Source organism: Rhinoderma darwinii, chromosome 4, assembly GCF_050947455.1.
Source record: "Rhinoderma darwinii isolate aRhiDar2 chromosome 4, aRhiDar2.hap1, whole genome shotgun sequence".
Classification (NCBI taxonomy): Eukaryota; Metazoa; Chordata; class Amphibia; order Anura; family Rhinodermatidae; genus Rhinoderma; species Rhinoderma darwinii.
Genome location: NC_134690.1, coordinates 36,257,097 through 36,329,185, shown reverse-complemented (window position 1 = coordinate 36,329,185; position 72,089 = coordinate 36,257,097). Strand labels below are relative to the sequence as shown.

Genomic DNA, 72,089 nt, shown 5'->3' with positions numbered 1-72,089 from the left:
TGTATGAGGTACAACTAGAAGGAGATCGGGGTCAGAATAGAACCCTACACCGGAACCTGTTGCGACCCTGCACCTTTCCAATGTCAGACGTGATCTCATCGCCAGTACCAGAAGATCAGAGGGACTCATTACGGACTAATGCAGAGGGGAACTGGTGTCTGGTGATCACCTCAAACAACCCCAATTCATCTTGGGAACCGCTGCCAACAGAAGCATTGGAGTTGACCGGGTCCTTGGAGTCATCAACACCCAAAGAGAACTGCGGATTACGTTTTCCTCAGGGATGTAGCCGCAACAGACAACAAGCTTATTTGCAGGACTATGAGGTTTAAGTGCAGAGGGCTGCACTTCAGAACGAAGGGGGAAGTGTAAGGCTGGGTTCACACGAGCACATTAACGTCCGTAATGGACGGACATATTTCGGCCGGAAGTCCCGGACCGAACTCAGTGCAGGGAGCCGGGCTCCTAGCATCATAGTTATGTACGATGCTAGGAGTCCCTGCCTCTCTGCAGGACAACTGTCCCGTACTGTAATCATGTTTTCAGTACGGGACAGTAGTTCCACGGAGAGGCAGGGACTCCTAGCGTCGTACATAACTACGATGCTAGGAGCCCGGCTCCCTGCACTGAGTTCGGTCCGGGACTTCCGGCCGAAATACGTCCGTCCATTACGGACGTTAATGTGCTCGTGTGAACCCAGCCTAAGGGTGGTGAAGGGAGAAGCGAGTGGCTGTGGTGGAGATGGTTGAGAGAGAGGAAGCGAGGTCGGACAGTTGGCGGCAGAGTGGTGGGGACCAGCGAGATACAAGTGTGGAGAGACCAGAGGCAGCAACCAGCCACATATTGGAGCAGCGCCATACTCAGCAAGCTGGACCAGATGAGGAGACAGACCAGAGGGGTACAGGTACTGGATTCCTTCCCCCCCATTGGCACCTCCTGTCACCATAAGGACAGGGGATTGCAGATACCATGCTGTAGGCCTAAATTGCCCGTGCCTTCACCTATACACAGAAGACGGAGTAGATTCTGAGCTACGGTCTCCAACTTTCCAGCCTGCCCGTTAGTATTGCACATGCCAGTGTCCCTGCGCTTATCTATGAGGAAGTATGTTGTCTGAAGTTAGAAGTTTTCCAAAGATTGTTTTGGACTGTTAACTATATCAAGTGTATGGAGTTTGGAGCAGACAGTAAATAAGCAGAGTGACATAAGTCAGTATCGGACTAGCACCAGGACTTTGAACAACTCATATCTGTCACCTGTGGCTGTTCGGTTGTGTCCTAGGCGTGCTGCTTAGCTTGGCCGCCGACTGAGGGCGGAAGAGGGTTGCCATGAAAGGTTGCGGATAGCTCCGCAAGGACCCGTGACAGTGCCCGAAGGCCGGTCGAGCTACTGACCCCCACGATGCAACCCATGGCCGAGAGTGTAACTCTTACCTGAGGGTATGCTGACAATAGTCGATAGCTCCCAACGTGACTGTCAGAGGCATGCAGAAACCAAAGCTTGGTAATGTGGGGGTTAGGCGCGACATCTCTCAGGGGGATTCCAGCGGGCTCGACGTCCCCCAACCTTGGTGGTACTGTCTGCGCCGACCAGAATGAAAAGGACCTGTTCAATTGATTGCAGTAAATGGTTAAACCAGAAGCTGTGTCGTATCTGTTGTTCCACACCGAGAGTTAAGCCACCTACACACAATCTACAGGGGTTTGTGTGTGGCACAATCTACAGGGGTCTGTGTGGCACTATATACAAGGGAGGGGGGCTGTTAGGCACTATATACAAGGGAGGGTTCTATGTGGCACTATATACTAGGGAGGGGGGCTGTGTGGCACTATATACAAGGGAGGGGGGCTGTGTGACACTATATACAGGGGGAGCTGTATGGCGCTCTCTACAGGGGGGCTGTATGGCACTATTTACAAGGGGGAGGTTGGAGGCGCTATCTACAAGTGGGGTGTGACATTGTCTACAGAGGGGCCATATAGTACTGTCTACAGGGGGGCTGTATGGCACAATCTACAGGGGGGCTGTATGGCACAATCTACAGGGGGGCTGTATAGCACTGTCTACATGGGGCACTATGTATAAGGGGGCTGCCTATAAGGGGGGCTGTGACACCTAGGGGAGGGGGAGCCCTGTCAAAAGTTTGCTATGGGGCCCAGTCTTTCCTAGTTACGTCCCTGACACAAAGTTTTTGGCTCCGTTTTTTGAGCCAAAGCAAGAAGTGGATCCAAAAGGAAGGAAATGTGTAAAGAAAAGTCTGATGCATCTCCTTTCTTTTGTGTCCACTTCCGTGTTCGGTTCAAAACTCTGAGTCAAAAACTGCCACAAAACCTGCATCAAAACTGTGTATGACCCTGGCCTGATACGTGGTAAAACACACACGGTTTTACCTGGTGGCTTTTATTTGTGCGGCACACTACTGATGAAAGTCAACACATTAGAATACACCTTAAATGTTGCACTCGCTTCCGGAGTAAATTGAGAAATATTTTTGGCATGGACTTCAACCACTGGTGAGGTCCAGGCATCATCATGTTCTGGCTAGTGAGGACCTAGAAGAAAAAAGTTGAGAAGCCCTGCCCTAGAACTTATACAAACTGGGATTTCTAGAAGGTTATACCACCCTACGTGTCCAATACATAAATGCAAAAAAGCATTTACAAACCCCTTTAATCCCCATACAAACCCCTTTAATCTGGCCAGAGGCGTAGCTAGGGGTTTAGCACGGGGGTGGGGGGGCAAAACAGATCTGAGTGCGCCCCCCCAATGCATGTAACACGCAGGATCGAGCTGTTACCATCACTTCTAAGGCTTCGTTCACATCTGCGTCGGGGTTCCGATCATGGGTTCCATCAGACATTTCCATCAGGGGTACCCATGAACGGAAACTGAACGGAAGCGAGATGGTAGCCACAGCTTTCCGTTTTCATTACCATTGATTTCAATGGTAACTCTTCAGTTGCTAATGGTTTCCGTTTGTCTCCTACGGAAGCGTTACCATTGAAATCAATAGTAATGGAAACGGAAAGCTATGGTTTCGTTCAGCGTCTGTGTGTGTGTGTGTGTGTGTGTGTGTGTGTGTGTGTGTGTGTGTGTGTGTGTGTGTGTGTGTGTGTGTGTGTGTGTGTGTGTGTGTGTATCAGTGTGTTTGGTGCAAATTTCTAATTCGATTTTGCTAAAAATTATTTTTACTTTTGTAAAAAAATAAATAGTGTACATAGACTTCAATCCTTTCTCTGACATCTGACAGCGGAGTTTGAATTATAAAGAGTTGCAGACCTCTCTGTATATACCAACCATCATCCCTGTTACTGTATATACCAGCCATTATCCCTGTATATAACCACCATCATCCCTGTATATGCCCCTATCATCCCTATATATACCAACCATTATCCCTGTATATACCAACCATCATCCCTGTTAATGTATATACCAGCCATCATCCCTGTATATAACCCCTCCATCATCCCTATATACAGGGATGATGGTTGGTATATACAGGGATGATGGAGATTATATATAGGGATAATGGAGGTTATATACAGGGATGATCGCTGGTATACACAGGGATGGTGGAGGTTATATACAGGGATGATGGTTGGTATATACAGGGATGATTAATGGAGGTTATATACAGGGATGATGGCTGGTATATACAGGAATGATGGGGGTTATACACAGGGATGATGGAGGTTATATACAGGGATGATGGGGGTTATATACAGGAATAATGGCTGGTATATACAGGGATGATGGGGTTATATACGGGGATGATGCCTGGTCCAGCCATCATCACTATATAACTCCCATCATCCTTGTATATAACCCCAATCATCCCTGTATATAACCCCCATCATCTCTGTATATACCAGCCTGGCTGGTATATACAGTGATGATGGGGGTTATATACAGGAATGATAGTTGTTATACACAGGGATGATAGGGGTAATATACAGGGATGATGGGTAGTCCCATGATCGCTATATATACCACCTATTATCCCTGTGTAACCCTAACTAAATAACTGTATCGATCAGGGAGGGGTGCTTACTCACCCTCTCCTCACGCAGGCTTCTTCTGCTCCTAACGGGCAGAGTCAGACGTGTGCCCTAGCAGACGTGCCTAGCATGCGGCACGTCTGCTAATACTGTAGCGTGAAGAGAGAGAGAGAGCAAAAAACACACGGCGCCACCTTGTGCAGGTCAATATGTTAGGTGGGTGAAGCAAGGGGGCAATTACCATGCTCACCTAGGTAGGATGTTTAAAGCGTAAGGGTAGATCCACATATGCTGCTGCCAGATCCGGATCGGTTCCCAGAAGGGACCGCTTGATTAACGGAGAAAGGAGGAGAAAAAAATGGATCGTCTGGAGGCGCTGCTGCGTGGCGAAATTTGTAGAAATGACGGTAAAGTCCAGATATAATAAAATAGTTTATTTCAATATGTGGCTACGCGTTTCAACGCTGAACGAGCGTCTTCCTCAGGCCTTGTACACATTGTGCTTCTGACACTTTATATAACATAGTGAGTTCAAATTAAAAGGAGTGAAAAACCGCCAAATCTGCCGAGGTCAGAGTGTGACCGTGACGTCACACCCGTTTTTTTCAACAAAAGGGCAGTTAAAACAGAAATGAACCATTATAAAAATAAATACTTTCTTTTGTTTACAAAACATAGACACTTGATGATAGGGATACAGTGGGATAGTGCCTGAATTGTATAAATTACAGAAATAACCTAAAAGTAGTGGTCTTTAAAAGCCGGGAGTGTGTTCTCATCTGCAATGCATTAAAACAGGTGTATTAAAACCAGTAAAACAAGCTCTGAATTGACAATTTTATATTTTTATATAAAAGATTAGTTAAACTCTCAATATTGTTGATAAGTTTAGCGTGAAGTAACTTTGTAATGAAAGTAGTTGTGTTGCTAGGTTACACTGAGAACGCTGAGACGCGTCTCCGTGGCCGGGACAACCAAGGAAAGTCAAGACATAATTTAATTTGGACAAAAAGTTTGAGTCAGAGACCGTCTCAATGTGATGCTTGGTTGAGCCGGTATCACATCCTTCAGATAGGGGTCATTTATTATAATATGTTTGTGCAGGATGACCCTGACTGCTTTGTTCCCTTGATTGAAAGTAGTGATAAAATTCGTATTGTATTTATTGGATTCTAATTTTTTATGTGTTGGATTTATACAGAAGTTTTGGGACAACTCTGAGGCTTTACGACGTGCACTTTTGATGAGGTTCAAAGGGAAATTCTTCTCCTTGAACCTTTAAGAATTTAAGAATTTCCCTTTGAACCTCATCAAAGGTGCACGTCGTAAAGCCTCAGAAACCGAAAATGCCGCAAACAAACTTTTTGGTGTCTATGTTGTAACAGCATCACTCACAAGAAATATACATACACATCCACCGTCACAAAATAATTATTTACTATTAAGTCATTCCTCAATTGCAGTAGTTCCTACGTAATTTACCTAATGGAATGTACCTGCCATTTACAATATATAGGGAGAACCACACAATGTCTGCCATCCAGATTGAACAAACATCGATTTAATGTGAACACGGGCTTTCTAAAACACAGCGTGTCCCGTCATTTCTCCCAGGTACACAATTGCCAGTTCAACCAAATCAACATTACACCAATTGAGGACATCCATCTAGATGTCCCCAATAGGTTCAACAAACTCAAACAGAGGGAAAATTATTGGATATTCAGACTACAAACACTACACCCAGGGGGTCTTAATGACATCTCTGAGTCCACATTAGATTAATATATCTTAATTTCAGGCAACGTGATCAACAAAAGCCATTGCTAACATGTTCATAACAGTGAAATTAAAATAAAACGAAAATAAGAATATAATTATCCCTAATGGGTACTCCTTCTGGCATACCTACTATCTTATATCAATATCGATGTAAACCATTTGATGTGATAACTAAAAAGTTTGTCACTATGCCATTACCATTCATTATCTTATATATGCCAAATAAATACACATAGAAGTATTCTTACTTCTTCATCAACTTACCTATGTTCCGTTTGGCCCATCATGTCTTGTTCCCCCTGATGTCTTGACTTTCCTTGGTTGTCCCGGCCACGGAGACGCGTCTCAGCGTTCTCAGTGTAACCTAGCAACACAACTACTTTCATTACAAAGTTACTTCACGCTAAACTTATCAACAATATTGAAAGTTTCACTAATCATTTATATAAAAATATAAAATTGTCAATTCAGAGCTTGTTTTACTGGTTTTAATACACCTGCTTTAATGCATTGCAGATGAGAACACACTCCCGGCTTTTAACCCCTTAACGACCACCCACCGTCTTTTGGCGTCGCTGTAGTAGAGGGGGTTTAACGGCACCCTGGTGACATCTGCACTAAAAACCGGCTGTAAGTAACAGGTCCGGTTCTTAGTGCAGCCATCAGGACCTGCCGATTTCGTCGTAACAGCACGTGACCGCTGTGACAGCCAATCACAGCGGTCACATGCTGTTACTGCGTACAGAGCCGCCGGGAGTGTCTAAATGACAGCTCCTGCTCTAAGAACGAGCTGTTGCTAGCAGCTCTGTTCTTAGAGCAGTGATCAGGAGCCAATAGTATTGGTTCCTGATCTTTTGTGATCACTATGAGATCCAATCATAGTGATCACTACTGTAAAATAAAAGTAAAAACATGTATCTGTTTCTCCTCACTGTTCTAGCTGTGGAGAGAAACAGATACAAGTGTGTCAGTGTCCCCACACAAAATCACTTGTCCCTTAAACAGTTTATTAAAAAAAAACAATTTTTTTCAGTATTTTATAGTATAAAGTATATACATATATATATAAATATAAATATATTTACTGTATATACTAAGAATCGTACTATAAACTACTTTCTTTTTAGGGTACGCTGTTAGACGGCGTGTACGCTGTTATGCCTCATGCACACGACCGTAGCCGTGTGCACGGCCGTGATTTTCGGGTCGGCCGGCTGCGGACTGTCAGCCGCAGGCTGCCCGCAAATCGCGGGACATGCACATGGCCGCCACCATTGTTTTCAATGAGCCCGGACCGCAGAACAGGGTCGTAATAAGACATGCCCGTTCTTTCTGCGGTCCGGGCTCCCGGGCCGTGCAAGGACCGCAAAAACTACGGTTGTGTGCATGGCCCCATAGAAAAGAATGGGGCCGCAATTCTCCCGTGGACTTTCGGTGGAATTGCAGCTGCAAAAACACGTTCGTGTGCATGGGGCCTTAGACGGCATAGGGTGCTGTTCTGGGCTTGGGTTTACGGTTTGTGTTAGGCATAGGGTTTAGGTTTAGGTTTGAAAAAAAAAAAAATTTTTAAAAAACAATAAAAAAAAAAAAAGTTTCATTCTTTTAGTGTTCTTAGTTGATTAGGCTTCATGCACACGACCGTGCTCGTAATTACGACTCGTAATTACGAGCACGGCCGGGCACGGCCGGCAGCGGGCAGCCGGCCGCTTTTGCGAGCCGTGCTGTCATTATAAAGTATAGCAGCACGGCCCGTAAAATAGAAAAATAGAACATGTTCTATTTTTTTAACGGCACGGGCACCTTCCTGTGAGAAAACGGGAAGGTACCCGTGGGTAATAGAAGTCTATGAACCCGTTATTGCGGTTATAACGGGTGTTTTTACGGTCGTGTGCATGAGGCCTTAGTTGATAAAAAAAAAAATTGAAACCGCTAGTTCCATTTATTATTTGCGGTTTAGACTGTATTATCATTATGGCTGCCAGAAGATACAGCGTTGAGGAAGCCTATCAGATGCTATGCTCAGATACGGATTCTGCATCTGAAGTTGAGCTTTTAGGGTATGTGCACACGTAGTGACCAAAAACGTCTGAAAATACGGAGCTGTTTTCAAGGGAAAACAGACCCTGATTTTCAGACGTTTTTTGAGCAACTCACGGTTTTCGCTGCGTTTTCGCTGCGTTTTTTACGTCCGTTTTTGGAGCTGTTTTCATTGGAGTCTATGAGAAAACGGCTCCAAAAACGTCCAAAGAAGTGTCCTGCATATAATGTATATAAGTGTCCTGCACTTCTTTTGCCGAGGCTGTATTTTTACGCGTCGTCGTTTGACAGCTGTCAAACGACGACGCGTAAATGACAGGTTGTCTGCACAGTACGTCGGCAAACCCATTCAAATGAATGGGCAGATGTTTGCCGACGTATTGTAGCCCTATTTTCAGACGTAAGACGAGGCATAATACGCCTCGTTTACGTCTGAAAATAGGTCGTGTGAACCCAGCCTTACTTGAAAGCGACAGCGAAAGTTTAGCTTCAAGGGATTCTATGGATATGAGACCCAGCACCAGTGATATGGGAGACGGCGCAGTTGCCACTACGTCCGTTCAAAGTGCAGCCCCTGAAATTGCACAACCCCACCAAACCGATTTAGTGTGGGAACCCACGAGTCTATTTTCTCCCACCATAAATGACTTTATTGCTACTCCTGGCATAAGTCCCAATGTCAGTAATTTTTCACCACTAAATTATTTTAATATTTTTATTACGGACCAAGTTTTGGAAAATTTTGTGCAGGAAACAAATTTGTATGCCAGGCAGTACATTGCCAATAAGCCTTCGTCACCTAATGCCAGGTTGTGGAATCCCACAAATTTCAAAGGGCGTCTCTCATTCCGTCAATTCATACCCTCAAAAAGTGCAAAATACGGGGTAAAGATCTACAAGTTATGTGAAAGCACTACTGGCTACACATGTGCATTTAAGATCTACGAGGGTAAAGACAGTGAATTTAATCCACCAGGGTGCCCTCCAAATATTGGTACCACTGGTAAGATTGTGTGGGATTTAATTGCCCCTTTCCTACACAAGGGGTATCATGTATACACGGACAGTTTTTATACCAGTGTGCCATTGTTTAGCGCCCTTCATTGTGCCAACACCGGAGCCTGTGGCACAATACGCAGGAATCGCAAAGGTTTCCCACGTCAACTTGTGGATAAAAAACTACGAAAGGGGGAGTCATGCACTTTTCAAATTGAGAAGATGCTGGCTTTAAAATTTCGTGACCGCAAGGACGTCTACATGATCAGCACTGTCCATTCAAGTGCAACAGCAACTATTAGAGAACGTGGGGCCTCTGCAGATAGACAAAAGCCTGTGTGTGTCATCGGCTATAACAAATTCAGGTTGCGATGCAGAACGCATTTGTCCTGTACAAAAAATCAGCGGGCAGGGCGACATTCTTTGAATTTCAGGAGAAAGTGATTGAAGATCTCCTATTTCAATCTGCAGACCAGAGAGTAGTCCATGAGTCAGAGGATGTACACCGACTTGTTGAAAAACATTTTTTACACCCCATCCCTTCAACATCTAACCAAAAATACCCCAAAAACGGTGTCGGGTCTGCAGCAAACGTGGACAGCGAAGTGAGTCACGATATTATTGTTCCGCTTGTCCTTCCAACCCTGGTCTATGCATAAGTCCCTGTTTTGTCCTTATTTTTGGTGGACCTCTTACACCCGACAAAACTTCTAGAAATAGCGACATTAATTTGGGGAGTAGTGGTCCTTTACTGTATCTATACATATGGTGTGGGACACTGCCCCTTTATATATTCTACAGGCGATTGGTTGTTTTGTGCACATGGCGGTTCCTACCTTGCCGGGCAGGGGCTTGTTATGGTGTACCGCGTCACTTGGCACATTCGTCCCTTATATAGGGATTGAAGGAGCTAAAGAGACGTTGTATGACCAGTCACTTTGAATAATAAAGTCATTACAGCCCTACAAATTTTCTTTCATCCTGTGAACATGCTCTAGTTTTCCACATAGCTGGATACATTCTTCCTCCTTTTTTTGGATATATTGCCTTTTTCCGCCAACAGTTTAATTCATTTTCCCACTCTAACTTACTATATATCAGAGCGGGTTGATATGCATAATGTCTATGGACTGACATGATTTCAGGACAGCTGCTTTCTTAGCACGACATAGTCATAGGGTGTAGAAACTGTTAGGGACATCTATTTCTCAATCTAGAAAAGTAGAATCCTCCCATTTTCAAAGCAAAATGTCTGTCCTGAAAGCCTCCGGGTGCTCCCTTCCTTTTGGGTCCTGCCGTGTGTCCAGGAAACACATTAGGGCCACAATGGGGATATTTTTGAACACAGGAGAAACAGGGTGATACATTTTCTGGTTCATTTCCTTATTCTCATGTCCTCTGTACAAGAAATCTGACCTTAAAATGACACATTTGTGAAAAAAAGTTAAATAAAATTTGCTTTCCACCTGCTTTGCATTACTTCCTGCGAAAACTGTGGGGTCAAAATACTTAGTACACACCTAGATGGATACCTTAAGGGGTCTAGTTTTCAAAATGGGGTCATTTATGGGGAGTTTCTATCTTTTTGGCAGCTCAGTGCCTCTATAAATGTGTATTGGGACCTAAAACATTTTCAAGCAAAACGTGTGTCCTGAAAGCCTCCGGGTGCTCCCTCCCTTTCGGGCCCTGCCGTGTGTCCAGGCAACGCATTAGGGTCACAATGGGGGCATTTTTGAAAACAGGAGAAACAGGGTGATAGATTTTGGGGTGTGTTTCTTCATTCTCATGGTTGCTTTACAAAGAAATCGGTCTTCAAAGTGATACTTTTATATAAAAAGTGTTTTGTTTTTTTTATTTCACCTGCTATGCATTAAATTTAGCAAAAAAACTGTGGGGTCAAAATACTCACTACAACCCTAGATAAATACCTTAAGGGGTCTAGTTTTCTAAATGGGTTCGTTTATGGGGAGTTTCTTTCGTTCTGGTAGTTCAAAACCTCTCCAAATGCACAGTGGGGCCTAAAACATTTTCAAGCAAAATATGAGACCTGAATGCCTCCGGGTGCCCCCTTCCTTTCAGTCCCTGCTGTGTGTCCAGGCAACGCATTAGGGCCACAATGGGGGCATTTTTGAAAACAGGAGAAACAGGGTGATAGATTTTGGGGTGTGTTTCTTCATTCTCATGGTCGCTTTACAAAGAAATCGGTCTTCAAAGTGATACTTTTATGAAAAAAGTGAAATTATATTTTTTTACGCCTGCTTTGCATGAATTCTTACAAAAAAACTGTGGGGTCAAAATACTTACAACACCCCTTATTAAATACCTTAAGGGGTGTAGTTTTCCAAATGGGGTCACTAGTGGGGGTTTCCACCATTCTGACACCTATGAGCCTATGAAAACCTGGCTTGGTGCAAGAAAACAAAATGTACTTCAAAATGTATAAAATTATTACCAAACATGTAAGTCTTCTAAATTGCTAAAAAAAAAAATTTTTTTTTTCAAAAGTGCTGCCAAAATAGAGTAAAGCGATGGAAATATATATTTAATAAAAAAAATTGTACAGTATGTATGTACATATGTGACATATTGCAGTTAAAAATAGGGAAAAATGATAATTTTTACAGTATTTCTTACATTTTTCTATTTTTTAATTAAGTTCCGCAAATCGTATCAGTCTACTTTTACCACTAAAATAAAGTACAACATGTGACGAAAAAACAATGTCAGAATTACTTGTATATTCAAAACTTTCGCAGAGTTATTCTCTGATAAAGTCAGACATACCAGATTTAACAAATCTGGCTTGGTCATTAAGGTCTTTTCAGGCCCGGTCATTAAGGGGTTAAAGACCACTACTTTTAGGTTATTTCTGTAATTTATACAATTCAGGCACTATCCCACTGTATCCCAATCATCAAGTGTCTATGTTTTGTAAACAAAAGAAAGTATTAATTTTTATAATGGTTAATTTCTGTTTTAACTGCCCTTTTGTTGAAAAAACCGGGTGTGACATCACGGTCGCACTCTGACCTCGGCAGATTTGGCGGTTTTTCACTCCTGTTAATTTGAACTCACTATGTTATATAAAGTGTCAGAAGCACAATGTGTACAAGGCCTGAGGAAGACGCTCGTTCAGCGTTGAAACGCGTAGCCACATATTGAAATAAACGATTTTATTATATCTGGACTTTACCGTCATTTCTACAAATTTTGCCACGCAGCAGCGCCTCCAGACGATCCATTTTTTTCCCCTCCTTTCTCCGTTAATACTGTAGCGTGGCCTTGCCGGTCATGGTGCCCCCACCGCTAGCTACGCCACTGAATCTGGCTAAAGGTGAGGACAGGACAAGGCAAAGTCCAGATCTCAACCTTATTGGTCTTAAGAAAGCTTTGCATAAACTAAGGGTCCTTTTACATGGCCCGACGTAGGCCATGTAAACGAGCACCGATGAACGAGACAGCTCCTTGATTGGCGCTCGTTTGCTCCTTTCACAAGGAGATATGTATGGGGACGAATGCTTGTTACACAGGGCAAAGATCGGGAACCAGCGTTCTATGACCGCTCTTTTTCCCGATAATTGGCCAGTGTAAAAGGGCCTGAATACCCTCAAACAGCAATGAACTGAAGCAATGTTGTAAAGTAGAGTGGGAAAAAAATCTCTTAAATGGTTGAACTTGATGGACATGTGTCTTTTTTCAGCCGTACATACTATGTAACTATGTAACTATGTAACTATGTGCGAGACTAAAAAATGTATACAGAAGACATTTCCTTCAAGTTATTGTTACTAAAAGTGGTTCTACACGTTACTGAATTATAGGGTTTGGAAAAAATAACGACATTGTATATGTGTGTATGTGTATGTGTGCAGGCGCACAGGATGTGTTTCTTTCTTGCACTAGAAATATGCCCTGCAGGTCACATTACACCTGTAGGTGGAGAAGGTCAGAAGCCGTTAGAATCGTTACAGTAGCCCTTCAAATATAATTGTTCTTTGTGTGTCATTGATACAAAACAATTTAACATCCCATTCACAGCAAGATCTCAAACTATCCCCAGGACAAACATGAACACAACTGACCAGTACTTGTCACCTCTTCCACCACCCAAAACGGTAATTTGACAAAAATAATGAGACCATTTACTGTACTGTTACTTTCTTCATGAAACCGGCTATTCACTATAATCTTCAATTCCGTTTTACTCTAAAGTCTTGTTTACTCAAAGATCTTCACAATAATCACATAGCACTAAACACAAAGCAAAATAAACCTGAATTTTCGGCTGTAACTATTCTGTCAGACCTCCTTAATATCCCTAATGCATTGACCATGATAAACAGTAGCCTGCAGGTGACACATACTGCTCCCCACTAAAGGGTCCTAAGATTAAGACTAGGGTTACAGGTAGACATGTGGGACCAAAATTCAACGTATGTAGTGAGTAAAACAACAGTAACAAAACTTAAAGGGGTTATGTGGGGACCAAAAATTATTAGCAGTGTACTCTCTGCAGTATGTGAGTACACTCACTAATATACATCATGGTCCCCCTTTACGCTGATTCTGAGATTTACATATATTTTTAAAGTGCTGCCTGGGGACCGGAAGCTTAGTTGCACAATCTTCTTTGATGACAATACGAATTTGTCATGTGACCGGCCCCGCTGTACTCCATGTAATCGATGTACTACTGCTACTGCTTATACATAGGCAAATCTCCTATGTGTCCTGCGTCCTGACAACATAATCACCTCTTCTCGTTTCTGCTGTCCTCTTATCTACCAGATGCCACTGCACCAGATGACATTCAGATGAAATTCAGATAAATTTTATCCGAACCCGCCAATGTCTGCAGGATTGGCTGACTATCCAATGTGTATAGGGGTCTCCAATATCTGCCGTCGTGGAAAGAAGTATTGGGCATGTTGGATTTCAACATGTCCAGTTTTTTGCTCCCGTGGGAAATAAGCCACTGCAAGAGAGATTTTGGTAGTGGATTATTCCCCTCTATCCATTGAAGAGTCTTATTTGATGACGATAGGACTCTTCGGCTCGCTGTACTCTATGTACTTGATGTACTACTGCTACTGCTTATACATAGAGTACAGTGGGGCCGGTCACATGACAAAGATGACATTCAGATGACATTCAGATGAATTTTATCTGAACCCGCCAAAGTCTGCAGATTTGGCTGACTACCCGATGTGTATGGGGGTCTCCAACATCTGCTGTCGTGGAACAAAGGATTGGGCATGATGGAGATCAACATGTCCAATTTTTTGTTCCAGTGGGAAATAAGCCGCTGCAAGAGGGATTTTGGCAGCGGATTATTCCCCTCTCACCATTGAAGATAGGGAAAGCCAAGCTGAACAAGCAAGCTTATGGTTGAGTCGGGAAACCAGTGATTTAAAGTATGTATGCCCAACTTTACGGTTTCAGTGACTAATACTGCTCTACTATGAGAATTACAGCAATCACAAAATGACTTGCTTCTGAAACACAAGAACTAAAAACGATAAAGAAAAACGTTAAAAAAACACACAAAACAAAGTGGGCAAAACTCCATATATTGTAGTATCAAAGCCAGGTCCAAAATAAGACACGTGACCAGAGACCAGCACTAATGTAAGACATAGATAAACACTAGTCCAACCCAGCAAGAAAATCAATTATGGTAAAGAATACAATGCAACAAATGCTACATAAATATACATATATAAAGTGCCATGTGCAATATACAATACCAACTGTGGCTACTTATGATCTCAAGATGGGAAAGCCTGGACAAGGTAAACCAGCTGAATGGGCACTAAGTGTAAAGCTGGCCTCAATCCCTTCCCCACGCGTATAGCCGGAGGGACCCGGCTTCCTCAGGGGTCAGTTAAAAACAGTGGCTGAATCAAGAATTTTTATATAGATAGCTGCGTGTGTAGTCAATATATACGCTGCAATAATTGATAGCTATGTACCATTATGGCGCCATGGGTAAGTCAACATGTGTCCCAAGTACCAGCGTCTGCAGTCCTATATTGCGTCTGTCTATGCACACGTGTGCCACAAGTGCATCGGCATCCACTGATTGGGTCTAGAATAGATGCGACCAGTGGATTGCTCATGCGGGGCTGGACATGTGTTATATCTAAATTCCTGGACTCCCGTGATCTGCATTAAAATCGAGCTTGAGGAACGCTATTGAGCCAAAACATTACGCGACCGGATTCAAGATTTTGCATCAAGGCGTCAGTAATGTCTATTACTTTGTTGGTGGATATATCTGTTTTTTGTCTAAAAAATATATGTACGTATACTTTGGAGACAAGATGTTTCAAACTAATTAAGGAAATGTTGGGTATATTTCCATGTATTTTTTTTGTGTTCAAGAAGGCAACCATTATACTATCATACATAATTGCTGTTTTATTGTCACTTTGCCTTCCAAAAATTTGAATAAAAAGTGATTAAAAATTTGCATGTATCGAAAAACTATATCAATAAAAACAATAGCTCGTCTCGCAAAAAACAAGCACTCATACAGATCCCTCGACGAAAAAATTAGAAAGTTAGGTTTCTCCAAACATGGTGACAGAAAAAACACATAATTTTTAAAAAAAGTAATTTTATTGTGCAAAAAGTTATAAAAAAGCGCTATGAATTTGGTATCGCCGGAATCATACTCACCCGCAGAATAAAGTTAACATGTCATTTATAACGCACGGTGAATGCTGCATAAAAGGAAACCTAGAAAACGATGACAGAATTGCTGTTTCTTGGTCTCCTTGCCTCCCAAATAATAGGACAAAATGTGATCAAAAAGTCGCATGTACCCCAAAATGGTAATAATAAAAACTACAGCTCATCCTACAAAAAAACAGCCCTCATACCATTACGTCTATATAAAAAAAAAAATGTTATGGCTCCAATAAGTCAGGAAAGAAGAAATATGCAGGTGTGCAGGCCCGGGGGGAACATTTCTTCTGTTTCAAGAGGCGATTATTAAGACCCTAATATTATGGAACCAGGAAAGGGAGGGCCCAAACATATCTGCTTGAAGCGAGGGTGCCTGTATTATACCAGGACAACACTTTCCCAGCAAAATTCCCCAAACTGCAAATGTGCGGAGTGTAAACCAGGACATTTATCAGTGCGACACCGGCCTGTGCAGAATGGATTGTTCCACAGCGTAACACACATCTATGGATTATTTTATTGTTTTTTTTACCCCATTATTCTACCACCTGACTATGCCCCTGATGTACTCTGCCCAGCTTACATGTACCCCCCACATTATAAACTGAAATGTCAGTCAAACTCCAAATAAAACTACTACCAAGCAAAATCCACGCTCCAAAAGCAAAATGGTGCTCCCTCTATTCTGAGCCCTACAGTGTGCCCAAACAGCAGTTTACATCCACATATATGGCACCATCAAATCCGGAGAACCGTTTTAAAAATTTTTGTAGTGAGTCTCTCCAGTGGCACAACAAGTTTGCCACTGAAATATCACATCTGGGGAAAAATTGCAATTTTTACTTTGCACCATCCTCAGGGCAATAATTTATGGAAAAGACCTGTGGGGTGAAAATGCTCACTACACCCCTTAATAAATGCTTTTAGGGGTGTAGTTTCCAAAATTGAGTCACTTTTCAGGGGTTTATTTTCTTATTTCACATCAGTCCTGCAGATGTGAACCAATACTTTGTAAATCGCCAAATTAGGCCTCAATTTCGCATGGTACTCTTTCACTCCTGAACCCTGTTGATCGTCCAGGTAAAAGATTAGAGGCAGATGTAGGGTGTTTCTAAAACCAGGAAACTCGGCATATTAATTAGAGAGCTGCGTTTTCATGGTGACACATGCTGGACACAACATATTGGACACTGAAATGGCAAATCCATGGTAAAATTGCCATTTTCACTCTGCAACATCGAGTGCACACTAATTTCTGGAAAACACCTGTGGGGTTAGCATGCTCAGTCCACTACCAGGTAAATACCTTGAGGGGTGTAGTTTCCAAAATGAGGTAACTATTGGGGGGTTTCCACTGTTTTGGTCCCACAGGGGCTTTGCAAATGCGACACAGCACCCAAAAACGATTCTAGCAAATGGTGCTCCTTCCCTTCTGAGCCCTGCCGTGTGCTGAAACCGCAGTTTATGACCAAATATAGGGTATTTACGAATTCTGGAGAAGTTTCTTTACAAATGTCGGGGTTGTTTTTCTCCTTTATTTGTGTAGAAAATAAAACATTTTGAGCTAAAGCTACATCTTATTGATAAAAAATTCATTTTTATTTTCACTGCCCAATTCTAATAAAATCTATGAAACACCTGTGGGGCCAAAATGCTCACTACACCCCTAGATGAATTCCTCAAGGGGTGTAGTTTCCCAAGTGGAGTCACTTTTGGGGAGTTTCCACTGTACTGGTATCTTATGGGCTTTGCAAAAGCGACATGGTACCGAGAAACCAATCCTGCACTCCTATCTTTCTGAGCCCTGCGATGTGCCCAAACAGCAATTTATTACCAAATATGGGGTATTTCCATACTCTGGAGAAGTTGCTTTACAAATGTTGGAGGGCTTTTTCTCCTTTATTCCTTATGGAAATATTTTTTTATAGCTACTGTACAACAACATCTTATTGGAAAAAAATAAAACTTTTCATTTTCACGTCCAAATTCTAATAAAATCTATGAAACACCTGTGTGGTCAAAATGCTCACTACACCCCTAGATGAATTCCTTGTGGCATCTAGTTGCCAAAATAGGGTATTTTTGGGGGTGTTTCCTTTGTTTTGGCTCCACAAGACCCATTCTAACCTGACATAGTGCCTAAAATTTAATCCAAGGATATATTCACACGCTTACAAAAAAACGTCTCAAAATACAGAGCTGTTTTCAAGGGAAAAAGCAGTATTTTTAGCACCTCGCGTTTTTTGCTGCATTTTTTAGGCCGTTTTTGGAGCTTTTTGTCTATAGAGTCAATGACCGTTTCCCATTGAAATCAATGGGCAGATGTTTGAAGGCATTCTTCTTCCGATTTCCCAGCCATTTTTCGGGATGTTTACGGCCCAAAAAAATGGTTAAATGGTTAAAATAGCCCGTTTGAACATACCCCAATAAAAAGAATGCCCCAAAATCCACTAGGTACTCCTTTGCTTCTAAGGCCTGTGTTTCGGTCCATTAGGACACTAGGACATGTGAGTTATTTATAAAAACTGCAGAATCTGGACAATTAATATTAATTCGTGTTTCTCTGATAAAACCTTCTGTGTTACAGAAAAAATTGATTAAAATGGAATTTCTGCAAATAAATGAAATTTGTAAATTTGACCTCCACTTTGCTTTAATTCGTAAAAAGTCTAAAGGGTTAAGAAACTTTCTAAATGCTGTTTTGAATAATTTGAGGGGAGCAGTTTTAAAATGGGGTGATTTATGGGGGCTTTCTAATATATAGTCCCCTCAAAGCCACTTCAGAACTGAACTAGTCCCTAGAAAAATAGGCTTTTGACATTTTCTAAAAAATGTGGGAAATTTCTGTTAAACTTATAAGCCTTGTAACGTCCTAGGAAAATAAAAGGATGTTAAAAAAACGATGCAAACATAAAGTAGATGTATTAAAAATGTTAAGTAGTAACTATTATGTGTGGTATTACTGCATGTCTTACAAGCAGATACATTGAAATTTCGAAAAGTGCTAATATTTGCAAATTTTCTCTTAATATTGGTGTTTTTCCACAAGTTCCAAAGTTATTACCACATAAAGTGAAACATGTCAGATTTGAAAAATGAGGCTCTGTCAGGAAGGTCAAAAGTGGCTGCAGCGGGAAGGGGTTAATAATAAATTTTGTGTTACATCTCACAAAACAGAAAATTTTTCAATTGTAATTTTTTTTAAAAACGTTCCCATGTGCAGATATTTTTGTTACATACATGGTTTGGTGCCCCCTGGTGTTCTTTTGATTTCTTCTCTCCACCTAATGTGTGGACTCAGTAGCACTGCCTGGATCTTCTTGTACACAGGTCACGGATTAATTCCTGCAGGCCAGTTCATTAGAATCGGCGTGCTGGATTTATTTTTATGGCAAGATTGGAGCAAAATTTTTTGGTTAAGAATTAATTTAATCCTAACAAGATATCTGTGAATATACGGTACCAATTATCCGGATAATGATATTATTCTTCATTGTGTGTATGTAAATCCAGCCTATATGTGGGTGGACCCTATCACATTACAATCCTTCCTTGGGGTGGGGGGGGGTCACTCCCTCTTTATGATCACATGCCCGTGTGATGATTGGCTGTTTCATCCCCAATTTTGGGTTTAAATAGAGTCTATGATGCACATGTACTAGCAGAAGAGAGAAACTTGACACACAAGATAATGGCGCTTAGTATCATGTTGCTGTGGTTAGTTGGCTGTTTACTCATTCAGGCGACACCAATAAAGGTAAGTAAGGATGCTTCAGTCTCTGAACTGTAACTGTATCCCATGCTTCTCTTACAAGGAGAGGTAGATAGTCCTGTATTTAGTACTTTTCTCATTCTCCCAATATAAACATGTCTCTATTTTCTCATAGAAAACAAAAGATGCTGGAAAAAGTAAGTTAAGATTTTTCTATCTATCTATCTAACCTTATTTCCATTTTTCTTCTCCCAATTAACTCTGCTAATTTTCCTTCTTTCCCTCATGCTTTTTGTTATGGTTTTCACGGTCAATAAAACAGTTACTAGTAATTCAGTTCACCTATCCAATTGCCACTTTAAAGTTGCTCCATCCTCACTTGTACTAACTCTGCCAATACAAATGTATAAAAATGACAAAAATCTTAAGCTTTCTCTGCTTCTTCCTGACTCTAAAAACACATAGAAGAGTACTCACTGTATTATCAAATGGAAAACATACTTTATTTTGTCAGTATTCAACATGTTCAATAGAGGCTAGTCTGCTTTTGGGACAGATTTTTTTGTTTCTACAGATGGTTATTATGTATCACGAAAATTGTTGCCTATGTGAATTATAATGATCTTGCATGGTAAATGTTATCCGTACAGTGAGAGAACAATTGCATCTTGAGTATTGTTTTTGCTGAAATTGTGAGGCTAGGATGGGAAATATCATTATTGTGCTGGTGGTTCTTATTTCTAATCCAACATTGATGCCCCTATTTGCATTGTTCAAATTATGTTCTTGCAGAGGCGTTACTTGAATCTCCTGAAATTTAAGTAAACAAAATTCTCCCCAAAAATCATCATAAGTGAACTCTAGTGAACGCAGTGTTTTGCTAAGGGTAAAAATGTTCTAACATTTGTGCTGCTACTTTGGTATTACATTTTAATTTCTTTTTTTTTTTTTAGCAATTGCCCCTTATCCTTACGCTGACAGCAGAGCAATGTTTGAAATAATTAAGGAAGCAAACAAAGGTGAGATGTGTGTAATATTTGCTAATGAAATTACTGCATTGTATTGATAAACAAAACTTTTTGGGGCAATTTTTGGGTGTTTTTTCATCATTGTGAAAATCTGTCAATATAGACCTAACTATTTGTCCTTTCTCATCGCAGACATCGCTGTCTTCCTTGTGGGTGGTGACATTAACGTTAAACACTCACGTAGTGCCAAAGTATGTCCTGGGTGCCAATGGAAAAAATCAGCAAATGGAATGGTAATAGTTCCGTTTGTCGTGTCCCCTGATTATTGTAAGTTATCCCTATTATAGATCTGACCTGAGATACTTGTGTCTAGAGATGAAGTTTGTCAATATTTTAAACCTAAAAACATAACTCTGTTCTTCTGTTTCCAGCTAGTTTCGAAATATCAATGTTCGATACGCTCATGAAGGAATTTGAGATTATGACCTGTGTACAGTTTGTCAATAGAAGCAATGAACACGACTATATCAGTATAGAGACTGGAGGAGGGTATGGAAATCTATCATTTAAGCTTAACTATAACAGTGTCCACAAAAATGAATCCATGAAGAATGAAAATCAGAGGGGTTGTCTCATCACAAACAACCTCTTTAATATTATAGCCATGAGTCCAGCTACCGAGGCACCCAACAGCGCTCTTGGCTTTTTTTGTAACTCCCAGTGTGCAGCCAACTCTCCATTCACTTCTATGGGGAGTGTGGTCGTCCTGAACTGGGGTCATGGATTCACAGATCTCTCGATGGGTGAGGGCCCCAGGGTTGGGACCCTTACCTCTCAAGTATTTATGATGGGAATACCCCTTAAATTATAGTATAAGTACTCTATTAGTTTTGCAAATGTATAAAAAATTTAGATTTTCCATTCTTCACTATTTTCAAGCTTTTTGCAGTCAGTAAATAGCAAAATTCTTCTTTCTCGCAGCTGGGAATTTGCTACAGTGGTATGTAATCTAAGCTATCCTCTGTAAGCCTAACAGTCAAGGCTACCTACACTGATACATTGGAGCGAGCTAGACCAGAGAGTATTGTCTACACTGGATATAAGTGTAGTAAACTCCCAGTGTGAGAAGGTTCTGGTCTTTACAGGTTTTTAACCTCTAAATGTATGTTTTCATTCACTGACAGCAAAATAAGGGCTTGGAAATGGTGAGGAAATAAAATGCCATGTATGTTCAAAAAAATGGAAGAACTTTTTATTGTAAATTAATTTTATGGGAATATACTTTGATAGCCTATCCTTAATATAGGCAACCATTGTGTGATCAGTGGGGATTTGACCCAGGGACCCCCCCACCCCCACTGATCATGTGCATGGATGTGCTGCTGTGCCTGTAGAGATGCAGCATCTTCTTCTGCTGATTATTGGGGTTTCCGGGGTATGGACCTCCACTCATCACACATTGATATCCTGACCTAAGGATAGGCTATCAACGTACATTTCCAGAAGTCTCTTTAAGCTTTATGTACAAAAAAAACAGAAACCCCCTTTAATGTGTTTACTGTTCATGTACTAATATGGTACTTGATGCTGTTATGTTTTTCAGGTGTTGGTCGTATGTTGGGAAGGTTGAAGGTAGACAGATATTGAGCCTTGATATGCCTTCCTGTATAAAATACACTCTGGTACCACATGAATTCATGCACAATGTTGACTTGAAGGATCACGAGACTGATATCTCATTATTTTTTCTTAAATAGGGGATTACAGCAATTTTATCTTGGATGGAGGAGATACTTTTCAGCTACCATATGGCTACAACTCAATCTTGCAATTTAACTCGTAAGTATATGAAAAAGTTGAAAGTACACGTACATTACTGTAGAGTACCCCATTTTGGATGTATCATGTAAGCTATATTCACACAAAATAACAAGATTATCATGATCTGTTAACCCCTTCGCACTTTGCCACTTTTGACCTTCCTGACAGAGCGTCATTTTTCAAATCTGTCATGTTTCACTTTATGTGGTAATAACTGCGGAATGCTTTTACCTATCCAAGCAATTCTGAGATTGTTTTCTTGTGACACATTGGACTTTACATCAATGGAAAAATTTGCTCTTGAAATAGGCCGTGAAAATTAAAATCAAAATTTTTTCAAAGAAAATATAGGTTTAGCTAATTTTTTATCATTTCCACAAGGACTAAATGAGAAAAAGCACTGCAACATTTGTAAAGCAATTTGTCCTGAGTAAAACAATACCCCACATGTGGTCATAAATGGCTGTTTGGACACACGGCAGGACTTAGAAGGGAAAGAGCGCCATTTGGCTCTTGGAGCTCAAATTTAGCAGGAATTTTTTTGGGAGGCCAAGTCGCATTTGCACAGCCCCTGAGGGGACAAAACAGTGAAAACCCCCCACAAGTGACCCCATTTTGGAAACTACGCCCCTTAAGGAAATTATCTAGGGGTATAGTGAGCATTTTTAACCAACAGGTTTTTTGGCGAAATTATTGGAAGTAGGCCATGAAAATTTAAATGTTTTTTCAAAGAAAATGTAGGTTTAGCTATTTTTTTCTCATTTTCACAAGGATTAAAGGAGAAAAAGCACTGCAACATATGTAAAGCAATTTCTCCTGAGTAAAACACTACCCCACATGTGGTCATAAACCACACAGCACGGCTTAGAACGGAAGGAGCGCCATTTGACTTTTGGAGCTCAAATTTAGCAGGAATGGTTTGCGGAGGCCATGTTGCATTTGCAAAGCCCCTGAGGGACCAAAACCATGTTGCAAAGCCCCTGAGGGACCAAAATCATGAAAATGCCCAAAAAGTTACTCCATTTAGGAAACTACACCCCTTGAGGATTCATCTAGGGGTGTAGTGAGCATTTGACCCCATAGTTGTTTCATAGGTTTTATTAGAATTTGGACGTGAAAAAGAAAAGTTTTATTTTTTCCAATAAGATGTTGTCGTACTGTAGCTATAAAAAAATTATTTCCATAAGGAATAAAGGAGAAAAATCCCTCCAACATTTGTAAAGCAACTTCTCCAGAGTACGGGCAGTGAAAATAAAAAAAAAATCCTTTTTCTTCAATAAGATGTAGCTTTAGCTCAAAATGTTTCATTTTCTCCACAAATAAAGGAACAAAAGAACCCCAACATTTGTAAATCAACTTCTCCCTCGTACGGCAATACAACATTTGTGGTCATAAACTGCTGTTTGGACACACGACAGGGATCAGAAGGGAAGGAGCGCCATTTGGCTTTTGGAGTGCAGATTTTGCTGGATCGGTTTATGGTCGCTATGTCACATTTGCAAAGCCCCTGTGGGAACAAAGCAGTGGAAACACCCCAGAATTGACCCCATTTTGGAAACTACACCCTCAAGGTATTCATCTAGGGGTGTACTGAGCATGTTAACCAGGCAGGTGTTTTGCAGAAATTAGTGTGCACTCGATGTTGCAGAGTGAAAATGGGATTTTTTGCATAGATGTACCAATATGTGTTGCCCAGTTTGTGCCACCATAACAAGACAGCTCCCTAATTATTATGCTGTGTTTCCCGGTTTTAGAACCACCCTACATGGGGCAATAATCTTTTGCATGGATATTCGACCAGGCTCAGGAGTGAAAGAGTACCATGCGAAGTTGAGGCCTCGTTTGGCGACATACACAGTATTGGTTCACAATTGCAGAGGCTCTTATGTGAAATAATAAAAGAAACCCCTGAGAAGTGACCCCATTTTGGAAACTAAACCCTTCAAGGCATTTATTAAGGGGTGCAGTGAGCATTTTCACCCTAGAGGTCTTTTCCATAAATGATTGTGATGTGGATGGTGCAAAGTAAAAATTTAAATTTTTCCCTAGATATGCCATTTCAGTGGCAAATATGCCATGCATAACTTGTGCCACTGGAGACACACACCCCAAAAATTGTTAAAAGTGTGCTCCCGGGTATGGTGATGCCATATATGTGGAAGTAAACAGGTGTTTGGGCACACTGTAGGATTCAGAAGAGAGGGAGCGCCATTTTTTGCTTTTGGAGCGTTGATTTTGATTTGTAGTAGTTTTGTTTGGAGTTTTACTGGTATTTTAGTTTATAATGTGGGGGCATATGTAAGCTGGGCAGAGTACATCAGGGGCATAGTCAGGTGGTATAATAATGTTTTAAAAAACAAAATAATCCATAAATATTTGTTACGCTGTGAAGCAATCCTCTCTGCACAGGCCGGTGTCGCGCTGATAAATGTCCTTTCTTATCCTCTTTTCGTCCACACTCCGCACCTTTACAGTTTGGGGAATTTTGGTGGGAACTGTCGTCCTGCTATAATACGGGCACCCTCGCTTCCAGCAGATATGTTTGGGCCCTCCCCTTCCTGGTTCCCTAATTTTGGGGCCTTGATAAATTGCCTTTTGAAAGAGAAGAAACGTTCCCCTCGGGCCGGCACAACTGCATATTTTGCTTTCCTGACATATTAGAGCCTTAACAAATTATTTTTTTCATAGACGTAGTGATATTAGGGCTGTTTTTTTTTCAGGACGAGCTGTAATTATTATTGGTACCATTTTGGGGTACATGCAACTTTTTATCCTATTTTTTGGGAGGCAAGGTGACCAAAAAACAGCAATTCTGGCATTTTTCTTTTTTTTATACAACGTTCACCACGTGTCATAAATTACATGTTAACTTAATCTGCGGGTCAGTACGATTACGGCGATATCAAATTTATAGCAATTTTTAAGTTTTATAACTTTTTGCACAATAAAATTACTTTTGTAAAAATAAGGTATTTTTTCTGTCGCCATGTTCTGAGAACAATAACTTTTACATTTTTTAGTCGACGGAGCTGTATGAGGGCTTGTTTTTTTTTGCAGGACAAGCTGTAGCTAGTATTCGTACTATTTTTGGATACATGCGACTTTTTGATCCCTTTTTATTCCAATTTTTGTAAGGCAAAGTGACCAAAAAACCGAAATTCTGGCATTGTTTTTTAAGGTTTTTTTACGCCATTCACCGCGTAGAATGAATAACATAATATTTTTATAGTTCAGGACATTATGGACGCGGCAATACCAAATATGTATGGTTTGTTTATTTTTTTCAATAATAAAGGACTTGATAAGAGAAAAAGGGCGATAGTGTTTTGTTTTATTTTATCACTTGAAACTTTTATTTTATTTTTAACAACTTTTATTTTTACACTTTTTTAAACTTTTCTTTAGTCCAACTATGGGACTTGAAGGTCCAACTGTCAGATTATTTTTCTAATACATTGCACTATCTACGTAGTGCAATGTATTAGATCTGTCAGTCATTCACTAACAACAAGCCGATTAGGCTTCGCCCCCGGGCAGGGCCTAATTGGCTTCCATAATGGCAAAGCAGGATGCCATTGTTAGGCCTCCTATTGCCATAGTTGCAGTCGGCAGTCCTGCGATTGCAGTGCAGAGCTGCCGATCTGCTGCCAACCACTAAGATGCAGCGATCGCTTTCGATACCGGGAGGCCAGTGTTAGGCCTCCGGTTGTCTTTGCAGACACCGGCATCCCGGCAATTTCATTGCTGGGGTGCAGATGAGCTGCAAACACCTTGAATTCAGCGATCGCTTTTGACTGCTGCATTTAAGGGGTTAATAGCGGGGATCGGAGCAAACTTCGGACCTCACCATTTCCCCAGGGTGTCAGCTATAACATGCAGCCGACACCCAGGTATGGGGGCACCAACTCAGCTTCTGGGCCGGTGTTCACCATTTGTCGTATGGATACGGCAAAAGGCGGGAAGCAGTAGCTTTCCATGAAGTATCTATACAACAAATGTCGAGAAGGGATTAAGGTAACTAACCAGGAACATAAGAATCCGATCCATTTTTTAATTTTTTTTTTTTACAAAATGATCAGTTGTGATCAGCGAGAGAACCCAGAAGCAAGTGTTCAGTTCCCCTGCAGCGCCACCACAGAGGAAATTAAGCATTACGCAGTGTCCCTTTAAATCGATAGGCTATCTGTGTAATGCATGATCATGCTGGGTGCTCCAGAGCAAGAGATGCTTTTTGTAACCACGTTTTGTAAGGCACTAGAAGGGGAACTCCCCCCACTCCATCATTGTACATGAAAAAATGAAAACCCATGAAGTCTAATCTAATTTTAAATATAACCTACATGCGCTTCTTTAGGCATATGATTAACAATAGGCACCTCCCATAGGAATTACTACAGCACAGGAAAGCCATCAATGGACGTTAAATCTGACCCTACCATAACTCTTGGACAGTATGTAGGACTGGATGATTCGGATGTGAAGAAGGTCAACGCGCTCTATAATTGCAGTAAGTACTTATATTTCACCCTGATGTTATAATAGTGATGACGATACGACTCTGCATCATGTGACCGGCCCTGCTGTACTCTACGTACTCACTGTACTACTTGTACATAGAGTACAACGGGGAAGGTCATATAATGAAGAGTCGTATCATCATCAAAAAAGACTGTGCACCTAGACTTCCGGTCCGCCGGCAGCGGTATAAAAATCTATGAAAATCTCAGAATGAGCACGACGGGGGACCGGAATGTATATTAGCGAGTATACCTACATATTGAAATGAGTACACTGTAAATAATTTTTGGTCCACACATAACCCCTTTAACCTCTTAAGGACAAGGACAATTTTGGCCTTGAGGAAAGAACAATTTTTTTTATATTTCCCTCTTTGCATCCCGACGCACATAACTTTTTTTATTTTTTTACGACGTAGTTGTATGAGACTTTGTCTGTTGCGGGACGAGTTGTACTTTATGTAGGTACCATTTTTTGGTACAAATATATTATCGTTTAATTTATATACATTTTCATTTAGGTGAAAATGCTGAAAAAAAGCAGTTCCGCTGCAGTTTTATTATTTTATTTTTTTTACACCCAACACCGATCATCATAAATAATGTTATACATTTGTTGTACAGGTTGTTATGGTCGTGGCAATACCAAATATGTCTATATTATTTCATGTTTTGGGACTTACTGTATATTTCAAAAAGTTTATTTATTCTAAAAAATTTGCATTTCTGTGTATTTTTTTGACAATTTTTCTTTATTTAACATTATTTAACCCGGGGCAAAGATTCAGATTGGCGCCCCCCCCCCCAATTTATTTCCCGACATCTCCTTCCCCCTCGCCATGTTTTCTTTCTTTACCAATCAATGAGGTGTAATTTTTTTTTCACAATTTTTTTAATGTAACTCTAGTATAAAAGCATTTCTACATTTTACAAGCGATGTAGTTCTATAATGTAATTAACATAAAAATAAATGAAAATAAAATAAATTAAAGAGGCCACACACAGCCCCCTGTAGATAGCGCCACACAGCCCCCTGTAGATAGTGCCACACACAGCCCGCTGCCCCTTTGTAAATAGCGCCACACTCCCCCCCTTGTAAATAGTGCCACATTCCCTCCTTTTAAATAGCGCCACACTCCCTCCTTGTAAATAGCGCCACACTCCCCCCCCCTTGTACTTAGCGCCACACTGGAACAGACCGGTCAGCGGTAGCCTACCGCTACCACTCTCCGCTCTGCCTGGTGTGACTTACCGGAGAAGCCGACGAGGTCATTCGGTGCAGGCAGCGGCGGAGTTCCTTCTGACTAGGGTTGGTGACAGCCAGGGCCGACCTTAGCTTGGATGGCGCCCTGTGCGGGACTCTCTATTGCCGCCCCCTACACAAACCAAAAATTAACCACATATATGGACACGCTGGAACATATATACTGTACATACATAAAGACAGATATTTAGACATACAGGCAAATATACATACACACATCTGGAACATACACATACACATACAGGTAAATATATAGACGTACAGACACATATACGCACACACACCGGCAGATAAATACACAGACCGGAACATATACAAATACATAAAAGGCACAAATATACAAGCACAAAGACACATTCACAAACAGACCCATATATACCCACACAGGCACACATGTACACAACACAGATAATGTAGTAGATGTTACCTGCTGTCCTATGTAACAACACAGATAACACACAGTGATAACTCTCTGAGTACAGATAATGTAGCAGATGTTACCTGCAGTCCTATGTAACACCACAGATAACACAGTGATAACTCTGAGTACAGATAATGTAGTAGATGTAAGAGACAAACACATGCAGAGACACAGACAGACAGAGACACACACACACACACACACACACACACACACTGTAACATATACACATACAAACACAGAGACACACACAATGTATTCACACTACACAGACATATACACACAGACACTCACCATGTCTCCTTGCTGACAGGTCAGGACGGGCTGTGGGCGGAGCTTCCTCTCTGCTTCGGCGTGTGTGTAGAGCACAGAGGCAGATGCTGGAAGGCTGCAGCACGGGAGTGGACCTGTGCCCTGACCTGAGTCTCATCTGACCTCATGTCACTGATGTGAGGTCAGGTGACAAGTCAGGTGACTGGACTGGTCCACTCCCTGGCCGTCACAGACCCGAGTCAGAACGCCGTAATTTCCTGGCTCTTCCTAAAGCTGCTGCAGGTGTCCGACATACGGGGCGCCTGTCAGCAGCGATCAGCTGCTCTTCGGTGCCCCCCCTTTCCCTACCACCGGGTTGCGCCCAGGGCACATGCCCCGCCTGCCCCCCCCTAGCTACGCCCCTGATCTCAGTATGCCCCAACAACAGACAATATGGTCAGACAGCCCTGGGGTCCCTCAATGGATCCTAGGCTGTCTGGCCATACAAGTTTTGGGCTTAGATCGAGTCACAGGGATTTTCTGTGATGCGATCAAAGGGCAGTCCACCCTCCTCTTATTTACTTTGAATGCTGCAATCAGCTTTGATTGTGCAAGGAGTTAACCTCTTCTCTCCGCCGTTGGAGTGGGTCTGCGGCTGTCTATTATAGCCGTTGCCCCGCTCTTGATCACTCACGGACATGACTGTAACACAGGACGAGAATGCTCGTCCTACTGCGCAAAGTACCCGCCGCTCAGGACGAGTATTCTCATCCTGAGTCGGCATGTAGTTAATCTCTATATGTTATGTCTATGGCTGGGCTAGATCAAGGTGTGTGGAGGTCCCTGAGTAATATGGGTCCCTAGCAGGGACGTAACTAGGAAACACTGGGCCCTATAGCAAACTCTTAAATGGGGCCCCCTCAGGTGCCACACACAGCCCCCCTTATAGATAGTGCCACCCATAGATTGTGCCATACAGCCCCCCTGTAGACAGTGCTATACAGCCCCGCCTGTAAACAGTCACATCCCACTTGTAGATAGCGCCCCCTACCACCTCCCTTGTAGATAGTGCCATACAGCCCTTTGTGGATATCGGCATGAAACCCCCCTGTATATAACGCCATACAGTTCTCCCTGTATATAGTGCCACACAGCTCCCCTCCCATGTATGTATTGCCACACAGCCCCCCTTAGTAGATAGCGCCACACAGTTACCCCTTAGTAGATAGTGCCACACACAGAACCCTGTAGATTGTGCCACACACAGCCCCCTGTAGATAGAGCCACAGCCCTCTTTCTTGTAAATAGTGCCATACAGCCCCCCTAGTAGATAGTGCCACAAAGCCCCCCTTAGTAGTGCCACACAGTCCCTTGTATATAGCACCACACAGCTCCCCCATGTGTATAGTGCCACAAAGCTCCCCCTTGTGTATAGTGCCACACAGCCCCCCTTGTATATAGTGCCACACAGCCCCCGAAATAGTACAAGGCAATGGCACATCCGAGAAAGTTGTATCAGCCAGGGGGAATGTCAATCAAACATGGAAAGGTGAGTTTGGAGGCAGGACTATGTGACTCTTCAGGATAGCGGCACCACCCCATGACCCTTTAATGAGTAATTAGCATATGGTGTGCGCCGTCTAAAAGTGGATTTTATAGATTTTTGCTGCGTCTGAAAAAACAGCATACATTCGGAAATATTGTCAGGTCATGTATTACCGCATGGTGGCGGTTCAAGGGGTTAAAACTACCAGACAGGTTTCCATTAAATATACAACAAATAAAAAACAATTGTATGTGCCCTGCAATTTTGTTATTATAAATATATCCTATATAATTAGAGCACCAGAACCAAGCTCAGTACATAAATACAGCACTAGAACCAAGCTCATACATATATACGGCACGAGAACCAAGCTCATACCTATATACGGCACTCGAGCCAAGCTCATACCTATATACGGCACAAGAGCCAAGCTCATACATATATACAGCACCAGAACCAACCTCAGTACTTAAATACATAACTAGAACCAAGCTCTGACATATATACAGCAACAGAATAAACATCAGTACATACATACAGCACTAGAACCAAGCTCAGTACACATATACAATAACAGAACCAAAGTCAGTACATATATACAATACCAGAACAAAGCTCAGTACATATATACAGCACCAGAACCAAGCTCAGTACATAAATACAGCACCAGAATCAAGCTCAATACATAAATACAGCACCAGAACAAAGCTCATACATATATACAGCAACAGAACAAAGCTCAATACATAAATACAGCCCCAGAACCAAGCTCAATACATAAATACAGCACTAGAACCAAGCTCATACATATATACAGCACGAGAGCCAAACTCATACATATATACAGCACCAGGACAAAGCTCAGTACTTAACCCCTTAAGGACGCAGCCTAGTTTGGGCCTTAAGGCTCAGAGCCCATTTTTCAAATCTGACATATTTCACTTTATGTGGTAATAACGTCGGAATGCTTAAACCTATGCAAGCGATTCCGAGATTGTTTTCTCGTGACACATTGGGCTTCATGTTCGTGGTAAAATTTGGTCGATATATTCAGTCTTTATTTGAGAAAAATTGCAAAATTTAGAGAAAATTTAGAAAAAATAGCATTTTTCAGAATTTAAATGCATCTGCTTGAAAAACAGACGGTTATACCACCCAAAATAGTTACTAGTTCACATTTCCCATATGTCTACTTTAGATTAGCATCGTTTTTAGAACATTATTTTATTTTTCTTGGACGTTACAAGGCTTAGAACATAAACAGCAATTTCTCATATTTTTAAGAAAATTTCAAAAGCCTTTTTTTTAAGGTACCTGTTCAGTTCTGAAGTGGCTTTGAGGGGCCTATGTATTAGAAACCCCCATAAAGCACCCCATTTTAAAAACTAGACCCCTCAAAGTATTCAAAACAGCATTTAGAAAGTTTTTTAACCCTTCAGGCATTTCACAGGAATTAAAGCAAAGTGGAGGTGAAATTTGCAAATTTCGTTTTTATTTCTGAATTTCAATTTTATTCTATTTTTTTTCTGTAACAAAGAAGGTTTTACCAGAGAAACACAACTAAATATGTATTGTCCAGATTCTTCAGTTTTTAGAAATGTCCCACATGTGGCTCTAGTGCGCTCGTGGAATAAAACACAAGCCCCAGAAGCAAAGAAGCACCTAGTGCATTTTGGTCGTGCTTTTTTATTAGCATATATTTTAGGCAGCATGCCAGGTTTGGAGAGGTGTTGAGGTGCCAAAACAGTAGGAATCCCCCAAAACTGACCCCATTTTGGAAACTGCACCCCTCAAGGAATTAATTTATGGTTATTGTTACCATTTTGACCCCGTAGTTTTTTCACAGCGCGTATTTGAATTGGGCTGTGAAATTAAAAGAATGACAATTTTTCCAATAAGATGTCATTTTTGATCAGAATTTCTTATTTTCACAGGGAACAAAATGCCCCATTTTGTTGCCCAATTTGTCCTGAGTGCGGCAATACCCCATTTGTGGTGATAAACTGCCGTTTGGGCCCATGGGAGGGCTCAGAAGGAAAGGAGCGCTATGTGTTTGTTGGAGTCCAGATTTTGCTGTATTGGTTTTCGGGTGCCATGTCGCATTTGCAGAGCCTCAGAGGTATCAAAGCAATGGAAACCCACCAAAAGTGACCCCATTTTGGAAACAAAACCCCTCAAGGAATTTATTTATGGGTGTTGTGACCATTTAGACCCCACAGTTTTTTCACAGAACTTATTTGAATTGGGCTGTGAATTTAAAAAGAAAAACTTTTTTCCAATAAGATGTAGTTTTGGCTCAAAATGTCTTATTTTCACAATGATTAAAATACCCCATTTTGTTGCCAAATTTGTCCTGAGTGCGGCAATACCCTATTTGTGGCCATAAACTGCCGTTTGGGCCCATGGGAGGTATTAGAAGGAAAGGAGCGCTATGTGTTCTTTGGAGCAGAGATTTTGCTGGATTGGTTTTCGGGTGCCATGTCGCATTTGCAGAGCCCCAAAGGTATCAAAGCAATGGAAACCCACCAGAAGTGACCCCATTTTGGAAACTACACCCCTCAAGGAATTCATTTATGGGTGTTGTGACCATTTAGACTCCACAGTTTTTTCACAGAATTTATTTGAATTGGGCTGTGAATTCAAAAAAATGAAATTTTTTCCAATAAGAGGTAGTTTTGGCTCAAAATTTTTTATTTTCACAAGGAATAAAATACCCCAATTTGTTGCCCAATTTGTCCTGAGTGCGGCAATACCCCATTTGTGGTGATAAACTGCCGTTTGGGCCCATGGGAGGCCTCAGAAGGAAAGGAGCGCTATGTGTTCTTTGGAGCCCAGATTTTGCTGGATTGGTTTTCGGGTGCCATGTCGCATTTGCAGAGCCCCAAAGGTATCAAAGCAATGGAAACCCACCAGAAGTCACCCCATTTTGGAAACTACACCCCTCAAAGAATTTATTTATGGGTGTTGTGACCATTTAGACCCCACAGTTTTTTCACAGAATTTATTTGAATTGGGCTGTGAATTAAAAAAAAATTTATTTTTTCCAATAAGAGGTAGTTTTGGCTCAAAATTTCTTATTTTCACAAGGAATAAAATACCGCATTTTGTTGCCCAATTTGTCCTGAGTGCGGCAATACCCTATTTGTGGTGATAAACTGCCGTTTGGGCCCATGGGAGGGCTCAGAAGGAAAGGACCACCATGTGGCCTACTGGGAATTTTCTGGTGCTAAGTCGTGTGTGCAGAAGCCCCTGAGGTATCAGTACAGTTGAAACCCCCGAGAAGTGACCCCGTTTTAAAAACGACACCCCTTAAGGAATTCATCTAGAGGTGTAGTGAGCATTTTGACCCCACAGGTATTGTGTAAAAGATAATGCGCAGCAGATGGTGCAGAGTGAGATTTGCAATTTTCTATATATATGCCATGTCAGTGTCCGATATATTGTGCCCAGCATGTGCCACCGGAGACCTACACCCCATAAACTGTAATGTTGGCTCTCCCGGGTACGGCAATACCCTACATGTGGCTGTTATCAGCTGCCTGGGCACACAGCAGGGCTCAGAGGGGAAAGATGAGGAGGGGTAAGCTGTGCGAAGTGGATCAGAGCGAGTAAAACTCGGGTAAATTAAAAATAAAGGGATGGATGATAAATTTGAAAACACTCTTTCATACAGAGCTCTGGTTTTTCGGGACACGCGTCACATTGATATATTGTGTCCTTCCTTATCCCCCTCTTATAGCAGACTCTGCACCTCTTTTGACTTTTTCCCTTCTTGCCAGTTTGGGGAACTTCTCCTAAAAAGTGTTGCCCTGGTACGATGCCTGTGGCCCCGCTTCCAGAAGTACTGTAAGGCTTCAGGACTTGATCTGACAAGTCCACCCCTCCCATGTACCTATTGTAGTCCAGGATGCAGTCTAGTTTGGGGGTCCCTGTACTGGTACCTCGTACAGGTACATGGGTACTGGTGTGGCATCTCCCTGGTCTTGTACTTGACACACAATATGTTGCTGCTAGATTGTGCCCTGCTCTCACCCCTTCTGAGTGTTTGCCCAAGCATAGTCGTAGGGAGGCCTCTCAGGTTTCTTCTAGCAGTGCCGCATGCCGCAGGACTTCTGGAAGCGAGGCAGTTGAAGAGTGGGACGCTGGTATAAAAATTATCCAGGTAGAGGTGGTAACCCTGGTCCAGCAGTGGGTGCACCAAATCCCACACAATTTTTGTATTAACTCCCAGTAAGGGGGGGCATTCTGGGGGCTGAGAACTGGTGTCCTTCCCTTCATATATCCTAAATTTGTAGGTATACCCTGATGCACTCTCGCAGCTTATACATCTTCACGCCATACCTTGCCCTCTTACCCGGCAGGTACTCGCGGAATTGAAGCCTCCCTTTCAAATGTACCAGGGATTCATCTATAGAAATACACTTCTCGGGGGTGAATGCTGGGAAAACCGGGCACTGAAACGGTCTAATAGGGGTCTCCGTTTATACAAACGGTCAAAACTGGGGTCATCTCGGGGTGGGCACGGCTCATTATCAGTATAATGTAAGAAGCGAAGTATTGCCTCATTTTTATTTTATTTTTTAGTTTCCAGCTCAGTTCTGAAGTTGCTTTGAGGGGCCCATATATTAGACACCCTTATCAAACACCCCATTTCAGAAACTAGACCCCTCAAAGTATTCACAACAGCATTTAAAAAGTTTATTAACCCTTTAGGCGTTTCACAGGAATTTAGAGCAAAGTAGAGGTGACATTTAATTAATTTAATTTAATTTATTAGGCACCATGTCCGGTTTGAAGAGGTCTTGTGGTGCTAAAACAGTGGAAACCCCCCAAAAGTGACCCCTTTTTGGAAACTAGACCCCTTGAGGAATCCATTGTAGTTTTCTTGGGGTGCATGCGGCTTTTTGATCAGTTTTTATTCTATTTTTAGGTGGCGTGGTGACTAAAAAAACAGCAATTTTACTATTGTTTTTTATTCAATTTTTTTTACAGCGTTCACCGTGCGCTATAAATGACATATTCACTTTATTCTGCGGGGCGATACGATTACGGCGATACCAGATGTTTATAGTTTTTTTTTATGTCTTATGGCGTTTGCACAATAAAATACATTTTGTAAAATATAATTTATTTTTTGTGTTACCTTATTCTAAGAGCCATAACTGTTTTATTTTTCCATCAATAAAGCCGTGCGAGGACTTATTTTTTGCGTAACGAACTGTAGTTTCGATCAGTACAATTTTTAGGTACATGCGACTTTTTGATCTCTTTTTATTCCATTTTTTGGGAGGTGAAGTGACCAAACAATTGTGATTGTGGTACGGTTTATTATTATTTTCTCTTACGGCGTTCACCGCACGGGATAAATAACGACATCGTTTTGTAGTTCAGGACGTTACGGACGCGGCGATACCAATTATGTATAGTTTATTTGTTTATTTATATATTTTTATTAATAATAAAGAACTGATAAGGGAAAAAGGGGGACTTTTACTTTTATTACTTTTAAATCTTTTATTTTCTTATTTTTACGCAACTTTTTTTTACTTTTTTACACTTTTTTTACTTTGTCCCACTAGGGGACATGAGAGCAGGAGGCTCTGATCGCTATTCTAATACACTGCACTACATGCGTAGTGCAGTGTATTAGAGCTGTCAGCTGTTCGCTGACAGCAAGCATAGTGGGTCCTGATTTTGTCGGGACCCACTAGGCTTCCGTCGATGGCGTAGCCAGAGTCCATTGTTAGGATTCTGGTTGCCATAGTAGCCATCACGGCCCGCTATCGTGTAGCAGGCCGGCGATGGCAGCTTAACCCCTAAGAAGCCGCGATCGCTATTGAACGCGGCTTCTAAGGGGTTAATCGGCGGGGACCACCGAGATCGGTCCCTGCACACTAAGCTGTGATAGCCTGCTGTCGGAAACAGCAGGTATCACAGCTCAGACACGCGCCGGGGAAAGATGGCGCCGTGTTTACTCAGGTCAGTAATAGTACTGACCTGAGCGCGAACGTTCTACTTAGCAGGACGTACTATTACTGACCTGAGCGCGAAGGGGTTAAATACAGCATCAGAACCAAGATCAGTACATATATACAGCACCAGAGCAAAGCTCAGTACATATATATAGCCCCAGAACCAAGCTCAGTACATATATACAGCACCAGAACAAATACAGCTATATTTAGTGCAACCCCTGCCGTATAGGTTTGTATGGCGTAAAACTGCAGCTCCCAGCATGGCCCAAACAATGGTAAGGATATGCTGGGAGATGTTGTTTAAAAAAAAAAAATCAAACCACCCATCATCTCGCTGCAGATCATACAATGACTACAGTGCTGATTAGAGGCAGAATAAACATTTTTATTAAGTGACTCACCGGTGCCGTCTCAGATTCTAGTTCTTTTTCTCTTTTCTTCTCCCACCAATCCAGACCTCTATGATGGATTTCTCCCGGCCACAACCCATTTCTGCAGTTTTCAGCTCAGAAGTCTTCAGCTTCTCACTTTCAAAACATTTCTGCACCTATAAACGAAGATAAATTCTCAACACCTCTAAATATAAAAGTGCCATACACTGCACCTCTAACTATAAGAGCGCCATACACTGTGTCCCTGATTATTATAGTATCATACACTGTGTACCACATACACATCATGCCCCCTGTAGTTAGTGCCCCCATAGCCCCCCTGTAGATAGTAACTCCCATAGAGCCTCTGTAGATAGTGCCCTACATAAAAGCCCCTGTAGATAGTGCCCCACATACAGCCCTCTGTATATAGTGCCCAAATATGGACTCTAGAGATGCAATGCAATAGTGCTAACCACTGAGCCAACCTGCTGACCTATATATAGATAGTGCCACACAGCTAACCCACCCCTGTATATAGTGTCCCACATATAGCCCACTCCTATAGATAGTGCCCTACAAATAGCTCCCACGATAGTTCTCCACATATAGCGCACCGCTGTATAGTGTCCCACATATAGCCCACCCCTTTAGATAGTGCCCTACATATAACTCCCCCATATATAGTGATCCACATCCCCACACATAGACCCCCCCTGTAGATAGAGCCCCACTGTAGATAATGCTACTCAGTTTTAGTAGAAAAAAAAAATGTTACATACTCACATGATCCCGTTCCGTCCGGTGGCAATGCAGATCTGCTATCTTCTGAGCTGGTCTGCTGGAGCTGAACGACGCAGGCGGCACTTCGTTGAAAGGCGCTGATTGAAAGGGCAGAATGACTTGCCCCGTCAATCAGTGCCCTTCAACCACGGAAGCGGCGTGATTACGTCATTGAAAGGCGCTGATTGGCGGGGAAAGTCATTAGACGCAGGTACAATTATCGCTATAGACGCAGGTACAATTACTGCAAAAGGGGGTGGCTGTCGCTAGCACCGGGGCCCCCTCCGGTGCTAGCGGCACCACCGGGCATGAGAGGTCCCGTGCCGCCCAGACCATAAATGTTAGAGGCTCGGCGGCGCGGGCCCTGCAGTAGCGTCGCTACCGCCGTAGCAGCCATAACGGTTGCTAGCGGCGCCACCGGGCATATGGGGAGGGGGCGTGTTGGCGGGCAGCACAGGCCCCCTCATGCCAAGGGCCCCGTAGAAGCCACTATGGCTGCTACAGCGGTAGTTACACCACTGGTTCCTGGGCTATCCTTTTTATTTGCGGAAGGAATGAATACTATCTTAGAAAAAAATAAAAAGCTACAGTACAGATGAAAAATGAAAATAATATAGCTACACTATATTTAAAGATTACAAATGGTATCACAATCTATCACAACAACCATGCAGCATTAAAATAATACCACCATAAAGTGCTCGGACAATGGCATAACAATGCCCAAACAACAGCATTATATTGTGCCAAAATAATATTGCCATATAATGCCCAAATAATACCTCTATATACGACCTATATAATAAATATCACCGAACCTGCTGATTTGGGCAGTCTGGTGACTTTCAGAAGATAAGTGCTGCCAGAGAGTTCTGCTATTGGCCAATATCTTCCTCCCTATTGAAATAGATATGCACACTTGTTTGATCTGAGCATGCATGCTTATGGGGAAACGGAAGAAATAGATATATCACCTGAACGCGTGTTGTGCCGACTATCTTGTGTGTATAGTTATGGTATCAGAGACTTGTAGCACCCTGCTATGATTTGTCATGGGGAGAGTGGTGAAGGCCCCTGGATGGTGAAGGGCATTTGCCCATTTTGCCTCCCCTATAATCCAGCTGTGGTTTGAGGGTATGTATGTGTTTTAACGTCCTTCTGTTTTCCGTGTCCTTTTCTTTGCTGGGTCTTCAGGATTCTCATGGCTTCTGTGATTGCATCCACCCATCCATTTGTTGTCCTCTTCTTTTCCCTGCTTTTCTTCTGGGCATAATTATGTTTTCCAATGAATTGTTAGTTTTCATATTTTTTATGCATTTATGCTGCAAGTTTAAGTATGATTTCATGGCAAATTTTGTATTTTTTTTAAGATGTGTGTTCAAGAAAGTTTGTGAAATTATCAGGAACTTTCATCTATAGCTCAACTCTATCAAGCCAAGGAGGACCCAGCTGCTTTTATCTTATACAATCTGTCTACAAGGTACATATTAAATATCAAACAAACATCTGTTGTATTAAATACTTTTCCTGAACAAAAGCTTATTGGCTTTGAGCTTACACTGTTACTTCCTTCTCTTCCATCCCAGGTTTCCCTGCAGCTCAATGACATCAATATCTTATCATCTCCTGACTGTGATGATGCCTACATTAAAGTCTATGATGGAGTCAGTAAATCATCGCGTCTTCTGCTGGACAAGACATGTGGAAGCAACGTAGTTCCACCTCTAATTTCATCCGGATTTTACATGCTGATAGAGATTGTGAACAACCAGCCATCAGTTGAGAGCACATTTAGTGCTTCCTATCAATCAGGTAAGTGTCCTCCACTTTTCAAATCCACCTAAACAAAAACATGCTGGAAAAATAACTACCAAGGTAGGAGGCATGGGAGCTGCTATGTGGCCCAGCAGCTAAGGGGTCCATACAGGGGCTTAGATATAGGGGATGCAGTGGTAGCAGTTGCACCCGGGCCCTGGAGACTGAGGAGGCCCAAAATCCCCTCAGCCACATAAGAGGACACCAGTATTATAAATTATATATGGTAGGTGGGGGAGCTGTGAAAGATTTTGTATTGGGGCCCAGGAGTTTCAAGTTACGCCTCTAGGTCCACCTCCACTTATTGGTGAGGTGCAGTAAGTGATCGCTGTGGAAGAGTAGGGGCAGTGCCGGCTCAAGGTTTATGTGGGCCCTTGGGTGACAGACTTAGTATGTCCTTTTGTGGGGGAACTCATGGTGGCAGTAAAATGTCAAACGTCACTTTGTGCCCCCATATAGACGTTAGGCCCTGTTTATGCCCCAATATAGAAGTTAGGCCCCCCGTTTGTACCCCCATAAATTTAGCGCACTCTGTAGATACTGCCACACAGCCCCCCTATCAGGTAGTGCCACACAGCCCCCTCTCCCTGGTAGTGCCACACAGCCCCCCTCCCTGGTAGTGTCACACAGCCCCCTCCCTGGTAGTGTCAATCAGCCCCCTCAGGTAGTGCCAATCAGCCCCCCTCCCAGGTAGTGCCACACAGCCCCCCTCCCAGGTAGTGTCACACAGTCCCCTCCTCCGAGGCAGTGCCACACAGCCCCCCTTCCTGGTAGTGCCACACAGCCCCCCTCCCAGGTAGTGCCACACAGCCCCCTCTCCCAGGTAGGGACACACTGTCCCCCACCCTGGTAGTGCTGCACAGCTCCCCTTCCTGATAGTGCCACACAGCCACCCTCCCTGGTAGTGCCACACAGTCCCCCTCCCTGTAGGTAGCGCCTTTGAGGTTCCCTGTAGGAGTGCAATACCCAGCCAGAGAATTGCCGACCCTTTGACTGGGGATTCCTCTCCAGGAGAAGCCCCTGATGTCACTGTCCATATATAGACAGTGTTGTCAGGGGCAACCCCAGAGCTATAGTCCCGGGCAGAGCGCTACTAGTACTCTGCCTGGGAACCATGCTCTGCTCTTGACATCACTGTCCATATATGGATAGTGATGTCCGGAACAGAGCTTAAGTCCTGGGCAGAGCGCTAATAAAGGCTCTGCTCCGGTACTCCAGCTCTGGGGAAGCCCCTGATATCACTGTACATATACGGATACTGATGTCAGGGGCAACCCCAGAGCCAAAGATACCGGGAAAAGCGATACTAGCACTCTGCCTGGGACACTGCTTTGCTCCTGACAACACTGTCCATACATGGACAGTGATGTCAGGAGCTTTCCAGAGACAGAGTCCCGCAGCAGAGCTGCTAGCACTCTGCCTGGGACTCCTTCTCTCCTCCTGAGATCACTGTCCATATATGTACAGTGATGCCATGACGACGGGGCCCCACAAGGGTAGTGGGCCCTGCAACTTGCCCGGGTTTGCCAGGTGCTGACGCCGGCCATGAGTACAGGGAACGGCAGTGGAAAATTAAATGCAGAACATTCATCCACCAAAGAAAGGACGAGAAACACCGGAGACCACTGAGGACTTCATGTCGTGAACTCACTTCCTGCTGAAAGTAGTCATGGTAGAGTGGGACCCCATTTAAAGTTTTGATATGAAACCCCATAACTCTGTTTTACACCCCTACTTGTTCTTCTGGGTTATTATAGACAAGAAAAAGTGACTACTATGACTTTTTTTAAACTTACACACTAAAAAGTTATGATTTAAACAAACCGAGAATGAACACTAAGTCAAATTCTTTTCACATAGTGAAATACGGAGAGACCTTCGTGGCGCAAACCGGGATTGTGAAATCTCCAGGATTTCCTAATATATATCCAACCCATCTGGACGTTGTATATAGCATCATAGCCCCTGAAGGATATACGGTAAAAAGTTACATCTCAAAGGCTGATAATCTCTCATGATTTTCATTAGGTTTGAAGTGTGACTGGACATTTACATCACATTCCAAAAAGTACAATCCCACATTTCTGATTGACTCAAGATATTTGTTGTTATCGATGCAGTCTGTTTATCATAATATTAGATATGAAAATAATGTCAATGTTGATTTTACGCAACAAAAATCATTGTTTAAAGCATTGCTTCTCAAACTGTAAGTTGGGCCTATACCCAGTTGGACACAACCGAGTGCCACTCGGACCATATTTCATGGCATCCGAGTGGCACCCGATAATTTTCACTAACCTATTCACTTAGTGGGTGAATTGGGTACGTGAACACGGACCCGACGTTCCGATCCATGGAAAGAGAGAACATGTCCTATCTTTCCACGGACGGGACTCGGGCGGCACGACGGTCTTTTGCAAGGGCCCTAACTGGTGAGGTGCCATACAGTTCCTTACAGGGCACTGCATGCCTGCCGAACACCCCAGATTCCACAGGACAGGAGGGAACTTCTACATTTCTTCTTGTGGCAAGAAAAGGCCGGAGGCGACTGGATACAGTGACTGATAATGGGCACTGTGGCTTACATGTGGCCGCTGTGTGGCCTTTTATCCAGCACACTTTCCACACGACATCCATATGCCCATATTTTGGTAAGGATGTCGACCACTAGTGACGCCCACTTTTTGAGAAGCAGTGGTGGCTTAGTCAAAATATTAAATTGACAATCTGTACTGTATTGTAATTCCACCAATCCCAGACTCACGCATACATCCTTTACATGTTTGTTTTTTTTACAGGTGGTTCTAAACTTCCTATTTTTTTGGATTCAAAATTCACCAAAATGCATCCCAGAGTATTTGATAATTAGAGATGGTCCGTTAACCACATCCCCAATCCTGGGCACATATTGTGGACGTCTTGACAACATACAGGTGGCGTCTACTGGCAATGTAGTACTTCTACAGTTCCACAGTGGGAATCTTATTGAATATAATGGGTTTTATGCAAAGTATAAGTTTGGTAAGTGAGATCAGATATTTGTTGAACCACGTTGAGCAGTTTTCAAATTATTTTACCAGCCACTGTCATATTTAGGTCCTTACTGACCACACAAGTATAGCTGTATGGGTATTGTCCTATCCTTGTACACAAAGGTTGAGGCCATAAAATGTCAATGACGTAAATGGGTTGCCTAATAAAGACAAGTCCTGGTCATATACCCTATTTTTTGTGTCACCATATTCTGAGAGCCGTAACGTTTTTTATTTTTCTGTCAAAAAAGCTGTGGGAGGTCTTGTTTTTTGCAAGATGGGATGTAGTTTTTATTGGTACTATTTTGGGGTACATGCGACTTTTTGATCACTTTTTATTCTATATTTTGAGAGGGGTGGTGACCAAAACATACTGATTCTAACATTGTTTTTCATTTATTTTTTTCGGTGTTCATTGTGCGAGAAAAATAACATTATAGTTTGGGTCGTTACGAACGCGGTGATACCAAATATGTGTACTGTGTTTTAACGGTTTCATTATTTTCCTATAATAAAAGACTTATTATAGGAAAAAAAATTTATTTTTTTTACACTTTTGTAAAACATTTTTATTAACTTTTTTTTTACTTTTTACACTTTCTTTTTTGACCTGCAGCTCTGATCGCTGCTAGAATACATTACACTATGTAGGTAGTGTAATGTATTCCAACTGTCAGTGTGACGTCACAGTCTCTCGGACAGTAAGTCTACGAGGACCAGCCAGTGGTTCCCGATGCACATTGTCATAGACACTGTCACCGACAGTGTGCATCGGGAACGACACAGTGACCTCCTGTCACTCTGATTGGTCCTGATAGGCTTCCGTACATGGCAGACACAGAGGCCATTGTTTGGCTTCCGGTCGCCATGCTAGCCATCGGCAAACCTCGCGATTTCATTGTGAGGTCTGCCAATGTGCTAGAAACCCCTAAAATGCGGCGATTGCAATAGATCGCCGCATTTAAGGGGTTAATTGCCGAAATCAGCGGAAATGAACCGCTGATCGGCAACAGTAGAGTGTCAGCTGTCGGGGACAATTGGCCTCCCAGTTCCCGATGCACTTGTCAGAACTCAGGAGCGGGGCAGTGGCTGTATCAGACAGCTGCAGCCCCGCTCTCATACATTCATGTGTTACAATACTGAGCTGTGCGGCCGCACAGCTTAGTATCGAAATACATGAAATAACGGTAGCGAACCGTTTTGGGGTCCACGGTATCGAAACAGTATCGAAGTTTCGATACATCATGCATCCCTATCCAGGACATGTATACTCTTTGTGTATATAGCTCTAAGGCCACTTTCACACCCAGTATTTTGCATTATAAGCCAAAATCAGGAGTTGGTCCAAAACACAGAAGACGTGCAAATATTTCCATTATACTTTTGCTATTCATGTTCCGCTTCTGGGTTTGGCTTATAAATAGTAATGCAAAATACTGACCAAAATCATGCAGTGTGAAAGTGACCTGTCAATCAATCTGCTGAACTCATTCCCTTTATTTCTAGAAAATAATATCAACAGTTTCAGAAACATCAGATTAAACAGTGAGTATATAAGACCCTCCACGGACAGGGATATTCTCTAGTCCAGGACATGTATTCTGTATGTGGTATCAATCTGTTTAACTCATTCCTTCCCTTTTTCCAAGACATTAACATCAAACATTTTCATTAGATAACATCAAAACATCATTAGTGAGTATACGAGACCCTCCCCAGACAGGGGCATCCTCCAGTCCAGGACATGTATTCTGTCTTGTATTATGTATATAGCTATGTCAATGAATCTGTTTAACTCATTCCTTCCCTTTTTTTCTAGACATTATCATCATCAATTTTCATCAGACATTCGCAGCATAACATCAGGACATCATAACATCATTAGTGAGTATACGAGACCCACCCCAGACAGGGGCATCCTCAGGTCCAGGACATGTATTTGTATGTATTTTACATGTCTTTGCTATATATTTATCTATAAGTACCGTAAATCAATCTGTTTAAAGCGGTTGTCTGGGCATGGGGCGGTTTTCCATACTGATGACCCATCCACAGGATAGATCATCAGTATATGATCGGTGGAGACCCGACACCCGGACCCCGCACCAATCAGCTGTTCCGTCTGCCTCTGGGCACCAGATTTTATGCAGTAAATGGTGTCGGAAGCAGAATGCTCCGGTCACAGTATAGCGGCCGTGCTGCAGTACTGCAACCCTGTTCCTATTCACTTGATTAGGAGCAGAGCTGCTGTCTTGAAGAATGGCCGCTATACTGTGACCGGAGCCATCTGCTTCCGGCACGGACATCCGGTGCCCAGAGTCAGCCGAAGCAGCTAATTGGTGCGGGGGTACGGGTGTCGAACCTCAATTAATTATATACAGATGACCTATCCTCCATACATAATCAGTATAAAAAACCGCCATGTGCCCGGACAACCGCTTTAACTTATCTCTTCCCTTTTTTTTTTATAGACACTAACATCAATAATTTTTATGAGACATTGGCAGCATAACATCTTAACATCATTAGTGAGTATAAAAGACCCACCCCAGACAGGGGAATTCTCCAGTCCAGGACATGTATTCTGTCCTTGCATATACTGTATATCTATAAGTCAACCAATCTGTATAACTAATTTCTAAAAATTTTTACTATATATTAACATCAATAATTTTCATTAGACTTGGCCAGCATAACATCAGAACATCAGAAGTGAGTATACGAGACCCCCCGCCCCAGACAGGGACTTTCTGCAGTGCAGGACATGTATTCCGTCTTTGTATTATGTATATAGCTATAACTAAATTAATCAGTTTAAAGGGGTTGTACAGGCACAGGGCGTTTTTTTTTTAATATACTGATAACATATCCACAGGATAGATCATCAGTATATGATTGGTGGGGGTGCAAAACCAAGACCCTGCACCGATCAACTATTCCAGATTCCTCTGGGCTCTAGATGTTATGCAGTGGCAGGTGTCGGAAGCAGATGGCTCCGTAAATTGTATAGCGGCCATGCTGCAGTACTGCTCCTATTCATTTGAATAGGAGAAGATCTGCAGTACTGCAGCATGGCTGCTATTGTTGACTGGAGCCATCAGTACACAGATAAGCAGCAACAAGTTGTAGCATAAAGCAGAGACGTGGTCAGGGATGAATTAAATTTCGGTACACAAATAAGCTGCTACAGTTTGTAGAGAAAGGAACTAGACTACAGGCAGGAACATCAATGGTCTGACACTCAGGAAGGGCAAGGGACAGGTTTATATAGTAAGCCAAAAGAGTGAGACCTAAAAGGCATTAACCCCTATCCGCACCAGGACGTAACTGTCCGTCCTCGCGGGAGGTTACTTCCCGCACGAGGACGTACAGTTACTGAGTTGGTCCCGGTGCACACCGTCGGCGACAGTGTGCACCGGGAACCGGGAGGTTAGCTGTCGCCGACAGCTGACACTCCCCTCTTGCCGGCCAGCGGTCCTTTGCCGCTGATTTAGGCGAATTAACCCCTTAAATTCGGCGATCGGGTGCAATCGCCGAATTTTAGAGGTTTCTAGCATATCGGCAGACCCCCGTCCGAAATCGCGGGGTCTGCCGATAGTTAGTATGGCAAACGGAAGCCAAACAATGGCTTCCGGGTCTGCCATGGACGGAAGCCCATCAGGACCAACCTTCGGCTGGTCCTGATAGGCTTCCTTTCAGAGTGACAGGAAGTCACTGTGTCGTTCCCGATGCACACTGTCGGCGACAGTGTGCATCGGGAACTTGGAAATCAGCTGTCCCCGACAGCTGACACTCTCCAGTGTTGCCGATCAGCGGCTCATCACCGCTGATTTTGGCAATTAACCCGTTACATGCGGGGCTCGATTGCGATCTCCGCATGTAGCGGGTTTGCAGCGCATCAGCAGCCCCCATGCAATCGTGGGGGCTTCTGATGCTTGTGATGGTACCCGGGGGCCAGACAACGGCCCCCAAGTCTGCCATGTATGTCGGCCTATGAGGATCATCCTCTGCTGATCCTCGTAGACCAACTGTCAGAGTGACTGTGACGTCACACTGACAGTTGGAATACATTACACTACCTAGGTAGTGTAATGTATTCTAGCAGCGATCAGTGCTGCAGTGTAAAAAGTAAAAAAAAAAGTTAATTAACAAAAATATAAAGTGTAAAAAAAAGTAAATAAAAATGTTTTATAAAAGTGTAAAAATAAAAGGTTTTGTTTTCCTATAATAAGTCATTTATTATAGGGAAAAAATGAAAACGTTAAAAAAAAGTACACATATTTGGTATCGCCGCGTTCGTAACGACCCAAACTATGAAACTATAATGTTAATTTTTCCGCACTGTGAACGCCGCAAACAAAACGGAAAACTGTCAGCATCGCTATTTTTTGGTCACCACCCCTCCCAAGATATAGAATAAAAAGTGATCAAAAAGTCGCATTTACCCCAAAATGGTACCAATATAAACTACAACCCGTCCCACAAAAAACAAGACCTCCCACAGCTTTTTTGCCGAAAAAATTAAAAAGTTACGGCTCAGAATAGCGTGTCTCAGAAAATAAATTATTTTATAGAAACATAATTTTATTGTGCAAACGCGGCAAAACTTAAAAAAAACTATACACATATGGTATCGGCGTAATCGTACCGACCGGCAGAATAAATGAAAACGTAATTTATTGCGCACGGTGAACGCTGTAATAAATAAAGAATTTAAAGCGCCAAAATCGTTGTTTTTTGGTCACCTTAGCTCTAAAAAAGATGCTGAGGGGCCAAAATGCTCACTATACCCCTAGAAAAATTCCTTGAGGGGTGTAGATTCCAAAATGGGGTCAATTTTGGGGGGTTTCCACTGTTTTGGTCCCTCCGGGGCGTTGCAAACCCGACATTGCACTGAAAACTAATCCAGCAAAATCTGCGCTCCAAAATCCAAAAGGCGCTCCCTCCATTCTGAGCCCTGCTGTGGGTCCAAACATCAGTTTACGACCACATATGGGGTATTGCCGTAATCGGGAGAAATTGCTTTACAAATGTTGGGCGGCTTTTTTTCCTTTATTCCTTGTAAAAATGAAAAAATTCTATGTTTCCACAGAAAAATAGGTGATTTTCATCTTCACAGACTAATTCCACTAAATTCTGCAAAAAAACTGTGGGGTCAATATGCTAACTATACTCCTAGAAAAATGCCTTGAGGGGTGTAGTTTCCAAAATGTGGTCACTTCGGGGGTGGGGGGTTTCGACTGTTTAGGTACCACAAGACCTCCTCAAACCTGACATGGTGCCTAAAATATATTCCTAAAAAAAGGAGGCCCCAAAATCCACTTGGCGCTCCTTTGCTTCTGAGGCCTGTGTTTCAGTCCATTAGGACACTAGGGCCACATGTTGGATATTTCTAAAATCTGCAGAATCTGGGCAATAAATATTGAGTTGCGTTTATCTGGTAAAACCTTCTGTGTTACAGATTTTTTTTTATTACAAATGAATTTTGGCAAAAAAAATGAAATTTGTAAATTTCACCTCTACTTTGCCTTAATTCCTGTGAAACGCCTAAAGGGTTAAAATACTTTCTGAATGTGGTTTTGAATACCTTGAGGGGTGCAGTTTTCAAAATGGGGTGATTTATGGGGACTTTCTAATATATAAGGCCCTCAAAACCACTTCAGAACTGAACTGGTCCCTGAAAAAATAGCCTTTTGAAATTTTATTGAAAGAATGAGAAATTGCTGCTAAAGTTCTAAGCCTCGTAACGTCCTCAAAAAATACAAGGACGTGAAAAAAAATGATGCAAACATAAAGTAGACATATGGGGGATGTTAACTAGTAACTATTTTGTGTGGTATTACGATCTGTTTCACAAGCAAATACATTTAAATATAGAAAAATGCAAATTTTTTACAATTTTTGCTAAAATTTGAAGTTTTTCACAAATAAATATTGAATTTATCGACCACATTTTTTCACTAACATAAAGTACAATATGTCACGAGAAAACATTCTCAGAATCGCTTGGATAGGTAAAAGCATTCCGGAGTTATTACCACATAAAGTGACACATGTCAGATTTGAAAAAATCATCTGTGTCCACAAGGCCAAAACAGGCTGTGTCCTAAAGGGGTTAAAGGAAAGGAATCCAGAGAGGCAAAAGTCAATAAAACCGACACAACAGATTCAGCAGTGGAGCTGTCCAACATCCCCTATAGCTCAATGAGAAGAGCTACTGCCTCGGACACAGGAGTTTTTGGGTTTGAATCCTGATATAGTCTATAGCTATAAGGCCACTTTTACACAGTATCTTTCTTATTATTTTGTATTAGTATTTATAATCCTAAACCAGGAGTAGGTTCAAAACTTGGAAGAGGTGCAAATCTTTCCATTTTACTTTTTCTATTTATTCTGTTTCTAGTTTTAGCTTTAAAAAAACTGAAGCAAAATACTGACCGAAATACTGCTGTGTGAAACTGACAAATGACCTGTCAATTAATCTGCTTAACTCTGTCCCTTCTTTCTAGACAATAACATCAAGTGTCATGGGAAGAAAAACATCGGAATAAAGGGTGAGTATAGGAGACCCCCACCAGACCAGGCCATTCTTGTCCAGGACTTATATTCTGTATGTGTATTATGTGTATATTGTGCATATACCACATGTGTATATACCATAGCTACAGTCAAACAATTTGCTTAACCCATTCCTTTCCTTCTAGACAATAACATCAACAATTTCTATCAGCTATGTGCAGCAAAATATTAGAAAAACATCAGAACATCAGTAGTCAGTATACGAGACTCTCCCCAGTCAGGGACATTTCCCAGTCCAGGACATGTATTCTGTTTGTATATTATGTCCTATAAGGATATAAGGCCACATTCACACAGCAGTTTTTATATATTATTTTGTATCAGTATTTATAAGCAAAAAACAGGAGTTGGTCCAAAACATGAAGTTACAAATCTTTCCATTATACTTTTTATATTTATGTTTTGCTTCTGGTATTGGCTTATAAATACTGGTGGAAAATAATGACCAAAATACTGCCACGTGAAAGTGACCTGTCAATCAATCTGCTTAATTTATTGCCCTTTTTCTAGATAATAACATCTACAGTTTCAGATATGGGCAGTAAAGAATCAGAATGAACAGTAAGTATCTGAGACCCTCCCCAGTCCGGGACAGTTATTCTGGATGTGTATTATGTATATAACTACAGTCAATGTGTTTAACTCATTCCTTCCTCTTTTTTCTAGACATTGCCATCGATAATTTTCATCAGATATGGACACCAGAACATCAATACATCAGTGAGTATGTGTCAACCGTGTGACTGGCATCCTTTCAGAAGTCTTATCTGTGTGCAATAATAATACTAAGCAGCCACCCCCTCGTAAATAGTAGGTGTGTGTGGATGTTCTTCTGGTTATAACGTATGTGTTCTTCTACAGGTCACCATGAAGAACCATCATCACTTTTTAATAGGCGCAATTTGACATCTTATAAAAAAGAAAAACGCAGAAAATAACTTTTTTATCAACAAACATTGAAAAGTCAACGAAGACTTACTGGATCCTCGAAAGGGAAAGAAAGGATTTTATTTGAGGCGGCATATAGGACATCAAACACAAAGCTACGAGACAACATGTAGAGCCCGAACATCAATCATCATCAGCGGCAATACCTTTCCTAAATTTGGCACCTGGATTTAGTTAATTCATTATTATTATTGCGGAAATTTTAAAAAAATATTTTAAAAACTCTGTTCTTCTGTTTTCTCTTTCATCTTTCACTTCATGTGTTTTCTGCTTGATGGGTAAATAAACAGAGTTATGAGGCTGAGGAGAGGGGAGAGTCCGGGAAAGTCATGGAGGAGTTCTGATGATGACCATAATGGTTGTCACTCGGCTTTATAGCCATTCTCTATGGAGGAAATTAATTCCAATCAATGTAAATATCTTTTTTAATATATTCCCCTTTCCTAAGTATCGGTTCACTTGTCGGAATTGTCACGTTGGGTGCGTGGACCCACTAGGCCGTACCGCCTTAACGGTATGGCAGCTGGCCAACAGGACACAGGTCAAAGTCTATAGTTCGTATAGGTGTACCTATGGTAGCTTCAGACAGTAGGAAGATAGGCTCGGATAGGACTTAGGCAGCAGGCAGACACCAGGCGTGGTGTAGCAGGACAGGCATAGTACTCAGCGCAGCATGACTCCAACTCAATACGGCGCTTGAAGCAGGATAACTCGGGATACAGGTAGCAGGAACGGGAACACTTGAAACTGGAAGATACTTAGGAGACCATTTGCAGAGACCATCTAGGGTAACGACAAAAACGCTCAGGCAATGCAGGAAGGGGCAGAGCCCTTCTTATAGTTTAGTGTGCTTATGAGCTAATTTGGTCTTTAATTCAGGCACCCTACGGGACACAGCAGAGCGAAGCGGAAGTGAGCGCTGGCATCTCCTGAGGAGGAGACGGGGACCAGCACTCACTGATCCATGGCTGCTGCCGTCAGGAGGTAAGCAAACCTGGCGTCCTGCGGGGTCATGACAGGAATCAAGGCAAAATTATCTTGTGTATTTATCGCTGGAGATTTTCTAATCTGGAGATCTGTGTTGGACTTTCCCTTGCGGTTACCTGATGATCATGTCTGGTCAGCACAGAGGTGCAACAGGAACGCTGGGGAGCACACTAGACGCGAGGGCTGGAGTGGAATCTCTAAGTATATTACACAGCCTGGTATTTTTTCTAGTTTGAGCCCAAATGCAGAATTTTTTAAATTATGCAAAACCCTTTAAGGAGTCATTCTATCTTACATTCACCCCACATCACATTCTTCCCAGGGATTGTGTTCATTTATATGTATTATAGTCGGATTATATTTTATTAAATCATGAATTGTAAATTTGTATAACATTTCTACTCAAAAGTTTATTTTATTTTATTTTATTTTGTACTTTATAGATTGTGATTGTGTATTTTTTGTATAGGCAATTGTAGGTGTCAGAGGTGTACGTAGGAAGCCCACTAGTGCTTTCATAAATACTCCCAGCCACAGTCATTGCCTCAATACCATTGCCAGCTATATTAATACCTACAAAATTCCAGGCAGGAGGAAAAGCTAGCTACTTCCTGCCACATTAATGTCACCATTGAACTACGCTTCATATTATTAGATGTTTTTCAACTTATTTAAAAGCCTTGTAAAACATCAACGCCATAACAGGGAGTGAAGGCTCGGGATCATCTGACTCATTCTTGGTGGAGAAAATATTTTGCAGGTAACAGAGATTTACCTGTAAAAACCATTTGGACAACACAGAATATGGGACATGTTTACCTAATACCCCACTGACAGGTTTACTGGGATATGTGGGAGAGATCCCTGCTGATGTTATGTGGTAGCTAGCCATTGCTAAAATACTCTATCACACCTGTAAAGTTATTGCTAGGCATTGGCTGCAACTCGTTTCGCCATTGATGGAGAAATTGGTGGATGCTCTGGGCTCTGTGTTGTGACTGTTGGGACCCTGTCCTATCTGAGGATGGGTACACTATCCATGTCCGAAAAACACCGGGGGTGGGGGGGTTGGTGCAATATTAAATTTTCCAGGTTTAGCATTTGTGGTCCTGCCAGCTCTTGGCTACTTCTCCTTTAAGCTTAGATAATACTTGTATTTTTTGTGTGTGCTGATTCCCCTATGACACTGAACTGTGTGGTGTCCTTTTTGGACTGTATTAAAAAAATCTATATTCTTTGTCAGCTGGATCAGAACATTAGACAATGATAAAAAGGAATGTTCGAGTTTCATCAAATATCCGTAGAATAAAAAACATACTTTCTGTATCAACTTCATATTTTTTTACATTTCTGCTTGCCGTCATTCAATAGAAACGTTCATTGCTTACCGCTACTGCAATTAAAATCAAACCTTGAAGGTTCATATTCAATGACGGCAAGAAGAGGTCTTGAAAACTGTGAGGAATTGATACAGAAATTGGGAAATCATTGCTCAACCTACTAAAAACCGCAACACGCAGCTTGTCCTAAGGCTATGTTCACACGGGGTCTTTTGCCGAGTTTTTTGACGCGGAAACCGCGTCGCAAAACTCGGCAGAAACGGCCCGAGAACGCCTCCCATTGATTTCAATGGGAGGCGTCGGCGTCTTTTTCCCGCGAGCAGTAAAACTGCCTCGCGGGAAAAAGAAGCGACATGCCCTATCTTCGGGCGCTTCCGCCTCCGACCTCCCATTGACTTCAATGGGAGGCAGGAGAAAGCGTGTTTTCTGCCCGCGGCGCTCAATGGCCGCGGGCGAAAAACGGCGCGATCATTGCTATTCACACGGAGTATTTTGGGGGAGGAATATCTGCCTCAAAATTCCGTTTGGAGCTTTGAGGCAGATATTCCTCCCCCAAAATACTCCGTGTGAACATAGCCTAACAGCCTCAATATCTGGAGAGAGAGCTTAGAAGGAGAAGTTAAAGAACATGCCCCCTATTGGTGGCTCTCTATTCGCCGTGGACGGCCGTATCTGGTTACAAATCATCATCCATGAGTCCATGACTTCACTATTCTGGTCTAAATAAGATCACTATGAAAAACGACTGCCGGCTTCCGCTTATCTCCAAGGTATTTGCCCGTATCAAGGGGCCTCTATCTTTACTAAGATGGATTAATGAGCTTATAACTTGATCTAAATCAAGGAATGAGATGAGTAGTACGCGGTATTTACCACTCGGGACGGGCATTATGAGGATGTTGTCATGTCTTTGGGCGATGCACTGCCCTCGCCAGATTTCAGCAGTCTGAAAACAACCTCTTCCGGGATGATTTTTAGCAATTTGTTCTGGTCTAACTGGATGACATGCTCATCTATTCTCATATATACTACGGGGATCAGCATATATACTATGAAGAGCAGTATATATACTATGAAGAGCAGCATATATACTATGGGAGCAGCATATATACTATGAAGAGCAGCATATAATACTATGGAAAGCAGCATATATACTATGGAGAGCAGCATATAATACTACGGGAGCAGCATATATACTATGGGGGGCAGCATATATACTATGAAGAGCAGCATATATACAGTACTATGTGAGCAGCATATAAACTATGGAAAGCAGTATATATACTATGAAGAGCAGTATATATACTATGGGAGCAGCATATATACTATGGGAGCAGCATATATACTATGAAGAGCAGCATATAATACTATAGAGAGCAGCATATAATACTATGGAGAGCAGCATATAATACTACGGGAGCAGCATATATACTATGAAGAGCAGCATATATACTATGAAACCTAAAGAGAAAGAGGTCAAGTACATTCAAAATAATGTGTAATAGAAAAACTTTCTTTATTAACAGATAGAAAGACAAACAGTTAAAAATGAGTCATACAGTGTAAAAGGGCGTCAGCCCACACGGAATACATGAAAAGATACTGATGATGGTATTAAATAACAAAGACCCAGGGTTAAATGTTAACAGTGAACAGCTCGATACATGTAGCATAAGTATAAGGGAATAGATCAAGTGATCAAGTAATTCTGATGTCTATAACACCATACACTGGTATTGGTAGTTGTAATCAGTAAATATAGGTTACTATCATGTAGCAGTATAGCTGAGACTGATTGAGGAGCAGTACAACCTGGATCTAAGTGGCCATGTGCATTAGGTAACAAAATGTCACGTACCCGGATTCATGTAGCCGCATGGGGGAGACGCCAAGCCCGACGCGCGTTTCGGCGGATGCCTTCGTCCGGGGGTGGCGTCTTCCCTGCGGGACCCTCCCTTATATCTGAACATGATTAGAGAAAATTAGTATCCGTGTGGGTAATATGGGAGGTTATTTCGGCGACAGGCCGGGGGTAGCAAGATGGCTACTGCCCCACTTCCGGTGAACCGCGTCATCGAGGCGGACGTGCGCGGACGCTGTCTGACAGCGCCGCCCACGTCCAGCCAGGATTGAAGACCCGGCCGAAAGTGAGTGAGCCACTCCCCCACCCCTAGCTAGCGCACACCTCTCTCACCCCGTACCACTGGATAAGAAGCAGGCTTATGAAACAGTTAGAGATAACTGAGATAGATGTATGTAGATATAGATAAGGGGATCGGGAGACGATAAATGTTAGTTTAATACCAAGAATATGACACATATGAATGTAACCTGTGAAGAAGAGAAAAAGCAGAAAAGAAGAGAAGGGAGAAACGGAAGAAACAAAGAAGGAAACCAGAGACAGAAAAAACGCAAGTGTGTGTGAATGTTGACAAGAGGACAGTCCATGTAAACACTTGGATGATACACTGATATGTAAATAAGGGACCGAAAAAAACTAAAAAACTGAATAAATAAATAATTAATGGATTACTAAGTGAAGGAAGTGACAAAATATGTGTAAATAAAGAAATAACAAACCCATACCATTTCATTGTATGTATGTATGTGATGAATATGCAAATGTATGAAGTACTGTATGTGAAAATTCTATATATATATAAATAAATAAATAAATAGTCAAACATGTTCATAATTATGAATACATCAAAAATAAATAAAGATTATATATATGTATAAATGTATCCATATACTGTTGTGTAAAAGAGAAAACATAATGTATATAAATAAATAAAGAAGCAAAAAAAGAGCATAATTAATATATGTATTGGGTTTGCCAAGATTAAATAGTGTAAGACCATATATTAAAGAGAAACAAGAAAAAAGATGTATATATAGACTATTTATATTTATGCACATACATGATCAGTAGTGTTCACATTCAGTACATCAATGGTTTCAGTCCATACACAAAAGAAACATACACAAATGTACAACAATGTATTGCAAGACATAAACCAACAAGCAGGGGTATCTATAAACACTATTAGGCATGAGTGTACAATAAATAAATGAATAAAATCCATGGTAAAGAAATACATCAATAAAAAATATATGTGTATATATATATATAAGAAACAACATGCACAGGTATATGTATATAAAAGACATGCAAAAATAAGTCAAATACGTATCTACATGTCTATTGTGTTAAAAAATCAATCAATATGTGTATAATGGCAATGCATAGATATCTACATATCTATATGTTAAAAAATTCGTAGATGTGTATAAAGGCAATAGTGAAATATATAGAATGATAAGATACATAATTAATACCAGTTACCAATACATTATAAAACATGACAATATATATAATACGTAGATTATACCCGCATGTGTATGTCTAAAGTGCATAGTGTGATCGATAAAGAACCCCACATGGATCTGATGACAGCATCCCCATAGTAGAAAGAGAGCGATAAAGCATATATACAATATAGAAACGATGAGTAGAATGACACCATGCCAGTGGCCAAGGAGCATACATATATAATATCTTCAACGCCTCCAGAGTCCATAGCCTCCAATATCTTCAGCATATATATCTCCAAATATACCAGCATTTCTATATACCTTCAAAAGATAGGTATATATGTGGGTCTAGGTTTTTTAATTATTTTTAATCAATAAATATATATTGTTTTATTATTTTATTATGTATTTATATATACAGTCCTTACCTTGTTAACTACCCTCTTCTATGAACTCTTTATCTTTTGAAGGTATATAGAAATGCTGGTATATTTGGAGATATATATGCTGAAGATATTGGAGGCTATGGACTCTGGAGGCGTTGAAGATATTATATATGTATGCTCCTTGGCCACTGGCATGGTGTCATTCTACTCATCGTTTCTATATTGTATATATGCTTTATCGCTCTCTTTCTACTATGGGGATGCTGTCATCAGATCCATGTGGGGTTCTTTATCGATCATACTATGCACTTTAGACATACACATGCGGGTATAATCTACGTATTATATATATTGTCATGTTTTATAATGTATTGGTAACTGGTATTAATTATGTATCTTATCATTCTATATATTTCACTATTGCCTTTATACACATCTACGAATTTTTTAACATATAGATATGTAGATATCTATGCATTGCCATTATACACATATTGATTGATTTTTTAACACAATAGACATGTAGATACGTATTTGACTTATTTTTGCATGTCTTTTATATACATATACCTGTGCATGTTGTTTTTTTTATATATATATATATATATATATATATACACATATATTTTTTATTGATGTATTTCTTTACCATGGATTTTATTCATTTATTTATTGTACACTCATGCCTAATAGTGTTTATAGATACCCCTGCTTGTTGGTTTATGTCTTGCAATACATTGTTGTACATTTGTGTATGTTTCTTTTGTGTATGGACTGAAACCATTGATGTACTGAATGTGAACACTACTGATCATGTATTTGCATAAATATAAATAGTCTATATATATATCTTTTTTCTTGTTTCTCTTTAATATATGGTCTTACACTATTTAATCTTGGCAAACCCAATACATATATTAATTATGCTCTTTTTTTGCTTCTTTATTTATTTATATACATTATGTTTTCTCTTTTACACAACAGTATATGGATACATTTATACATATATATAATTTTTATTTATTTTTGATGTATTCATAATAATGAACATGTTTGACTATTTATTTATTTATTTATATATATATAGAATTTTCACATACAGTACTTCATACATTTGCATATTCATCACATACATACATACAATGAAATGGTATGGGTTTGTTATTTCTTTATTTACACATATTTTGTCACTTCCTTCACTTAGTAATCCATTAATTATTTATTTATTCAGTTTTTTAGTTTTTTTCGGTCCCTTATTTACATATCAGTGTATCATCCAAGTGTTTACATGGACTGTCCTCTTGTCAACATTCACACACACTTGCGTTTTTTCTGTCTCTGTTTCCCTTCTTTGTTTCTTCCGTTTCTCCCTTCTCTTCTTTTCTGCTTTTTCTCTTCCTCACAGGTTACATTCATATGTGTCATATTCTTGGTATTAAACTAACATTTATCGTCTCCCGATCCCCTTATCTATATCTACATACATTTATTTCAGTTATCTCTAACTGTTTCATAAGCCTGCTTCTGAACCAGTGGTACGGGGTGAGAGAGGTGTGCGCTAGCTGGGGGTGGGGGAGTGGCTCACTCACTTTCGGCCGGGTCTTCAATCCTGGCTGGACGTGGGCGGCGCTGTCAGACAGCGTCCGCGCACGTCCGCCTCGATGACGCGGTTCACCGGAAGTGGGGCAGTAGCCATCTTGCTACCCCCGGCCTGTCGCCGAAATAACCTCCCATATTACCCACACGGATACCAATCTTCTCTAATCATGTTCAGATATAAGGGAGGGTCCCGCAGGGAAGACGCCACCCCCGGACGAAAGCATCCGCCGAAACGCGCGTCGGGCTTGGCGTCTCCCCCATGCGGCTACATGAATCCGGGTACGTGACATTTTGTTACCTAATGCACATGGCCACTTAGATCCAGGTTGTACTGCTCCTCAATCAGTCTCAGCTATACTGCTACATGATATTAACCTATATTTACTGATTACAACTACCAATACCAGTGTATGGTGTTATAGACATCAGAATTACTTGATCACTTGATCTATTCCCTTATACTTATGCTACATGTATCGAGCTGTTCACTGTTAACATTTAACCCTGGGTCTTTGTTATTTAATACCATCATCAGTATCTTTTCATGTATTCCGTGTGGGCTGACGCCCTTTTACACTGTATGACTCATTTTTAACTGTTTGTCTTTCTATCTGTTAATAAAGAAAGTTTTTCTATTACACATTATTTTGAATGTACTTGACCTCTTTCTCTTTAGGTTTCTCAGTATATATTCATGGTCAGAGTACCAGGTCATGTTGGGTTTACATGTATGTTCCTCCTACTTCATAATCTTGGTTATTTATGTCACTTTGACTGTTACCGGTACTTACGTAGATATATATCTGTAGTATCTTTTCTGATGTGGAGTGCATACGTTTGCTGCATGTGTACAATTTGGTTTAGCATATATACTATGAAGAGCAGCATATATACAGTACTATGTGAGCAGCATATAAACTATGGAAAGCAGTATATATACTATGAAGAGCAGTATATATACTATGAAGAGCAGCATATATACTATGGGAGCAGCATATATACTATGAAGAGCAGCATATAAACTACGGAAAGCAGTATATATACTATGAAGAGCAGTATATACAGTATACTATGAAGAGCAGCATATATACTATGGGGGGCAGCATATATACTATGAAGAGCTGCATATAATACTATAGAAAGCAGCATATATACCGTGGGAGCAGCATATAAACTACAGGAAGCAGTATATACACTATGAAGAGCAACATATATACTATAGAAAGCATCATATATACTATGAAGCTCAGAATATATAATATGGGAAGCAGAATATACACTATGGGGAGCAGTATATAGGCTATGCTGCGCAGCATATATACTATAGGAAGCAGCATATAGACTATGGAAAGCAGCATATAGACTATGTGCAGCCACATATATACTATGGGAAGCCGCATACATACTATGGAAAGCCGCATATATACTATGGGAAGCCACATATATACTATGGGAAGCCGCATACATACTATGGGAAGCCGCATACATACTATGGGAAGCAACATATAATACTATGGAGAGCAGCATGTATACTATGGAGAGCAGCATGTATACTATGAAGAGCAGCATATAATACTATGGAGAGCAGCATATATACTATGAAGAGCAGCATATATACTAAAGGAAGCAGCATATAGACTATGAAGAGCACCATATATATATACTATAGGAAGCAGCATATAGACTATGGGAAGCAGCATATATACTATGGGAAGCAGCATCTATACTATGGGAAGCAGCATAAAATACTATGGAGAGCAGCATATATACTATGAAGAGCAGCATATAATTATAACGGTTCTCACCGGTTTGTTTGTGGATCCTCTGTGTCGTCTGGGAGAGGGTCCTTGGAACCAAGGGCAACGCTTGGCACAGCGGGTTTAGAGGCGGTCAGATGGTGAGGCCAGAAGTCAGGACAGACAGCAGACGTCGTAACGGGTATGGATAGCAATGGGTCAAGGCAGGCAGCAGGCAAGGATAGTCAAGTTCAGGCAGAGGTCACAATGGGAAATCTAGACAAAGGCAGAAGGGATGGAAACAGAGTACCAGGTTACAGGGAAGCTCACGGCAAACTTGGTTTAACAAGAATGGATTAGAGGAAGGAGGATCCTTAAACAGGAAGTCTTTGAATTAAGGCGCGCGCTGGCCCTTTAAGAAAGGACGAGTCAGTGCGCGCGTCCTCTAGTGGCTGCAGCCGCACATCGAGGATGACGGCCGCGGAGGGAGGTAAGGGATGCACTTATCCGACGCTGCCCAGGGCAAGCAGAGCGTCCGGATCTGGTAAGTGGAGCTCGGGATGAGTAACACTTGGCGCACATGCACACGATGAGTTTGAATATTGGGAGAAAAGATTAAAATGTAATCTAGGTATACCACCACACAGCTGTACAACAGATCCCGAAAAATGTAATTAACAAAAGCCTGGAAATCCGCAGGGGCATTACAAAGTCCAAAAGGCATGACGAGGTATTCAAAATGCCCATCACGAGTGTTGAATGCGGTTTTCCATTTGTCTCCCTCGCGGATACGGATGAGTTTATAGGCTCCACGAAGGTCTAGTTTGGTGAAAATTCTCGCCCCCTGTAGGCGGTAAAAGAGTTTAGAGATCAATGGTAACAGGTACTTGTTCTTTAGCGTGATATTATTCAACCCACAGTAATCAATACAAGGACGCAGGGAGCCGTCTTTTTTCCCCACAAAGAAAAACCCCGCGCCAGCAGGAGAGGAGGACTTACGGATGAATCCTCTCTCCAGATTCTCTAAGATATACCGAGACATGGCCTCCGGCTGAGGCAAAGACAGAGGGTAGACTCTACCTCTGGGAGGCATAGCGTTGGGAACCAGGTCAATGGCACGGTCGTATGGCCTGTGAGGAGGCAGCGATTCAGCTTGTTGTTTACAGAAAACATACGAGAAGCTTGTATGGAGTAGGAAGTCCTGCTGAGTTAGGTTCTGTAGGCTGAGGCATAGGTGGGTGAATTACTTGTAGACAATGTTGGTGACAGAAGTCACTCCAGCGGGTAATTTGACCCCCAGTCCAGTCAATAACAGGAGAGTGCTTCTGCAACCACCGTAGACCCAGTAGCAGAGGGTTCAGAGAGTTCTTTAAAAGATAGAAGGAGATCCGTTCCTGGTGCAGCGCCCTTGTTAACAAGAGAATGGGCTCGGTGACAAGATAGATAGTCTCCTGTAGAAGCCCCCATCCACAGAAGCAATGGACAAAGGTTTGGTTAATTTTTGCACTGGGATTTGGTAGCGATTTACCAAGGACTGGCACAGAAAATTCCCAGCGGATCCGGAATCAAGAAAGGCTTGGACGCAGAAAGTGGTTCCTGCAAAGGACAGTTTTGCTGGTATGGTCATCTTTCGAGAGGAAGGTATTCCACCTAGGGTAGCCTCTCCTACTTGCCCTAGGCGTTGGAGTTTTCCGGCCTCACTGGACAGTCTCTGAGGAAGTGCGTTTTTCCACCACAATATAAACATAAGTTCTCCTTGCGTCTATTCAGGCGTGAGTCTTGTTCTCTTCACTTGCATGGGTTCATCCGACCGAGAGGAAGATGAGGCAAGAAGAGGCCTTTGGAAAGTTGGTGCCAAATGTGATGTCCGATTGCCTCGAGCAGATTCTTGTTGTCTCTCACGGAAACGCATGTCAATCCGATTAGCAAGAGTAATCAAGTCAACCAAGGATGATGGAAGGTCTCGCCAGCAAAATCATCCTTCATTCGGCCTGCCAGACCCTCCAAGAAGGTAGATACCAAAGCCTCATTATTGCACTGGAGTTCAGTAGCCAGGGTGCGGAATTGAATGGCGTATTGGCCTACAGTTGAGGTTCCTTGCCGGAGCTTGAGAAGAGAGGAAGCTGGCTCGACCCGGTTCTTTAAACACCCTTTTAAAAGTTCTGAATATTATACATGATGGAGTCGTTTCTCTTCCACAAGGGCGATGTCCAAGAAAGTGTTTCGCCAGACAGCAGGGACAGGATGTAGGCCACCTTAGCCCGGTCTGAGGAAAAATGATGCGCCATGATTTCGAAATGGATGGTGCATTGATTAACAAATCCCCTGCAGGTCTTGGGGTCTCCCTCATAGCGAGCAGATGTAGGTAAATGTAGTCCTGGATTGTAGACAGGAGCTTGCGGTGGTGGCAGCTGTATCAGAGGCGCCGGAGGCGCTAGTTTATTCAAACGAGTGGACACATTTTGCAGCAGCTGAAAAAGCTGATCTTGGCGGACTCGTTGTCTAGAAAGCTCCTGAGCCATGTCAGACGTGTCAGGCAGGGCTGTGTCAAGGGGATCCATGGCTTGTTCAAGCTATAATGGTTCTCACCGGTTTGTTTGTGGATCCTCTGTGTTGTCTGGGAGATGGTGCTTGGAACCCAGGGCAATGCTTGGCACAGCGGGTTTAGAGGCGGTCAGATGGTGAGGCCAGAAGTCAGGATAGCCAGCAGACGTCGTAACGGGTATGGATAGCAATAGGTCAAGGCAGGAAGCAGGCAAGGATAGTCAAGTTCAGGCAGAGGTCACAACGGGAAATCCAGACAAAGGCAGAAGGGAGGGAAACAGAGAACCAGGGTACAGGGAAGCTCACTGGAAACTTGGTTAAACAAGCATGGATTAGAGGAAGGAGGATCTTTAAATAGGAAGTCTTTGAATTAAGACACACACTGGCCCTTTAAGAAAGGACGAGTCAGCGCGCGCCCTATAGTGGCTGCAGCCGTACATCGAGTATGACAGCCGTGGAGGAAGGTAAGGGATGCACTTACCTGACGCTGCCCAGGGCCAGCAGAGCGTCCGGATCTGGTAAGTGGAGCTCGGGATGAGCACGAGGGAATGGAGGGCGCAGGAATCGGAGCAGAGGCCGTGGGGAAGTTGGGGAACGGCGCGGCAGCCGTTACAATAATACTATGGAGAGCAGAATATAATAATATAGAGAGCAGCATATATACTATGAAGAGCAGCATATAATACTAAGGAAAGCAGAAAATACACCATAGGGCAGCAGCATATAAACTACGGAAAACAGCATTTATAGTAATACTATAGGTAGAAACATAGATACTATGTGAAGCAGCATATACACTACCAAATTATTATGCAAATGTTACTTTTCGCTGATTTTCCTAAATAGTCGATGCAAATGACAGTCAGTATAATCTTCAAGCCATCAACCTTTGGAGTATAATGCAAATTTTATTGAACAAATCTCCTAATGATAACAGATTTTTTTTTAGAAGTAAAAAACTCAAAATTTCAAATTATTATGCACAACAGAGATCAAAACATTTTAAAGGTTGTAAAGAGAACTAAAATGGTAATTTGTTGAATTTGCAGCATCAGGAGGTCATATTTACAAAAATCAAAAGCTCTTTCAATCAAAAACAACTTAACAGGCCAAGTTACATGTTAACATAGGACCCCTATTTTGATATCACCTTCACAATTCTTGCATCCATTAAATTTGTGAGTATTTGGACAGTTTCAGCTTGAATATCTTGCAGGATGTCAGAATAACCACCCAGAGCTTCTGTTTTGATGTGAATTGCCTCCCACCCTCATAGATATTTTGCTTGAGGATGCTCCAAAGGTTCTCAATAGGGTTGAGGTCAGGGAAACATGGGGACCACACCATGAGTTTCTCTCCTTTTATGCACATAGCAGCCAATGACACAGAGGTATTCTTTGCAGCATGAGATGGTGCATTGTCATGCATGAAGATAATTTAGCTACGGAAGGCACGGTTCTTCTTTTTGTACCACGGAAGAAAGTGGTCAGTCATAAACTCTACGTACTTTGCAGAGGTCATTTTCACACCGTCAGGGACCCTAAAGGGGCCTACCAGCACTCTCCCCATGATTCCAGCCCAAAACATGACTCCGCCACCTCCTTGCTGACGTCGCAGCCTTGTTGGAACATGGTGGGCATTCACCAACCATCCACTACTCTATCCATCTGGACCATCCAGGGTTGCACGGCACTCATCAGTAAAAAATACGGTTTGAAAATTAGTCTTCATGTATTTCTGAGCCCACTGCAACCGTTTCTGCTTGTGAGCATTGTTTAGCGGTGGCCGAATAATATCTTTATGCACAATTGCAAACCCCTGGAGGATCCTACACCTTGAGGGTCGCGGGACTCCAGAGGCACCAGCAGCTTCAAATACCTGTTTGCTGCTTTGCAATGGCATTTTAGAAGCTGCTCTCCTAATCCTATTAATTTGTCTGACAGAAACCTTCCTCATTATGCCTTTATCTGAACGAACCCGTCTGTGATCTGAATCAGCCACAAATCTTTTCACAGTACGATGATCACGCTTAAGTTTTCTTGAAATATCCAATGTTTTCATACCTTGTACAAGGTATTGCACTATTTCACGCTTTTCGGTAGCAGAGAGATCCTTTTTCTTTCCCATATTGCTGGAAACCAGTGGCCTGCTTAATAATGTGGAACGTCCTTCTTAAAGAGGCTCTGTCACCAGATTTTGCAACCCCTATCTGCTATTGCAGCAGATAGGCGCTGCAATGTAGATTACAGTAACGTTTTTATTTTTAAAAAACGAGCATTTTTGGCCAAGTTATGACCATTTTTGTATTTATGCAAATGAGGCTTGCAAAAGTACAACTGGGCGTGTTGAAAAGTAAAAGTACAACTGGGCGTGTATTATGTGCGTACATCGGGGCGTTTTTACTTCTTTTACTAGCTGGGCGTTCTGACGAGAAGTATCATCCACTTCTCTTCAGAACGCCCAGCTTCTGGCAGATCATGCTCCAGGTCCTGCATCGTGTCAGACGAGCGAGGACACATCGGCACCAGAGGCTACAGTTGATTCTGCAGCAGCATCGGCGTTTGCAGGTAAGTAGCTACATCGAATTACCTGCAAACGCCGATGCTGCTGCAGAATCATCTGTAGCCTCTGGTGCCCATGTGTCCTCGCTCGTCTGACACGATGCAGGACCTGTGAGTGACGTCACAGCGTGATCTGCCAGAAGCCGGGCGTTCTGAAGAGAAGTGGATGATACTTCTCGTCAGAACGCCCAGCTAGTAAAAGAAGTAAAAACGCCCCGATGTACGCACATAATACACGCCCAGTTGTACTTTTACTTTTCAACACGCCCAGTTGGACTTTTGCAAGCCTCATTTGCATAAATACAAAAATGGTCATAACTTGGCCAAAAATGCTTGTTTTTTAAAAATAAAAACGTTACTGTAATCTACATAGCAGCGCCTATCTGCTGCAATAGCAGATAGGGGTTGCAAAATCTGGTGACAGAGCCTCTTTAAGTAGTTTTCCTTTGGGCACACCTGGCAAACTAATTATCACAGATGTCTGAGATTGATTACAATGATCCAAAGAGCCCTAAGACACAATACCATCCATGAGTTTATTTGAAAAACGAATAATTAAATGTTTATGACACTTAAGTCCAATGTAAATAATAATTTGGAACACGGTGTATACTATAGGAATCAGCATATAGACTATTGGAAGCAGCATATAGACTATGGGCAGCCACATATATATACTATGGGAAGCCGCATATATACTATGGGAAGCCGCATATATATATATATACACTATGGGAAGCAGCATATAATACTATGGGGAGCAGCATATATACTATGAAGAGCAGCATATATACTATGGAGAGCAGCATATATACTATGGAGAGCAGCATATATACTATGAAGAGCAGCATATAATACTATGGAGAGCAGCATATAATACTATGGAGAGCAGCATATAATACTATGGAGAGCAGCATATAATACTATGGAGAGCAGTATATAATACTATGGAGAGCAGCATATAATACTACGGAGAGCAGCATGTATACTATGAAGAGCAGCATATAATACTATGGAGAGTGTCAAGGCGCGTGGTGTGGATCCACTGGGCCGTACCGCGTAGCGGGATAGCAGCTGGCCAAACAGGTACAATACAAAGTCTATAGTCCAGAAAGGGTACCTGAGGCAATGTAGACAGCAGCGGTGATACAGGCTGAAGATAAGGCTCCGCAGTAGACGGACACCCAGCGGGGTGTGACATGGTAGATGCAGCGGAAGACACAATTCGACTTCAACTCTAGACAGCACAGAGGCACGGTAGCATGGGATACATGGTACAGGCAGCAGGAACGGGTAACACTGGGAACTGGAAGACACTAAAAGACCATTTGCAAGACGAACTTTAGGTAGACAACAACGTTCAGGCAATGATCAAAACGGCAGAGGCCTTTTTATAGTCCAGCAGCATTCTGGGCTGATTGCAGATTTCCTGCAATTGTGCGCGCAAAGGCCCTTTAAGGCCGTGTACGCGCGGGTGCGCGTGCCCTGCAGGAGACAGTCTCTGATCCAGGAAGTGAGGTACTATGCACACCAATATGGAATTATTTATCCAAGTAAATAATTTATTTATTTGTAGCCAGTGACAGTGCGTGCGACGTTTCGGTCAAAACCTTGACCTTCCTCAGGCACTTTAGTCAATGCTGGTCCTGCGTGGCTGGCGCTGTAAGATTGGTGGGTAACTGCTGTGTGAGGCGCCTCACACAGCGGTTACCCACCAATCTTACAGCGCCAGCCACGCAGGACCAGCATTGACTAAAGTGCCTGAGGAAGGTCAAGGTTTTGACCGAAACGTCGCACGCACTGTCACTGGCTACGAATAAATAAATTATTTACTTGGATAAATAATTCCATATTGGTGTGCATAGTACTTCGTTTCTCTACTGGATCGGGTTGGGCCCCTACTCATGCACCCACACCATTACCTAGTGATATCCGAACCTTGTAACTGAACCAGGAAGTGAGTGCCGGCGTCTCTCAGGAGGGAGATGCCGCCGAGAACTCACACGTCCATGGCCGCTGCCGTCAGAGGGTAAGTCAGAACGATGGGCCGCGGCCATAGACGTTACAGTATCCCCCCTCTTACGCCCCCTCTTCTTGGGACCAGAGCGGGAGAGAAACTTCTTCACGAGGAAAGGGGCATCGATGTTCTGCTCTGGCACCCAACATCTCTCTTCTGGACCAAATCCCCTCCAATCCACCATATAAAACGTCCTTCTTCCCACTTTCTTGGTGGCCAGGATATCCCTTACTTGAAAGTCCCTGACGAGCCTCCAGGAGCCACTGCGAAACTAGGAGTCCTGTAGTAGCGGTTCCGGACCACGGGCTTCAGCAGGTAGACATGGAAGGAGTTAGGGACCTTGACGGTAGGAGGCAGCCGAAGCTTGTAAGACACAGGGTTAATTTGTAGCAGAATCTCGAAGGGTCTGAGGAACCTGGGAGCAAATTTGCAAGACGGCACCCTCAGCCGGATATTCCTGGAAGATCCACAGCCAGCAGAACAGAAGATCGGGTCTGTTGCCATATCTGCAGAAAGTCTCTGACGGTAGAGTCAGCTGCAGGCACCTGGGACATAGTAGAGACAGGAAGAGGTATTCGAGGATGTTGGCCGTAGAAGATGAAGAATGGACTGGAGGTGGTGGACTCACTAGAATGGTTAGTATAGGAGCAGCTGCACCCAGTCATCATGCCGCCTGGAGACAAAGTGCCGCAGATAGTTCTCCATAATCTGGTTAACCCTCTCGACTTGACCATTGGACTGGGGATGGTAGGCCGAGGAGAAGTCCAACTTTACACCGAGAAGACCGCAGAGTGCTCTCCAGAACTTCGAGGTGAACTGGACCCCTCGATCCAAGACAATATGCATAGGCAAGCCGTGCAGACGGAAGATGTGTTGAACGAAGAGATCGGCCAGTCGAGCAGCAGAAGGCAGGCCAGTCAGGGGAACAAAATTAGCCATTTTGGAAAATCGATCCACCACCACCCAGACCACACTGCATCCAGCAGAGAGAGGCAGATCTGTGACAAGGTCAATTGCAATATGTTGCCAGAGGGCATCGGGCACAGGCAGTGGTTGGAGCAGACCAGCTGGTCTGGAGTGGGCAACTTTATTTGCTGCGCATATCGTACAGGAGGAGACAAAGTCCATGACATCTTTGGGCAGCGTGGGCCACCAGAACTGATGGGCAATTAGGTCTCGGGTCTTACGGGCACCCGCGTGACCAGCCAGCTTGGAACTGTGACCCCAGCGAAGGATTCTTCCTCTGTCTGCCAGACGTACAAAAGTCCTACCCGTAGGAATATCTATAAATTGCAGAGGGTTAATAGAGAAGATGCAGCAAGGATCAATAATATTCTGTGGGGACTCCACAGTGTCCTCTGTCTCAAACGACCTAAACAAGGCATCGGCCCTCACATTCTTGTCGGCAGATCAGTAGTGGAGTTCCATCCGGAACCGAGCAAAGAACAGCGAACACTTGGCTTGACTAGGATTCAGCCGTTGAGCTGTCTGAAGATAGGTCAGGTTCTTGTGGTCCATGAAGACCAGGATAGGATGAGCTGCGCCTTCTAGTAGGTGTCACCACACCTGCAGGGCCAGCTTGATGGCCAGTAACTCCCGATCCCCAATCTAGTAGTTGCGCTCTGCGGGAGAAAACAGCTTAGAATAGAAGCCAAATACCACAGTCTTGCCTTTCGAACCTCTCTGGAACAAAAGTGCACCAGCACCAACAGAGGAAGCGTCCACCTCTAATGTAAACTGTAGGGATACATCAGGGTGATGAAGAATAGAGACTGGCGTGAAGGCCTGTTTTAAGGTTTTGAATGTGGTTTCTGCTTCCGGAGTCCAAACCTTGGCATTCATGCCCTTTTTGGTGAGGGTAGAGATGGGAGCTGTCAGTGAAGAGAAGTTGGGAATGAACAGCCGGTAGAAGTTGGCGAATTCCAGGAAGTGTTTTATGGCCCTAAAGCCTTGGGGGCGTAGCCATTCCAGGACAGACTTTACCTTCTCAGGCTCCATTTTGAGGCCCTTGTCGGAGATGATATAGCCCAGGAAGGGTAGAGACTTTTTTTCAAACACGCACTTCTCCAGCTTGGCATAAAGATGATTCTCCCTTAATCGAAGCAATAACTGGCGGACATGTCTCTGATGAGTTACAGGATCTGGGGGAAAAATCAAAATGTCATCGAGATACACCACAACACAGACAGAGGAGATCACGAAAAATGTCATTGACAAATTCTTGAAACACCGCTGGGGCGTTAATCAGGCCGACGGGCATGACCAGGTATTTGTAGTGCCCATCACGTGTATTAAATGCAGTCTTCCACTCGTCACCCTGACGAATCCAGATTAGATTGTAGGCCCCCCGCAGGTCCAGTTTAGAAAAAAAAAATGCCCCCCATATGCGATCAAACAGTTCATAAATCAAAGGCAATGGGTATCTATCTGTTCTTCACCATGATTTGGTTGAGACCTCGGTAGTCAATGCAGGGTCGGAGGGATCCATCTTTTTTCTTGACAAAGAAAAACCCGGCTCTGGCCAGGGATGAGTATTTACATATGAAGCCCCTCTCCAGATTTTCCTTTATGTAGGCCGACATAGACTGCATTCCAGGTAAGGAGAGAGGGTATACTCTACCGCGAGGAGGAGACTAATCAGGAATCAAGTCGATAGGACAATCATATGCCCGATGTGGTGGCAACGTCTCTGCTTCCTTCTTGTTGAAGACATCTGAGAACAGGGAGTAACAAGGAGGCTAACCTGCCAATGACTGATGCGGAGGAGACTGAGGCTGATCGAAATGCCCCAGACAGCGGTTGAGGCACTTGGGACCCCACTGGAGAACTTCTCCGGAGTTCCAATCCAGGACAGGGGCGTGTAGACAGAGCCAAGGCAAACCCAGCAAAACGGGGTTGACGGCCTTGGGCAGGACAAACAGGGAGATGAGCTCAGAGTGAAGAGCTCCCACTTGAAGCCTCAACAGCTTGGTCACAGACAAAATTGGGTCAGGCAGCAGGAGTCCATCTACCGAGGCAACGATCAACAGCCTTTCCAGCAGAACAGTGGACAACTGAAGAAGATCCACAAGGTCTTGGCAGATGAAATTGGCTACAGAGCTAGAGATCAGGTAGGCAGAGACCGGGTGGGGCTTCTCGCCAGTGACGATGGTCACAGGCATGAACAGTTTGGAGGAAAGTTCTCTATTAAATGCTGTATCGCCCAGGGTTGTCTCTCCAACCAATCCTAGGCGTTGGGGTTTTTTGGCTTCTGAGGACACAGACGCACGACATGGCCAGCGAGGCCGCAATAAAGTCCAGAAGTGTGCTGTTTTTCCTGAACTGACAGTTTAAGCCTATCCAACTGCATCGAAACCTCGGGTGGAGCAGTAGAAGAAGGCAAGAGGGGTTGCTGGAAGTTGGGCGCCAGTCTAGGAGGCCGTCTCTCTTGTCGAACTTCTTGAGATCTCTCTCTTAGCCTTATGTCCACTCGAGTAGCAAGTAGAATCAGGTCGTCCAAGATAGATGGTAGATCCCGAACAGCAAGTTCGTCCTTGATCTTGGGCAAAAGGCTATGCCAGAAGGAAGCTACCAACGCCTCATTGTTCCAGGACAGTTCTCCTGCCAGGGTCCGGAACTGGATGGTGTATTCGCCCACAGAGGCGTCCTCCTGGCGAAGGTTCAGCATAGCAGTGGCTGCCAACGAGACTCGTCTAGGCTCCTCGAACACCGTAAGGAATAACCGCACGAACCCCTCAAAGTCTCTGGTCTCGGGTCCGTTCCCAGATTGGGTTCGCCCATGCCAGGGCTTTGCCGGAAAGTAATGAAATACTGAAGGCGATCCTGGCTCTGTCCGAAGGAAATGCTGTGGCGTGCAGGGTGAAGTGGATATGACACTGGTTAAGAAATCCCATGCACTTACTTGCGTCTCCATGAAAACGAGGCGGCAACGGCAGCAAGAACCGAGGATCAGAACCGGAGCTGCCAGGAGGTGTACCAGGAGGATCAATTGGAGGAGATTGTACAGGAGCAGAGGAGGAAGCAGCTAGCGCCCCTAGCTGTTGTGCCATGGAGTCTACTGCCACAAGAAGTTGATCCTGTCGTGCTCGCAGAACCTGCAGGTCTGCCTGCATGGCTTGTGAGGGTGACAGGCCCTTGAATTGACCAGCGGGGTCCATGGCCTGAGAGTACTGTCACGGCGCGTGGTGTGGTCCCACTGGGCCGTACCGCGTAGCGGCATAGCAGCTGGCCAAACAGGTACAATACAAAGTCTATAGTTCAGAAAGAGTACCTGAGGCAATGTAGACAGTAGCGGTAATTCAGGCTGAAGATAAGGCTCCGGCAGTAGACGGACACCCGGCAGGGTGTGACACAGTAGATGCAGCGGAAGACACAACTCGACTTCAACTCTAGACGGCACAGAGGCACGGGATACAGGGTACAGGCAGCAGGAACGGGTAACACTGGGAACTGAAAGACACTAGGAGACCATTTGCAAGACAAACTTTAGGTATACAACAACGCTCAGGCAATGATCAAGAGGGCAGAGCCCTTTTTATAGTCCAGCAGCATTCTGGGCTGATTGCAGATTTCGCTTTAAGGCCGTGCACGCGTGGTCAAGCGCGCCCTGCGGGAGACAGTCTCTGAACCAGGAAGTGAGTGCCAGCGTCTCTCAGGAGGGTGATGCCGCTGAGAACTCACATGTCCATGGCTCACGCCGTCAGAGGGTAAGTCAGAACAACGGGCCGCGGCCATAGACGTTACAGAGAGCAGCATATAATAGCTGCATATATACTATGAAAAGCAGCATATAATACTAAGGAAAGCAGCAAATACACCATAGGGAAACAGAATATAAACTACGGAAAACAGCATTTACAGTAATACTATAGGGTGAAGCATATACACTATGGGGAGCAGCAATTAAAGTATGTGCAGCAGCATATGATAATATGGGGAGCAGCATATATATACTATGGGAAGCAGCATATATACACCGTGTTCCAAATTATTATGCACATTGGATTTAAGTGTCATAAACATTTAATTATTCGTTTTTCAATTAAACTCATGGATGGTATTGTGTCTTAGAGCTCTTTGGATCATTGTAATCAATCTCAGACACCTGTGATAATTAGTTTGCCAGGTGTGCCCAATCAAAGGAAAACTACTTAAGAAGGACGTTCCACATTATTAAGCAGGCCACATGTTTCAAGCAATATGGGAAAGAAAAAGGATCCCTCTGCTGCCGAAAAGCGTGAAATAGTGCAATACATTGGACAAGGTATGAAAACATTGGATATTTCAAGAAAACGTAAGCGTGATCATCGTACTGTGAAAAGATTTGTGGCTGATTCAGAGCACAGACGGGTTCGTTCAGATAAAGGCATAATGAGGAAAGTTTCTGCCAGACAAATTAATAGGATTAGGAGAGCAGCTGCTAAAATGCCATTGCAAAGCAGCAAACAGGTATTTGGTGCCTCTTGAGTCCCGCAAACCTCAAGGTGTAGGATCCTACAGAGGTTTGCATAAAGCTATTATTCGGCCACCCCTAAACAATGCTCACAAGCAGAAACGGTTGCGGTGGGCTCAGAAATACATGAAGACTAATTTTTAACCCCTTAATGACCAGCCTATTTTAGACCTTAATGACCAAGCTATTTTCTAAGTTTTTCCATCGTCGCATTCCAAGAGCTATAACTTTTTTATTTTTGTGTCGACATAGCTGTATAAGGTCTTGTTTTTTTGCGGGACAAGTTGTATTTTTTAATAGCACCATTTTGAGGTACATATTATTTGTTGATTAACTTTTATTAACTTTTTTTGGGGGGGGATAGAAAAAATCTGACATTTTGCCACTCCTTTTTGCATCCTAAATCTACGCCGTTTACCGTGTGGTATAAATAAAGCAAGAAGTTTATTCAGCGGGTTGTTACGATTGCAACGATACGAAATGTGTATAGATTTTGTATGTTTTACTACCTTTACACAGTAAAAAGGCTTTTTTTTCAAAATTATTTGTTTTTGTGTCTCCATATTTGAAGAGCCGTAACGTTTTTCGCCGATGCAGTTGTATGAGGGCTTTTTTTTTGTGGGAAGACTTGTAGTTTTT

At 42.6% G+C, this 72,089-nt stretch overlaps 1 protein-coding gene across 5 annotated transcripts; it reads left to right on the top strand.

Annotated features, from left to right (window-relative positions):
* Positions 1-19,155: 19,155 nt before the first annotated feature.
* Positions 19,156-49,738, top strand: LOC142759140 (embryonic protein UVS.2-like). Of its 5 annotated transcripts, XR_012883090.1 has the most exons (16): positions 19,156-19,263; positions 19,394-19,415; positions 20,172-20,237; positions 20,379-20,513; positions 20,618-20,735; positions 21,790-21,818; positions 21,944-22,025; positions 26,393-26,514; positions 38,507-38,616; positions 38,723-38,948; positions 40,812-40,930; positions 41,753-41,975; positions 48,496-48,540; positions 49,076-49,126; positions 49,232-49,285; positions 49,427-49,451. XR_012883090.1 is itself a non-coding variant. In XM_075861022.1 (15 exons), exons 1-15 carry the CDS (start codon positions 19,198-19,200, stop codon positions 49,501-49,503), a joined length of 1,494 nt encoding a protein of 497 aa, XP_075717137.1. In that variant the 5' UTR covers positions 19,156-19,197; the 3' UTR covers positions 49,504-49,738. The 5 variants fall into 5 exon arrangements, 4 of the variants coding, with proteins under 4 accessions (XP_075717137.1, XP_075717139.1, XP_075717138.1 ...); XM_075861022.1 differs by lacking the exon at positions 49,076-49,126 and having other exon boundaries at positions 49,427-49,738; XM_075861024.1 differs by lacking the exons at positions 48,496-48,540; positions 49,076-49,126; positions 49,232-49,285; positions 49,427-49,451 and adding an exon at positions 43,806-43,860.
* Positions 49,739-72,089: the final 22,351 nt, after the last annotated feature.

Bases quoted from the DNA above. Each gene is read 5' to 3' on its own strand.
- LOC142759140 (XM_075861022.1), top strand. From the start codon at position 19,198: ATGGCGCTTAGTATCATGTTGCTGTGGTTAGTTGGCTGTTTACTCATT. The intron at 19,264-19,393 runs GTAAGTAAGGAT...ATTTTCTCATAG, and splicing joins TTCAGGCGACACCAATAAAG to AAAACAAAAGATGCTGGAAA. The intron at 41,976-48,495 runs GTAAGTGAGATC...CCTTCTTTCTAG, and splicing joins TTATGCAAAGTATAAGTTTG to ACAATAACATCAAGTGTCAT.